Below are 62,394 nucleotides of genomic sequence, written 5' to 3' on the forward strand. Positions count from 1 at the left end.
TGTTAGGAGTCCCTCCCAGCCCTGATAGTCCACGTCCAGCCCAAACAGCCAATGTTCTAAAGTCCCTTCCCCTTCTAAGCCCCTTCAGGTGCATGCCAAAGGAGCCAATCCAATGTGGTTTTCTCTGCTACAAAAAAGCTGGGTGGTGCAGTGGGTAGAGCACCAACTCAGAAGTCAGGAGAACCTGAGTTCAAATTTGACCTCAGACACTTCACACTTCCTGGCTGTGGGACCCTGGGCAAGTCACTTAGGAAAAGGCTCTATAAGCTTTCTGTGGGGACTGTGTTGGGGAAGCACTAAAGAAAAAACAAAGGCATCAGTAAAACATTAAAAACGACTCATGGAGTTCAGCTAAGATGTTTCCTCCATGGGTAGGTACCTCGTCCAGTTGCCCAGGGAGCTGGGGCTGCACCAGTGTGATTTTCCCTCCAAGCCTCAGTCAGCCCCCTCTCAAAAATGGGGACAACTGTCCCCACCTGCCCCCTCCATGGGGTTCTGGGAACAACCAATGCACTTAGAGTGCACCTGAAAATACCGTGGGAGGCAGAAGAGCGGCCCACAGAGAGCCCCTCGGGCAATCCTTGGGTGAGCCTCTATCTCAGCCCCGCTGGGGCCAGTGGGAGCTGGGAGCTGTCCAGCCAGCCTCCAAATAAATTTGTGGGTGTGGCGGATGGAGGCGTGGGGGAGCGGGGAAAACTGGGGGAGCCACGACCCCTGGAGGCCAAAGGCGGCCTCACGCCTCCAGCCTGAACCGGCTGATCAACAACATCTGTTTGAAGCCTTCACCTCGATTCAATCCAACCAGCATTTATTAAGCACCTGCTGTGCGCCAGGTATCAGGATTGCCCTCAAGGAGTTTTATGTTGGAGGTTACGTCATAATAATGATGACAGCTGATGTTTTTATAGGTTCTGACATTGGCAAAGCATTTCACAGTCAGAATCTCGGAGGATCTTCCCCACAATCCTATGGGAGGGGCACCCGAACTGACTCTGGAGGGAAGCTAAGGAAAGGGTAAGGACACAGAATCCTCGGTTCAAGAGACAACGGGGGAGGAGGGGAGGGGAGAAAGGGGGAAGGGAGGCTGAGCTTTGGCAGAAATCAGTTTGGTATAGGGTATTCCTTCAAGGGAGAGGGAACAACTGATGGAGAAGAGAGAGAGCAGGAAGAGCAAGGGAGCCAGAGAAGAGGAGGATGGGAGAGAGGAAAGAGGGAGAATGAGAGAGATGAGGAAAGAGGAAAGGGGGAGGAGGGAGAGGAGATAAGGATGTAGGGAGAAATAGAAGGAAGATGAAGGAAGAGAAAGGAGGGAGCGTAGGAGGAGATAGAAAGAAACAGAAAAAGGAAAGGGAAAATAAGAGATGAGGAAAGATGAAAGGAGGAGTGAGAGAAGGAAAGAAGAATATAAGAAGAAAGAGGAGGAAGATGAAGAAAAAAAGAGGGAGCATGGAAGAGAAAGGAGAGGAAGAAAAAGAAAAAAGGAAAGAGGGAAAACAAGAAAGAGGAAAGAGGAAAGGAGGAGAGAGAAGAAAATAAGGATGTAGGAAGAAAGAGGAAGATGAAGAAAAAGAAAGGAGGGAGCACAAAAGAGAGAGGAAAAAACAGAAAAAAGGAAAGGGGGAATAGAAAGGGGATAAGGGAGGAGAATGAGAGCAGCACAAAAAGTGGGATGGAGAGGAAGGAGGAAAGAAAGAAGGCAGAGGGAGGATGACTCCCCCCTCCCTCAGTCCCCAGGCTGCTCACCCGGCTCTTGTGCTTCCTGGCCACATAGCCTTTGTAATCGATATTTCCCCGCTTCTCCTGCAGGTAGAACTGGACCCAATTATGGAAGCCCAGGATATCCCGTCCTCGCCGCGTTTCACCCACAAACACGTGCTCAAAACCACAAGAATCAGGCCTGTGTTAATCACAGAGAACAGGTAAGGTTCTCCAGCTTATCCCAGGGGAGCTGGATGGTGCACTGGTTAGAGCACTGGATTTGGACAGAAAACCCTAAATTCAAATCTGACCTCCGATACTTACTGGCTGTGGAGCCCTGGGGACGCTACTTAATAGTCGCCTGCCTCAGTTTCCTCCTCTGTAAAGTGAGGAGAATAATAGCACCTCCTTCACAGGTTATTGTGAGGATCAAATGAGATAAGCACATAACAGGTGCTTAATAAATACCTGTTTACTTCCTTCCTCCTTGGTGAGACACCATCCTTAGAGGCCAGCTAGTCCAGTTCCCTTCATTTTACAGGGGGGGAAACTGAGGCAGGAAGGGATTATAGCTACTCTTTCAAGGTCCTACAGCTTGTAAGTGTATGAACTTGGATTTGAACTCGGCTCTTCCTGACTCCAGGCCAGGCACCCTCTCCCTCTGTGGCACTGAGCTAGTCAGAAGTCAGAGGATCCTGGTTGGGAGGGGCCACTGGCAAACCCCTTTATTTGATGGAGGAGACTGAGGACCCAAGAAGGGAAGGGACAGCTTTCCCAAAGGGGTGGTTAGGGGAGTTAGGGCTGGCTCCATGTCTATCCTGACCCCACCGGGGTCCCCCATCCCCAGAGACTTGGTCAGGAGCCCCAGGTTTCAGACTGGGCTGCAGACCCTTGGTGGCCCTCCCGAGTGTACAGCTGGAACCAGATTCTGTAGAGCTGAGCCTTGAAATCCGTCCGGCTGGGCTTGGACCAGTTTTTTCTCACCAGATACTGATGGGTGAGCTGGAAGAGAGGAAAGAGGTGGCAGGGGGGGCACTGGGAGGCGTCGGAGGCATTACTCATTCCATGGTATCGAGACCCATGACATGGAAGAAGCCCCTTTGGGGTGGGTTGGCCAAGTGGGGGAAACGGAGAACCTCACCGTGGATCCCAGCTCTGACACACTGGCTGGGACGTCCAACAAGGGACTCTGAACTGTCTCTTCATCTGTAAAATGGGCACAATAATACTTTTGGTACCGACTCACGGGACTATTGTGGGGAGGGAGCTTGGTGAGCCCCTTTGGCATGTTAGAAATGGGAGTTGTTATCGTTTTGAAGAGGTGGTTCATGGGTACCTACTCCCCCCAGCTCCCAGTGAACCTTCAAGCTGCCCCTTGCCTAAAGTCTCTGCTGCCGGGTGACAGGATAATAGTATGTCCCAGACGGAAGCTACAAGTAACCATCATTTTTGAAATAGGTGGAAACCCTGGCCAGACTTAGGGTTATTGATTTGGAGCTGAAGGACACCCTCAGGCTCATCGAGGCAGGAGGAAAGTGAGTTTAAGTGATGTTCCCCAAATTACACAGCTAGAAAGTATCTGAGGGAAGATTTGAACTCAGATCCACTGATTTCAAATCAAGTGCTCTTTCTACTCCCTTTCCAATGGTACCAATGCCCCCTTCAGCTCTTCCCTGCCCTGGGCATTGTCCACTCAAAGGCCGGACTCCTTCTAGGATCGCTGCCAGTGCTGCCCTGACCTATGGAACACAATTCTAATCCTACCAGGGGCCAACGGTAGAGCCAAGTCCTTAATTGGGCTCCAGAGAGATCTGAGTGCAAATACTGCTTCTCACATTTCATAGCTGAGTAAGCTGGGCAACAGCAAGTCACATCTGGAGAAGGAGGGGATGGGAATCTCTGATCTCTAAGGCCCCTTCCGGCTCTGAGAAATTCTACACTCCTCAGAGGCAGGTCTCATCCCGATTTCCCAAGTGCCTCGTGCCCAACAGGAATCATAACAATAATAAGCACTTGAAGAACATTTTATCATCTGCTGGCACCCTTACAAATATTATTTTATGTGATCTTCACAACAAGCCTGTGAAGCAGGTGCTATTATTATTACCCCTACTTAAATAATTTAATTATGAATTATTATAATTTGATAATAAATGCTAATTATTGTCCCTATTCCAATCATTTATAAATTACAACATAAAATTATTATAATTTTATTATGTATATATTATTATACCCATTTAAATAATTTAAAAATAAATTGTATAAGAAATTATATTAAATAAATTCTAGCTATTATTATCCCCATTTAAATAACTTATTTTAAAAATTATTGTGTGATAACTTGAAAACAAATGCTAACTGTTATTATATATAATAATTAAATAAATACTAGCTATCATTGTCCCCATTTAAATAATTTGATTTAAAAATTATTGTGTGATAACGTGAAAATAAATGCTAGCTATTATTATATATAATAATTATTATATATAATGATAATTTTATTTTAAATTGTGTGATAACAATATAAGTGCTACCTATTGTTATATATAATTAAATAAATGCTGTTATTGTCCCCATTTAAATAATTTAATTTTAAATGATTCTGTAATAACGTTGGCTATTTTTATATATAATTAAATAAATGCTAGCTATTATTGTCCCCATTTAAATAACTTATTTTAAAAATTATTGTGTGATAACTTGAAAACAAATGCTAACTGTTATTATATATAATAATTAAATAAACACTAGCTATCATTGTCCCCATTTAAATAATTTAATTTAAAAATTATTGTGTGATAACTTGAAAATAAATGCTAGCTATTATTATATATAATAATTATATATGATAATATATATAATTATTATATATAATGATAATTTTATTTTAAATTGTGTGATAACAATATAAGTGCTACCTATTGTTATATATAATTAAATAAATGCTGTTATTGTCCCCATTTAAATAATTTAATTTTAAATAATTCTGTAATAACGTTGGCTATTTTTATATATAATTAAATAAATGCTAGCTATTATTGTCCCCATTTAAATAATTGAATTTTAAATTATTATGTAATAACGATAATAAGTGCTAGTTATTGTTATATTTATTTTATAGACAAGTATATTGAGGCTGAGAGGAGTGAAGAGATTTGCTAGAAATCATACGGGTAGGAAATATCTAAAACAAGTTCTGAATTAGCGGTTTCTTGATTTGAGTCTAGCTTTTGTTCTATACAACCTGGACTCCTCAACTCTGAGTTCAGGAAACAGGAGGTGCTTAATGCAAGCTTAGGGAATATTTGCAAAAATGACTGTGACTTAAGTCAAAGGGAAAACTGAAGAGGAATGGGAAAGGGATGGGCCTCCGCTGCTCTCGTCTCACCTTCATCACCTCTGTCTCTAAGAGAGCATCCAGGAACAGGTTGTTTTCTGCTTCTTCCTCCGGGGTCACGACTTCTGCTATACCCGTTGACGTCTCGTAGTTATCCAAAAGGGAGATAAAAGCTAAAAACATGGAGATCATCTCAGTGGGGCAAAGAAGGCAAGGCAGGGAGCGCTCCATGAGCAAAGGAAAACAATCCCAGCCCCACCACCGAGCCGTGGACAAATAGCGCTTTCTGAGTCTGAGATTCCTCATCAGTGAAATGAGAACAAAAAATATCTTCCCAAGAGCATTACGAGGAGAAAACAAAAGGACTTTTGAAAGAAAAATCGAAAGCAACTGAACCACTTGAACTCAAGTTCCATTTTTCCAGCTATAAAAAAGGAAGGAAAATGATCCCTGCCTCATGATCCCTTTAGTCATGGGGCTAAATGAGATAACAGATTAAAAGTCTTTCAAAACTTAAAACTTCTGCATGCTGTGAGCCAGCAGGCCGGTATGTGGGAATCCTCTTCAAGTCTACTCAGAAGTTGACTAGGAGATAAGTGTGGAAATTAAAATTATCCCACTTATAATAAGAGAGACCGTGGCAGAGATCTGCGCCAATGGCACTTTATTAAAAGGCCCATGCTTCCCTTTAATGAAATAGACCTCAGATCTTTTGATCTGAGATGCCTCCTCCTCCTCCCAGGGCTCTATTTTTATAGGATTGGATGTCCAGTCATTGCAGGAAACAGCTAAACTAAATACAAAATAATTCCACTGAATTAACAAAATAATATGTCAGCAGGGTCACCCTTTGGGTGAAACAAGGATTATCTCCACATAAATGGACAGGCTTCTCCTTAATTTGGATAGGAGGAAATGGTACAAGCCATCACAGTCAGTGACCTAAGTGGTCCTAAGATGGTCATCCTTGGACAAAGCACAAAAATATTTTGTGGGACTTTCCGTGTAGTTGTGATCCCTGTCATGCTGGACTTAGTCACCATCACAGGGCAAAACATGGTGGGGACTTTAGCTAACTTCCTATAGTTTAGCAAGGGAATTTAGGATCTGTAGTTCATAGCTCTGGGGCCTTAAATAAGGAACTTTTTAAATAGCTTTTTATCGACAGAACATATGCATGGGTAATTTTTCAACATTGTCCCTTGCAATCACTTCTGTTCCAATTTTTCCCTTCCCTCCCTCTCCTAGATGGCAGGGAGTCTTATACATGTTAAACATGTTACAGTATAGGGCCTGCCAAGGAGGAAAACTACACATATAGGGCTGGTGATGCACCCAGTGCCCAAGGACCAGGCTAGCTAAGCTGGAAGTGCAGCCCACCAGGAGAGGCGGTGATTCTTACCTGCAAAGGTCTTGGTGCTTTGTAACCGGCCCTCGTTCACCCAGAGGAACAGAGCCTGAGAAGCATGGTCGGTGGTTCTGTGGACACCTTGGGGGACAAAGTCTGCCTTCCCCTAGGAGGGAAGGAAGGAATCAGAGAAGGGACAATAAGAGGGGCCATCTGATTATATACATTATAGATTATAGTATAGTATATATTATAGTATTATAGTATAATATAGTATAGTAAAGAAAGTAGGAAGATGTTTACAGTATATATACTAATATTATATATACTGCAAACATCTTCCTACTTTCTTTAATGGGTAATTTTCTTCCCTGAAAACAAAAGGGGCAATGAAGTGATTATCTTGGATGCCCTTTTGATTTCTAGATAATTTTTGATTCTATGACCCGAAGGTTTTAGAAACATTTGTTCTTCAAAAGAATAATAATTATGGGCAAGAAGCTCTGGGCAGAGATTTGCTCTCCCTACTGACGGCAAACCCAGGTCTACACCTGGGTGGGACAGCCAAAACTCTGCCTTTTGGCAGACGTTTAGAGGGCAGACAGCCCCTTTCAGAGGCAGTTCCTCCATCCATTCTTCCCATTTATATTGTGAGCATTTTGGAGAGGATGTGCGTTAGGTTTATGGAAGGAATAGTTTGTTATTTTTATTCATTTCAGTAAATGCCTTTGCTTTGTTAATTGTGTCAATCGGCTGATTATTGAAAGTGAATAAACTAGTAGGGGCTCAATCCCTAGTTTGAAGCATTGACTCGCAGAATCCCCTGAACCTGCAATAGTTGTTCACAGGGGGACAGCTGGGTTATCCCAGAGGGGATACTACACGGTCAGAGTGAGATAACAGGGCCTTAATGTGAGGGACAGTTTGAGGGTCAGTGGTGGAACAGAGAGAGCTTTCCACCGTCCCCTCTCATGGCGCTGGACGGAGAAGCCACCTCACCAGCAACAAAGTCCACAGGCAAGCGATTCTTGGCCAGCCCTGATTGGCTCCTCGTCAACCATCCCCTGCTCAGCCCACCTGGAAGTACCCACCTGCAGGGAAATGGCATAGTCTCGGCCAGGCCTGAAGCGGTTAACGTCGGCATCCCACAGTTGGTTGAAAAGTTTTGAGAGCTCATGATTTAAAACCAGCCTGCAAGTAAACCCAGGAGCAGATCTGTCCAGACCAAGCATTTGAGGTGTCAGGTGGGTGTCAGGCTCCCCTGGCTAGAAGGGTGGGTCTAGAGTCGGAAGAGCTGGGTTCAAATCATGGCTGTGCTGCTTACAATGACCTACTGAATTGGGTTGAAGTCAAAGAATGGAGGACGTTCTAGCAGAAGACTTATTGGAAAGCCCTGGTTCTAGGTCCAGACCTTGTTTCCTGTGAGTAGATTTAAACATTTGGAAAACAATGTTTCTCCCCATCTGAGATCCACCAAGGCCAGCACAAGGAGTTTAGTGGTGGGGAAGGAGTGTGGGAAGTCAGGAGAGAAACAGTTCCCTGGCCTCCATCCCAACCCTGCTACATACACACATTCCTCCTTAAGGATCCCTTTCATAAGCCCCCTCAATCTGTTCATTTATAGCCGACATTTTTATAGCACAGAATTCGACACTTCTGATCCTCACAACTCTGTGAAATGGGTCCTGTTATTATTGTTATTCATTATCTCTAAGGCTAGGGAAAGTTAAGTTTTTCCCAAGCTCCCTTAGCTAGTGTGTAAAGTAGGATCTGAATTGGGGTTTTCCTGACTCCATGTTTAATATTCTGGCTACCACACTGCTTTCAATGACACCTATTTTTTCTGTACTCCAGTTTCCCCCTCAGGAAAATAGGGATAGTAACAATAAGTCATTTCCTTTCTTTGGGTCTCTACTTCATAGTCTGTAGGTATGTACAATAAGAGCTGGACTAGCTTCTTTCAAATATCCCTGAAGCCTGAGTTTTTATTTTATAGCAGGTAATTATGACATTTATTCTTAATAAAGTAATACTGTCTCCCTGTTTTTAGGCAACTAGTAGATTAGGACCTAGAATCAGGAAAACCTGATTTCAAATCTAGCTTCAGACATTTACCGACTGCGTGACCCTGGGCAAAGCACCTTAAATCTGTCTGCCTCTATTTCCTCTCCTGTAAAATGGGGATAATGATAGCGCCTACCTTTCAGGACCATTGTAAAAATGAAAGGAGATAATTTGTGCCGGGCACATAGTAGGTGCTCTATACATACTCTCTTCCCTTCCCCTGCATATGATAGTATATGACCTGCTGAGAGGGAAGTCTGAGCTTATGGAACATGGAAGTAGGGGGTAGCCTAGACACGGGTCCTCCCCAAACACCCAAAGATTCCATGAACAGCTCACTTCTCTGGGACTGTTTCCTGCTCACATGGAAAATGAGGGGCTTGAAATACATACTCTCCAAACAATTTGGAAGTGTGCCCAAAGGACTATGGAACAGTGGGTGCCTTTGTCCCAGCATGCCATTACTGGGTCTGTAGCACAAGGAAATCATAAAAAAAAAAAGAAAAGGACCCCCATGGGCAAAATCTTTGTGGCAGCTCTTTTTGTGGTGGCAAAGAATTGGAAAATGAGCGGATGCCCATCAGTTGGGGAATGGCTGAGCAAGTTGTGGCAATGAAGGTCATGGAATATTATTGTTTTATATAAATGATGAACAAGCTGATTTTAGAAAGGCCTGGAGAGATTTACATGAACAGATGCTGAGCGAAACAAGCAGAACCAGGAATACATTCTACACAGCAACAGCAACAATGTGCTATGATCACCTATGAAAGCCTTGGTTCTTCTCAGCAGTTCAGTGATGCAAGGCAATTTCCATACACTTTGGATAGAAAATGCCATTTGCAACCAAAAAAAGAACTATGGAGATTGAATGTAAATCAACACATGTTATATTCACTTCTTCTTAAAATTTTTTTTCTCTCTCGTTGGTTTTTCCTCTCATGGTGTTCTGATTTTTCTCTCCCAACATGATTAATAATGTGTATTTTAAAAGTTAATATACATGTATAAGAAAAAAAAAATACATACTCTTCAAATTCCCTCCTAGCCCTGACTTTTCATGTTCTAAGGCCTTTCCCAACACTGACTTTCCAATTGGTGCCCTTCCTAACTCTAACCTTCCGTGTTCTAAACTCCCTCCTAGCTCTGACCTTTCCTGTTCTTAGATGCTGAGGCAAACAGATTCAAGATTCTGGTGGTTTAACGGAGCTGGAAGGCTATTACTAAGGAACCCACAGTCTGCCATGACCAATGCATTGCCTAACTTTTTTTTAAATTTTGCTTTTTTTAAAAAAAAATTATAGCTTTTTATTTACAAGATATCTGCAAGGGTAATTTTTCAGCATGGACAATTGCAAGACCTTTTGTTCCAACTTTTCCCCTCCTCTCCCCCACCCCCTTCCCCCAGATGGCAGGTTGCCCAATACATGTTAAATATGTTAAAGTATAAGTTAAATACAATATATGTATACATGTCCATACAGTTAATTTGCTGCACGAGAAGAATCAGACTCTGAAATAGTGTACAATTAGCCTGTGAAGGAAATCAAAAATGCAGGTGGACAAAAATAGAAGGATTGGGAATTCTATGTAGTGGTTCATAGTCATCTCCCAGAGTTCTTTCTCTGGGCGTAGCTGGTTCAGTTCATTACTGCTCCATTGGAACTGATTTGGTTGATCTCACTGCTGAGGATGGCCTGTTCCATCAGAACTGATCATCATATAGTATTGTTGTTGAAGTAAATAATGATCTCCTGGTCCTGCTCATTTCACTCAGCATCACTTCGTGTAAGTCTCTCCAGGTCTTTCTGAAATCATCCTGTTGGTCATTTCTTACAGAGCAATAATATTCCATAATATTCATATACCACAATTTATTCAGCCATTCTCCAATTGATGGGCATCCATTCAGTTTCCAGTTTCTGGCCACTACAAAAAGGGCTGCCACAAACATTCGTGCACATACAGGTCCCTTTCCCTTCTTTAGTATCTCTTTGGGATATAAGCCCAGTAGTAACACTGCTGGCTCAAAGGGGATGCAGTTTGATAGCAATGCATAATCTAATTGCTTAATTCTGCTGAGTGTTGGAAGAAAGGCTTCAGTTTGAGGGCAGGGGACACTGGGAAGCTGGCAATAACAAAGACTTTCATTTAAAGCATCTACAAGTTTCCAAGGGGGCAAGAGGCCATGGGAAATAATTTCACCTGGAAGCAGGGGTGGGGTGGGGTTAGTGCCTTTGTAACTCTAAATAACTGGTTTAGAGTTCGAGGAACCCTATCCCTTATGTACATTTGATTATTTGTTCTTGCTATTGTTATATTTGTACTTAAAGGAATTTTTAAAAGCCCAGCACAAAAGAGGCAGGCCCAGTTCCTGATTCAAGTGGGGTTCTAGAAGGCCCAGGCTGTTTGGGACTAGTGTTCAGCACCCGATGTTGAAAGGAGTGAGAAAAGGGCCAGAGTTCTCCTCTCCTATGTAGCATGTCCCAGGATGCAAGGGCTCTGGGCAGGGGTCCTATATCCCCAGTTCCCTTTTTCCTACTATCAAATACCCAGCAGACCGGCCCCACCTAGCAGCCAGTGCTAGCACAGGGGGAAACCAAGTCCCTTCCCAGCCCCAGAACTAGTCCAACGGGTACCACCCAGAAAAAGGGCCCAGGTCCCAGTTCTGCAAAATCACACGGGGGCTTTCAATGGGTCTGGACCTATGTGCTGTGTGCCAAGGGGCTATTTACTAGCATTTCAATCTTTGAGAGAGCTGCTCCAGAGAGGAGGGCACCTGGAGCCTCAGAAGCTGACTAGTCCAACATCCTCATTTTACAAATGAGGAAACTGAGACCCCGGGAAAGATAAGTGACTTACCTAACATGGAGAAAACTAAATGATGACCTGACTGAAGTCCGGTCCTGCCAGGACCCATTCCCCAAACTTGCTCTCCACCCCCTGGGCTGGGGTAGAGCAGTCTCTCTCACCCTTCAAGGCCCAGCAAATGCCGCCTCCTCCACTAAGGCCTCCCTGCTTTCCCCTGTGCCCCCATCCTTCTCCTTCCCTCCCACCTCTTTCATACAGGGAGGAGGTAGCAATAATCCTAAGGCTATCCTACCTGGGGAATGCCACAATTTATTGGTCTGTAATAACAGAGAATTCAATAGTGGGGGGAATTCAGCGATGGGGTGCAAGCCCACCCCAAAGCCCCAAAATTCAATACTCCTCAACTCCACCTCTAAGAGCACCCCACAAGTCTCCCCCTAAGCCATCCAATTCAATAATGGGTGCAACCACTTCTCAGTTTTCCCTCTGAGCCACAAAATGAGCACAGCAGGACTTGAAGAACCTGTTCTTTGTTTCTTTTTCCAATAAAACTTATCTTCTGGCTCCCGTACTCTGTTAATTTCCTTGGAACTTAGCCCGTCAGTCAGCAAACTGAGGATTTACAAAAGATCAGGCTAGAGAGATGGGGAACACAGACAAAGATGGCCTGAACTTTCTGGCCGGAGAGAAAGCTGAGGATCCAAGGGTCCAGGGCACCCTTCTGTAAGGAGGGTTCCACAGGGTAACTGGGGAGGGGCTGGAGAAAGGAAGGAGGGATAAAGAGAGGGAGGGGCAGAGAGTTTAGAGGGGAGTCCAGGACGGGGTGCCCAGAGGCTGATTAGGTTTTAGGGAGATTTAATAAGGAGTTGGGGGGAAGGAGGTAAGCAAGGGGCTGACCACCGTGGGGGGAGCTCCGATCCTGCCTCTAAGGGAAGCCCTTCCTTTCCCAGGGAGGTGTGAGGAGGTCTCGGCTCCCCTCGCCCCTGGCCCTGGCCCTCTTACCCGCTCGCCATGCCGGCCAAAGCCAAAGGAGCCTCCCGGGAGGAGCAGGTTACCCGAAGCCACTTAGGTCAGTTTGCCCAGGAGGGAGCTGAGTCCCCTGCCCCACAAGGTCCAATCAGAAGCCACAGAACGGACCAAGAGCCAATGCCTTAGTGCCCCGTCTGCCAGTCCGCTCCCTCCGGCACGGGGACAGGTACAGAGGCAAAGGGAACGCCTCCAAACAGCACAGGGAATCCGCCCGGGCTCCCACCCTGGGCACTGGGCAGCGAGCACTCTGTGGCGAGGGCTAACTGGGCAGAGACTTAAGGGAGAAGGCAGAGGGGGGAGAAAGCCCTCTGGTACTAAAGGCAAAAAGGGGGATTCTGGAGACTTAAGGACGCCCTTCCCTCACTCCCTCCATCCCCCAGCCTGCCTTTCATTGCTCCTCTGGCTCTGCAAGTCATTACTATTATTAATATATTATTTATTATATATCTAAATTATATTATAAATTATATTAATAATTATTATTATTACTAATAATTAAGAAAAAAATCTCTTACCAAGAACTCCACTGATCCCTGATGAATACAGGAAAGGTTTCTTCCCCATTCTTGCGAGAATGGCTGCCTAGGTGAGCAGACACACCTCTGGGACTCCAAAAGCAGCATTTTATTTCCTGTCCTGAAGCACAAATCCCTCCAGATTCCCCAGTATTTGCAAGTTACATGAATCTCCACCCCTCATTCCCTGCTCCTCAGGCGCTCCCATTCTAATAGAGGAAGGTAACAGAGGAGGACTAAGGTCGAAGAACAAGATTCTTTCCCAATCTCAGGCCGCCACTCCTGATGACCAAAGTCAGTCCCTGACTCCAAGAAGTTTACGTTCTTTTGGGGGGAAAGATAATCGCCACCTTTGATTCTTCTTCCATGTCCTGTGTGTTTCCGGTTTCTAATTTAAGTTCCATTTCTTCAATTTGATTTTCATAACCCTGGAGACCAAAATGCCCCTCCATTTCTCGTAAAACAGAACCACTACTGCTCTGATTTTTCTTATAGCAATTGCCCTTTGCATCCATTATTCCATTTAGTAGCCAAGAAAGGCCACTGAGGCACAATGATCAACCCCACCCCCTTACCTTTGTGAGGGATAGAAAATCCTATCCAAAAATGACTACTCAGAGACCTCTCGAAGTAAAAAGCAGAAAAGTTGTTTAATTAATTCTCATGAGAATGAGTAATTTCACTGTGAGGAGAGAAAGAGAGAGAGCTCACGATAGAAGGGCTAAAGAAGGGGACAAGGTATACAGTTTTTATAGGGTTTAGATACAAAGGATTACATCATGAGTTGGAGAACATTAAGAGAGAGGTGTCCCCCCCACACACACCTTAATTGGATGTTATTCGTGCCCAAAACAGCAGATTCTTAGTTCTGGGAGGAACCATACATCAGGCAACTAATTGTCCAGATGTTGGTAACTTGAACAGCGATAAATGTCATCATTTGAGGTTAAATACATATGTCTAAAATCTTTTTTTTTTTTTATTTTTTTTTATTTTTTTATTTAATAGCCTTTAATTTACAGGATATATACATGGGTAACTTTACAGCATTAACAATTGCCAAACCTCTTGTTCCCCCCTCCCCTAAATGGCAGGATGACCAGTAGATGTTAAATATATTAAAATATAACTTAGATACACAATAAGTATACATGACCAAAACATTATTTTGCTGTACGAAAAGAATCAGCATATGTCTAAAATCTAAGTACATATTGGCTACCACTCAACATACTCACGCAGGTCACAGAGACCTAGAGAAACTAAAAATACAGAAGAGGAAGTTAAACATCCTTGGAAGTTCTTCACCTTATCTTTACTAAACGCAGCTGCTGGAAGTTCTTCACCTACACACACACACACACCTTGAATAGTTTCTAGTATGGAAGGAAGGAAAGAGATTGTTCCTTATCAAAGTTAGTTCCTATAGAAACTTTAAAAACAAAGCGATATAACCATGGAACTTTGAATATATTTATCATTTGATATAATGCTCATCATTAGCTATTAGAAAAATATTTTATTTGGTAACAAGCTATTCTTTTTTGTTGATGGGCTAGATGGATGAGGTCTTCAATGTTAGGGGTGGTCAGTAGAGGAATTGATCTCTGGGGCAAGCAGGCAAAAAGCTCTGATAGAGATCAATTGAGGTTCAGTCCCATCCCTTGGGGAGGTGGTCCAGTCTGAAATCCAAGTTATGTCAAATTCCTGCAGAATGCCCTCTATGGAAATCCCAGTCATGTCTCTGAGGTTAAATTTTCCCTATAAAACCTATTTGTGGGCCCCCCAGCCTGCTGCCTTCCTTTGGGTCCATGGCACTCTGCCTCTGATGTCTTTTCCCTTTCTCTTCCCCCATGCCATGTGGTATCTCCCCTAACTCCACCATGCTTCCCAACCCCACTTCTCTTCCTTGGAGCTAACTCTTTTAGGGCACGAAGTCCCTGTCAGGATTTATACCCTAAAAGAGTTAGCTCTAAGGAGAAGTCCCTTTCGGGATTTAGCCTGCCAGCTAAGGGCATGCCCCAACCTCATGGGTGCTCCCTTTCTACCCAGTAATTGTGAGTTTTCATCGAGGAACTTGTCTTCCGTATGCTATCCCACTCTATTTCATATTTACTATTCCTGATGTCTATTGTATCTCTTCATTTTTACTGTAACCTCTTCCCTAAATACATCTACCTTTTGGCAATGAGAATGGCCATTGTGAATTCTTCACATGGCCCAACCCCAACTTTTGGTGAATACTATCATTTGGTGACAACCCCCACACCATAGATCACATCAAGATGGTCAAAAATTTTAAAAAAATGAATTTCCATCTCTCAGCAAAAGGGCTTATACAATTCTCCTGCCATCTTCTACCGATACTTGTGTAGGGTAATATTTTCAATTATTCCTGTTTTAATTTGTGTGGGACAGTGGCCCTTATCCAAATTAAAATCAGAGACTCAAAAAAGAAGGCAAAAAAATGTATTACTATCTTTCCGAAAGAGGGCAACATCCCAACAGACAAGGAATAATAGAAGAGTGCAAAGCACAAACTTCAAAACACAAGATTATATAGATCCTAAATAGCAGAAGCCCCCACCCCACCCTGCCCTTTTCTCCCTTTGTCTGGGGAAGTTCTGGCTTACCCCCTAAATGTAGAAATCTATCCCAGAAACAAAAAGAGTAAAGGAAACAATAAACTCTTTACCCATTAAGTACTTAAGTGCTAATTAAGAGGTGCTGGAAACAGGAGGGGAAATGTTCATCCAAGTCGATCAAAAACCTGCAGCTTTTTAGCTATAGCTCAACTTGTTATTGCAAAGTCTCAAGTCACAATTAGGGCATGGGTCAAGGCCACATTCCCATGAGAGGTCTTCACTCAGTTTATCTCATTCAAACTCAAAATATAGAAATAAACTTGAAGCATAAATAAATTTAAGACTCTGATGATGAGCTAAATATAGCAAACCTTTGTCCAATAAAACCCCAACATCAAAATGAAATGTACATATGATTATATCAATTAAATATCCTCCAAGTTCTAACTTATTTCATTAAAAATGTTAATATTCAACCTAATTTGTAAAAATGAATTCAATATGAAGTCTTGTAGTTAATAAGTATGAGGTCTTGCTGAATTGCTTCTTTTAATTCTTACAAAGTGTCCCATATAAAATCTCCATAATTATTTAATAATTATAGCTTTATAATTTTGTATTAAAGTTCTCATAATTACGGGTAGAATAAAATGTCATATTTTATCATTTTAATTATATGATATAAATTTAATTTAGAGCTTCGGAGGCCAAAAATGGTCACGGTAGTTATTGTAAGCACTTAATATTCATTCAGATATTATGAGTAGTAGATTATTGCCCCTGGGCTCATTATACATTTTTTTCTACTTAAAGGAATTCACAGAACCACAAACTTTGGGAACCAATGGACTAGTTGAATTTTAAGCTGCATTTCAGGGCTGAACCTAAGATTTGATATGTTGGTATTATCTATCTGCCCATGGGAAGCTCTGTTGTGAGTGGGAGGGGGGTAAGACAAAGATTAAATGAGAGACATTAGATGTTATTGCCCCTTCCCACCTGAATTTGCAACCTACCAGCATTTCCTCCTACAGGTTACCATGCCATTGATTTCAGAAAAAAAGCACATGGGGCCAGAGAAAATAAACACTGAGAAGATATAAGTATAGAGAATATCCTTATAGAAGGACATGTTTCCAATGTTGTCCACAGTGCTCTTTAGCTACCATAAAATAGAACTGTCCTTCATATGCACCTCACTTCTGCCTCTTAGAATCCTTAGTTTTTCTTCAAGACTCAACTCTTAAGTCACCTCCTCCATGAAATTGTTGTGCCCCAGTTCCTTTTTGTTGTTCTGTCTCAATTTCCCTAAATTGTTCTGCCTCAGTTCCCCTAAATTGTTCTGTCTCAGTTCCTTAAATTGTTCTGCCTCAGTTCCTTGAATTGTTCTGCCTCCATCCCCCTGGTTGCAACCCCCCTTTCCTATTCATTAGGGCTGTAGAGATCTGGCCACTCTGGCATTCCAAAAGATAAAACTCCAGATGTCCTATCTCGGATCCCTCATTGGCATCCCCTATCTCTAAGTCCCAGACTTTCTGTCTCTGGGGACTGTAATATTCTCTTTAAAATGTAATGTTCTCTGGGAGCAGGTTTCTTGGGGGGCTTCTGGAGGCAGCCTTAGTTTCAGTTCAGTGATCACCCCAAATACAGCCAGGTATTAAAGTCCAAATCCTTAATTATCTCTTTCCAAATCTTTGTCTCTTTTCCTGTGGCCCAGTTAGCTTTCTTAGAGCCTTCTGTAGTCTTGGTTCCGAGAGCTTGAGCTCTGGCTTCTGAATTTCCCCAACTGAATCCTGGTTGAGGCTCCAAGCTTATATATGCTCTCTTAAAGGCATGAATCTTGTGGAACTATAGTAAATACTAAGTACATGTACTGAACTAGAGAACTGTTGAGCACCAGGCTAAATTAGATCAATTCCACTACTTAACACCTTGTTTCCAGTTCTGGCCCATTCCAAGTAACTACTCCCTTCACTCCCAGTTTATCAGAAGTTATGATTCTCACCCCCACCCTGTCAGAACTGGGTTGATGGTCCATTTCTGGAAATTCCCATGCTCGGACTTCACCCCTTGCCTTTGTCTCCCCTGATGGATCGATTAGAGCCACATATAAAAATCACTGGAATCTGGATTCTTTGAAGCAAAAGCCCAATTGAGCCCTGGAGGCAGAATGGATTCTGCTCTGCCTCCAGACTCTCTCTCTCTCAGAAACCCCATTAAAATATTAAAAACTCTCTAATCTCTATCTTGCCTCAATTTCTCTGGCATTTCAAAACCTCTCCCGATCCCCCAGCTGCTAGTGCCCTCCCTGATGCCAAATGTTCCCAAACTATTTTAGATCTAATTGGTATATGCCCAATTGTCTTCAATCAACCCCCAAATCCCACATTGTACCTTCCTTGAGGGCAAGGAATCTTTCACTTTTGTCTGTGAATGACCAGTCTAACATAGTGTCTAGCATTCAGCAGGAGATTAATAAATGTTTATTGATGGATAGGATAAATGGATCGATTGAATGGACTGATAAGATAAATCACCAATGGGATGGTGATGAGAAGAGCCAGTTTTCATTGGTTCATTCCACGAACTATTCAAACTGCCCTCCCCACCCATCCCTCCACATCTGGAGTCATAACAGCCCCCAAGCTCCAGGTCTGAGTATGAGCTACCAATCAGCTGCTGGTGCCTAGGGCACTGGCCTGGTGGTTGTTCAAACCACATTTTTTTTATCTCTTAATTTTTTTCTGGTTATACCTAAATTAACTTTTAAAATACACATTTCTTTATGAATCCTATTGGGAAAGAAAAATCAGAACAAAAGGGAAAAACCACAACAGAAGGAAAAAAACAGAAAAAAAAGTGAACTGGTCATTTGGATGGAGAAAGACATCAGAAGCTACCATTAAAATGTCCTTTTACTGGTTCCTTGTTCTTCCAGTCTTTGGATTTGGCATTGAAGGCCCTTCTCACCTTCTGGGATTCTTACACTCTGCTTTTCTTCATTAACTCTGATTCAACAAAACGAACTGGTACCTTATCTCCAGACTCCCAGCTCTGCCCAGTGGTTTCTATCTCCCGTGCCTGGGATGCTCTTTCTCCTCATCTCTGCCTCCATTTCCCTGTTTTCTTCAAGATTCAGCTCAGATTTCTCCTTTAGCAGGTATCTGTTCCTTGGGGGTGTATGTGTGTGTGTGTGTGTGTGTGTGTGTGTGTGTAACATGTGAGTAATATGTGTGTGAGTGTGTGTCTTGGGGGGAGGCAGGCAAAATGAAGTCCTGGATTAAAACTGTATGAACTCACTCCCATTTGGGACCCCTGGCCAGGATCAGGCTGACTTGTAGCTCCGAGAGCAGGATGCTCTTTCTAAACCAAGGTTTAAGCCAATTGAATTAGGAGCTAATTTTCTCTCTTCCAAGTGTAGCATGTTTAGCGCATCCGAGCTCGGATTAGCCTGATCAGTTGCAGTTGGACACCCTGAAACTCAACTTTAATTCAGTGATGTCGTCGTGGTCCTCTCTGAGAACAAAGAACAATAACCAGCTAGCATAATGCAACGGCCCAGAATCTCAAGAAAGCAACTCTTTGAGCTTCCATGGATCAGGTTCAATTTTGGCAGCATCTCTCTAGGAATGTCTGACCTGGTATTTCCCCTGAAAACAACAGAATCTATTTCGCATCTAGGTTTCTGAAACAGAAAAGGTTCCCAGCTCTGTACAAGGACTTGTCCAAGGTAGCAGATTTGGGTCTCGGACCAAGGTCCAAAGACTCCAGCCAGATAACTTAGTTTATAATAAACCCAAGTCCACAGGTGAATGTGGTGAGGGAGGGACCTTGAACTAAGGAGCTAACAAGAGTTCTGGTTCATACTCACTCCATTAGTTGTACTAAGAACTTGCGTCAAGCACAGGACAGGGAGCCCCAATCAAGAGATCTCTCCAAAATAATCTGATAGAGTAAACATTTAATGTAGGGAAAATATTTTGATGATTATTCAAGGCTTCCTCAATTATCATTCCATCCACACTGAGCACTTACTATGTGCCAGGCTCTACGGGTTAAGGATCGAGGATACAAAGAAAGACAAAAACTTGGTCTCTGTCCTCTGGAGAAACAACACGTCGATAACTCGGTCTCAATAGGATATATGTTCTGTAAATGGAAGGGTAGCATCTGCAGTGGAGGATACAAGGAACAGACACCTGCTAAAGGAGAGAGCTGAGCTGAGTTGAAGAAAAGCAGGGAAACGGAGGCAGAGATGAGAAGAAAGAGCATCCCAGGCACGGGAGATAGAAACCACTGGGCAGAGCTGGGAGTCTGGAGATAAGGTACCAGTTCGTTTTGTTGAATCAGAATTAATGAAGAAAAGCAGAATATAAGAAGCCCAGAAGGTGAGAAAGGCCTTCTATGCCAAATCCAGCAAATCCAAAGACTGGGAGAATAAGGAACCAGTAAATATGAATACTCAATATTCTTTCCCACAATTCAACCTCTTTTGATTGTCCTTAACTTTCCTCCCTAAACTCAGCTCATTCGCAGCCTTGTCTCTTCTGGCATTATTCTTACCAGGTTATGCCATGCTTTTATATTCTTCCTCTGTTATTTATCCTTGCTTCCATCTTTTCTACATGTTTTTTTAAAAAGTCAAAGTGGTTCAGGAGTTCCCTACACAGCTATAACAACCCACTGCTCCTTTATTTCCTCATAATATTTGTTTTTCTTTGCATTTTCACAATTTCTTTCTTGAGTTTCCCATTCCTCTCTCACAGACTTTTACTGTAGAATTTTACTACCATTATTTTCCCTGAACCCTTTGAAATCAGGTCTCCTAAAATCTGAGTGAATACCAGGCTATATGTGACTGCTCTCCTCTGCCCCAAATTCTAAGATTTTAGTGGTCACTGGCCCCCTCCACTCTAAAGTGCTTCATTTCCAGTACCTGGTTCTTCATCATGTGTGAGAATCAGCTACAGAATTGTTTGTATCTCTAGCTTATAAAGGATGAATTAATTTTAGAGGCAAGTAAAGAAAATATTAATTGTTCTGCTTTGGGGAGGGAGGAAGGGAGAGGAGACAGAGACAGAGAAAGACAGTGAGAGGGAAGAGGAGAGGAGAAAAGAAGAGAAGAAATGAAAAGAGATGAGATGAAAAGAGAAGAGAAGGGAAGAGGGGGGAGAGAGAAAGGAAAGAAGGAAGGAAGGAGGGAAAAGGGAGGAAGGGAGAGGGAGGAGGGACAGAGAGGGAGAGGGAGGGAGAGATTAAGAGAACATAATGACAGAGACAGTGAAAGGGAAGAGGAGAGGAGAAAACAAGAGGAGAAGAAAAGAGAAGAGAACAGAACAGAACAGAAGAGAACAGAAGAGAAGAGAGCAAGCTCCTGTAGATATCAGCATAATTAAAGTGTATCTCCACTTCTGGGTCAGACCTCATCTATTTCCTCTTTCTGTCCAGGTGATCTGTAGTCCACTTTGATGAAATGACCATTTTTGTTCCTGCCTCCATTGATCTTCCCTCAGATGCTCTCCCCCATGTTTCCCCTGCTGGCTTCTGGATCACTCCACACGAATATATCTTCTTAATTTACAAGGCAATTCCACACTTTACTTCTCCCTTCTCCCTTGACTCCCCTCCCCTCCCTCTTTGCCCTTACTTCTAACTTTTCCTTTTTTGCCTAAACTTTCTTGTACTTTGCCTAGATTTTTTTTTGAGGGAAAATACTTTTTTTTGAATTTATTAAAAAAAAATCACTCCCATGTCTGGCTATACTTGACACCATTGCGCTCAGCAGAATTGTCTGGAGGCCAGAGGTATCCCCACCTACATTCAGTGGGATGCCCAAATCTGTACTCCATCTGGAGTTGGAGGAGCCTTTGAATTTCCTAAGAACAGGCCCCGGGGAATCTTGGCTTCCTCGGGGAATCCTCAGCCCGAGGAATGGGCTGCCTGAAGGTATTCTGTCCAAGAGATGGCGCCCACTGCCCCCCTCTTTAAATGCCAAGGGAAGGCGTTTTTTTGATAGTTGGGAATATGTGTGAAGGAGAAAAAGGGAGAGGGAACCGTGGGGGCAGAGGCAGACCTCAGCCTCCAAAAGTAAACTTCCTACAAATTAGAGCTGCCTCAAAGGTAGGGGGCTCTTCCTCAGGTGGAAGCTGGATGTCTTCAATTTGAAAAGTTATAGAAGAGATTCTTAGTCAAAAGTCTCTTGGGAAAGAGCAGTGGATTTGAGGTCCAAGAACCTGAGTTCTGCTATTTACTCCCTCTGTGACTTTTGGGTAGTCTGTCTGTCTGTCTGTCTGTCTCTCTCTCTGTTTCTCTCTCTGTCTCCCTTTCTCTCTTCTCTGTCTCTCTCTGTTCTCTCTCTCTCTGTCTCTCTCTGTCTCTCTGTCTCTCTCTCTCTCTCTCTCTCTCTCTCTCTCTCTCTCTCTCTCTCTCTCTTTCTCTCTCTCTCTCTCTCTCTCTCTCTCTCTGTCTCTCTCTCTCTCTCTGTCTCTCTCATTTAGATGACTTCTAAATCCCCTTCTAGATTTTTCGTGTTTCCTGGATTTCTTTGATAAATTGTGGAAATCTCTAGACTCTTCTCAGAAGCAGGTTTTTATTTTTATTTCCTTTTTTCAAGGCAATTGGGATTAAATGACTTGTGCAGCATCACAGCTAACATAAATGTAAATGTGTGAGTCTGAATTTGAACTCGAATCCTCCTCACTCCATAGCTGGTTGCTTTATCCATTACACCATTTAGCTGCCTCAGAAGCATGTTTTTAAATAGATAGGATTATCAAGGAAGCCAATTCTACGGAAGCATAATTATCAAAATATATTTTTGAAAAATTCATGGACTCCAGTTTAATAATACTTGCTCTGACCCATGAGCTATGAATGATGTCCCTGCACATTTCTGGGCTCCCAGATGCCTTGAGGCTCCAAATTTTCCTAGCCTGTGAGGTCCCTTGGAGTTCTGAGGGTCTTTGAGTAGGACAGTGCAGCCACCGAGAAATGGCTTTAAAGGCCTATAAGAGTCTTCTTTCTATAGTTTCCTTGCAGTAACCAACAGGACAGTTACCCAAATCACCAACTGAAAGCAGGATTGGTGACTGGTGGGCAGGCTGTGTGCTGCCTGACAGTCAGGTTCCAAAATGGTCTAAAAAAGGGAGACTAAAATGAATGAGATAAAGCTTGCTAGGGGGTCAATAGAAATCTGATGACTTATATGAAAGTTTGTTCTGGGACTTCAAAAAACACTTGTTCTTCCCCAACGAGTAGTAAAAGGATATGAACAAACAGTTCTCAAAAGAAGAAATACAAAGTATTCACAACCACATGAAAAAATGATCTAAATCACTAATAACGACAGAAATGTAAGTCAAAACGACATTGAAGTTTCATCTCACACCCTGCAAACTGGCAAAAATGCCCCAAAATGAAAACAATCCAGGGAGTTGTAGAAAAATAGGCACACTAATACATTGTTGGTGAAGCTGTGAAATACTACAACCGTTTTAGAAAGCAATTTGGAATTATGCAAATAAAATGACTAAGCCATCCATCCATAGTGACTCCATTAGGGACTGTTCCCTCATGGAAGCCATAGGCTCCAAAGTATATGGAGTCCCCATATATCCCAAAATATTAATCTAAGCACTTTTCGGGATGGCTTCCATCAATGGAGAATGGCTAAACAAATTGTGGAACATAAATGGAAAGAAATATTCTTGTGTTGTAAGAGATGTGTGTGTATGATAAATGCAGAGCTGTATGGGAAGATCTATCCAAACTGATGCAGAGTAAAGGAAGCAGAACCAAGGATATAATGTACACAAAAATGATATTGTAAATGCAATGAAAAACGACACACAAAAATCAAAAGTAAACGCGACAAAATTAGAAGGACCAAGAGGGACATCAATGAAGAGAGATGAGAAGACAGCTCTAACCTACCCTTTGGTGGAGGTGGCAGGTGTTACATTGAAAAAGCATGAAAACATGTGCAATGGGTAACAATCAGTTGTGTGGATTTTTTTCTCTCTAAAAAATACTATTTCTAAAGCAGGAAGAGCCAAAAACAAAGAAAAATTACAGGCCAATTTTCCTAATGAATGTTGATGCAAAATTTTAAAATAAAATATTAGCAAAGAGAGTATAACAATTTATCATCAGTATAATATACTATAACCAAGTGGGATTTATACCAGTAATGAGGGGCTGGTTCAATATCAGGAAAATTCTCAGTACAATTCACCACATCAATAACAAAACTAATAGAAAGCATATGATTAATCGATGCAGGGGGAAAAAAAACTTTTGGCAAAATACAGCACCCATTCCTATCAAAAATACTAGAGAGAATAGAAATAAATGGAGTTGAAGTAGCATCTATCTAAACCATCAGTAAGCATTACATGTAATGGAGATAAGTTAGACAAAGTCTCAATAAGATCAGGGCTAAAACAAGGACGCCCGTTATTACCACTATTATTTAATATGGCATCAGAAATGTTAGCTTTACCATCTATTGTCATATTAAAAAATTCTCTAAATCAATATTGACTAGAGAAATGCAAATTAAAACAAATTAAAACAAATACCTCACACCTCTCAGATTGGCTAAGATGACAGGAAAAGATAATGATAAATGTTGGAGGAGAGGTGGGAAAACCGGGACACTGATGCATTGTTGGTGGAATTGTGAAATGATCTGGATTGCAATTTGGAACTATGCCCCAAAAACTATCAAACTGTGCATACACTTTGGCCCAGAAGTGCCATTACTGGCTCTGTATCCCAAGGAAATCATAAAGGAGCGAAAAGGACCTAATATTATTAAGTGAAAAAAAGAAAGAGAAAAAGAAAATTAGAGGAGGAAGGGGAATAGAAATAACATGGGATGATCAAAAGAATGGCATAAGATGGATGATATAAAGATGGCATAAAAATAACGTTTTGGTCAGGTATACTTATTGTGTATCTAATTTATATTTTAATATATTTAACATCTACTGGTCATCCTGCCATCTAGGGGAGGGGGTGGGGGGGTAAGAGGTGAAAAATTGGAACAAGAGGTTTGGCAATTGTTAATGCTGTAAAGTTACCCATGTATATATCCTGTAAATAAAAGGCTATTAAATTAAAAAAAATAATAAAGATGGCATAAGAAAAGCAGGTTCAAATGCTGCCTCAGATGCTTAGTACTGGTGTGACCCCCCTGGGTCTCAGTTTCCTCATCTGTAGCACAAGGGGCTTGGACTAGATGACTTCTAAGGTTCCTTTTAGCTTTGAATCTATGACCCTATGGTCTCAAAGTACCTCTGAAATACTGTGATTCTGGTGACAAATTGGACCCAACCAGAAGAGGGTGAGATCGGGAGAGACTGTCCCAACTGATAAATCCACAGCCACGGGGTGTTGAAATTCGCTCCAGCCACCTCAGGAGAGCCGGTTGTTAAATACTCAGTGTGATTATGAGCGCCTCAGACGGGAGCAAATGCTACCAATCAGAATTTTGTTTATTGTTTTGTTGATTAGAACCCTCCCAAGATTACTTGGAGTTTACTGGCTAGTTTTCTTTCTTAAGGACCATGCCTTAAAGCCAAATCACCCTGATTCTCATTGATTGCCAGTAGGTCCCAGACTAAGCTTCATTTGGTCATTGTTTGTGTCCTGATTGAATCAATGAATTTAAATAGCAATCGTTTCTTCTTTGGCCTGAAACTGAGGGTCTTTCCCTTCCAGACTGATTTATTTAGTTACTTGAATTTTTTTGATTAGATGAAAGAGATTCTTTGCCTCAATTACATCCTATCTGATTTCAGAGAGGCCTGGAGAGACTGATATGAACCGATGCTGAGTGAAGTGAGCAGAACCAGGAGAACGTCATACACGGCAATAAGATTATACAATGATTAATTCTGATGGACGTGGCTCTTCAACCATGAGATGATTCAGGCCATTTCCAACAATCTTGTGATGATGAGAGCCATCTGCACCCAGAGAGAGGACTGTGGGAACTGAGGGTAGACCACAACATAGCATTCTCACTTCTTTTGTTGTTTGCTTGAATTTTATTTTCTTTCTCTCTTTATTTTACTTTTTGATCTGATTTTTCTTGTGCAGCAAGATAATTGTGGAAAAATGTATACCTATATTAGATTTAACAGATTTTAACATGTTTAACATATACTAGATTATATGCCATCTAAGGGAGGGGGGGAAGAGGGGCGGAAATGGGAACACAAGGTTTTTCAAGGGTCAACGTTGAAAAATTATCCTTGCATATGTTTTGAAAATAAAAAAAAACTTTTATTAAAAAAAATTACATCCTATCTTTAATCACCGGTCTCAGTCAAACTGAGACCTGTTGAAGACAGAGGACATCTCCAATTGTCCTGATCTATATCTGGCCACTGGACCCAGAGAGAGAAAAATCAGAACAAAAGAGGGAGGGAGGAAGGAAAGGAGGAAGGAAGGAAAGAAAGAAAGAAGGGAGGAAGGAAAGAAGGAAAGAAGGAAAGAAAGAAAGGAGGAAGGAAAGAAGGAAAGAAGGAAGGAAAGAAAGAAAGAAGGAAGGAAAGAAGGAAAGAAGGAAAGAAGGAAAGAAAGAAAGAAGGAAAGAAGGAAAGAAAGGAGGAAGGAAAGAAGGAAAGTAGGAAAGAAGGAAAGAAAGAAAGAAAGAAGGAAGGAAAGAAGGAAAGAAGGAAAGAAGGAAAGAAAGAAAGAAAGAAAGAAGGAAGGAAAGAAAGAAAGAAAGGAGGAAGGAAAGAAGGAAAGAAGGAAGGAAAGAAGGAAAGAAGGAAAGAAAGAAAGAAGGAAAGAAGGAAAGAAAGAAAGGAGGAAGGAAAAAAGGAAAGAAGGAAAGAAAGAAAGAAAGAAGGAAAGAAGGAAAGAAAGAAAGAAAGAAGGAAGGAAAGAAAGAAAGAAAGGAGGAAGGAAAGAAAGAAAGAAGGAAGGAAAGAAGGAAAGAAGGAAAGAAAGAAAGAAGGAAGGAAAGAAGGAAAGAAAGAAAGAAAGAAGGAAGGAAAAAAGAAAGAAAGGAGGAAGGAAAGAAGGAAAGAAGGAAAGAAGGAAGGGAAAGAAGGAAAGAAGGAAAGAAAGGAGGAAGGAAAGAAAGAAAGAAGGGAGGAAGGAAAGAAGGAAAGAAGAAGAAAGAAAGGAGGAAGGAAAGAAGGAAAGAAAGAAAGAAAGAAGGAAGGAAAGAAAGAAAGAAAGGAGGAAGGAAAGAAGGAAAGAAGGAAAGAAGGAAGGAAAGAAGGAAAGAAGGAAAGAAAGGAGGAAGGAAAGAAAGAAAGAGAGAGAGAGAGAGAAAGAGAGAAAGAAAGAAAAAAAGAAAGAAAGGAAACAAAAGTTAAAACACCACGCCTTGATCTGCCATAGTTCTCTCCCCGGACGCAGACGGCGTTTTGCATCCAAAGTTTATGGCCTAGGATCACGGAACCGCGCTATGGCAGGGGATGTCTGTCTCACTCTTTACATTTTCCTCTGCTCTCTCAGACACAGGCTCAGAACCGGACTCCGGGGCCCCTTTCTGCCCCGCCCCCATCCGGACAGACGCCAGTCCCTCGGGGCCCCTGCCCCCTTGCCCAGCCGGGGCAGACTGCAGGGCCGCTCAGCTCAGGCCCGGGCGCTGCAGCCGCCTCCTCAGGGCCCCCGCACCAATCTCCGGGCCCTCCTAACTGTCCACAATTGCGCTTCCTTCCAGGCCAGCCGGGCCGCCTCCCGCCCGGCCCGGGCCGTGCCCGCCCCCACTGCTTACGCCCGGAGCGCCTCCAGGTCTGTGGGCGTGGGCCTGGCGGCCCCGGGCGGGGCGGGGCGGGGCGGGCTCCCTCGGAGGCGGGGCCGGGGCGGGGCGGGCTCCCTCGGAGGCGGGGCCGGGCCGGGGCGGGGCCGGCTCCCTCGGAGGCGGGGCCGGGGCGGGGCGGGGCTCCCCGCCCGGACCCGCAGCTGCTGCAGGCTGGTGGGGCCCGGCGGTCCGAACGCAGCTGAGGAGGGTGCTGCGCACCCGGTGCTGAGCGGCGCCATGGGGAGCCAGCTGAGCACGGTAGGAGCCGGGGAGAGGAGGCTCGGGCCCGCCGTAGCCCGCACGGGCCCGGGATCGGGGCAGGGGCCGGGGCCCGGTCCCTGAAGTCTGGGGCGAGGCGGGGGCGGGGGCGCCTTCCGGGGGCCCGGGGCCTCGGTCCCCCCGCTGACTCATTCCCCCCTCTCGCTTCCCCGCCGCCCGGGCCGTGTCCTCAGCCTGGGGGCCGGTGTCGGTGCCAGGCCCAGGGGCCCGCGCCCCGGCCTCGGGGCCGCGGGGGGATGGCGGGCCCTGGGGAGGCCCCGCCCCCCCGACTCCCCACGGGCCTGGAAGGGCGGGCCGGCCCCCCGGCCCGGCCTCCCCCGGCCTCCCCGCCCGGCCTCCGCGGCCTGGCCCCGGCCGGCCTCCCGGGGCCCCTCCCCCCTGGCCTGCCCTGGCCCCCTGGCCCTCCCCGGGGGCGGCCTCCCCGGCCCCCGGGGGGCTGGCCGAGACTGCCGGGGGCCCCCCCTCTGGGCCCCGGGCCTGGGCCGGGCCTCCCCCCGGCCTTGGGGCCCCCCCCCCGCCCGGGCTGTCCCCCTCCCGGGGGAGGGGGGCCGGGCCCCCGGGGCCCCTTGGTACTCTGGGGCTGGCTTTGCCTCCCTTTGTTTTCCCGGCCTTACTCCTTGACAGGGTTTTGGGCCCGCGCGCCCCTGCCCCGCCTTCCCACGTACTTCCCACCCGGCTCCTTCCAGGGGCGGGGCCGCGAGAGTGGGACCCCGGCCTTCAGGCCCAGGGCCTTCCCCCGGGGCCCGCGTCCTCCGAGCACGCCCCCCATTTTCCGTGCCTTTTCTTGGGACCTTGCCTCAGTTTTCTGTAAAATGGGATGATAACTCCTCCCCCCTTTTGTGGAGATGGGATGATAACTCCTCCCCCCTACTTTGCTGGAAGTAGACTGCGGAGCTGGCTGTTTGACGTACCAACGTCGCCTGATTTGCTTCTCAGATTGCTCGGGTCTTCCCAGGTTTGGGGGCTGCCCCCCCCCCCGCTTGCTGTCCCGCCCCTCTTACTCTTGGCGGTGCCGTTCCCTGGGTTTTCTGCCTTTCCTCGGTTTCCCCAGTCTGGATAATACCCGGGAGAGTGAAGGGGCGTCCGTCTGTGTTCTCCCTTCTCTTGTCCCGTTACTCGGGCTCGCTCACGGCCCGCCCAGTTCCTGCCCCCCACCTCGGTCACTCAAGCCCCCTAAACCGCCCTTGCTCACTCCAGAAAAGTGTGGGGTGTGGGTGAAAGAGCCTCCCTTCTCCCCAGCTGCTGATTAATTGAGGGCCGGGCACCGGGGGATTGGTGTCTGGCGGGGATCCAAGGGTGATTAAGACACAGGCCCAGCTGTCGTGGAGCATTTACTGTCTGCTGTGTGGGGAACTGTACTGGGGGCGGGGCTAAGGACCCTGGCAATACCTAGCGAGCCTTTTAACCAGTTGTGTACTTTCAAATGTTTAACAGCCAGCTCTCCAGAAAAAAAGTATCCATAAATGTTTAACACTTAGCTTCCCAGAAAAAAGTACCCACAAATGTTTAACAGCCAGCTCTCCAGAAAAAAGTATCCATAAATGTTTAACAACCAGCTCTCCAGAAAAAAGTTCCCATAAATGTTTAACAGCCAGCTCTCCAGAAAAAAGTACCCATAAATGTTTAACAGCCAGCTCTCCAGAAAAAAGTATCCACAAATGTTTGACAACCAGCTCTCCAGAACAAAGTGCCCATAAATGTTTAACACTCAGCTTCCCAGAAAAAAGTATCCATAAATGTTTAACACTCAGCTCTCCAGAAAAAAGTACCCATGAATGTTTAACACTCAGCTCTCCAGAAAAAAGTATCCATGAATGTTTAACAGCCGGCTCTCCAGAAAAAAGTATCCATAAATGTTTAGCACTCAGCTCTCCAGAAAAAGTACCCATAAATGTTTAACAACCGGCTCTCCAGAAAAAAGTATCCATGAATGTTTAACACTCGGCTCTCCAGAAAAAAGTACCCACAAATGTTTAACAGCCAGCTCTCCAGAAAAAAGTATCCATGAATGTTTAACACTCGGCTCTCCAGAAAAAAGTATCCATAAATGTTTAGCACTCAGCTCTCCAGAAAAAAGTACCCATAAATGTTTAACAGCCAGCTCTCCAGAAAAAAGTATCCACAAATGTTTAACAACCAGCTCTCCAGAAAAAAGTGCCCATAAATGTTTAACACTCAGCTCTCCAGAAAAAAGTATCCATAAATGTTTAACAACCAGCTCTCCAGAAAAAAGTATCCATGAATGTTTAACACTCGGCTCTCCAGAAAAAAGTATCCACAAATGTTTAACAGCCAGCTCTCCAGAAAAAAGTATCCATGAATGTTTAACAGCCAGCTCTCCAGAAAAAAGTATCCATAAATGTTTAACACTCGGCTCTCCAGAAAAAAGTATCCATAAATGTTTAACACTCAGCTCTCCAGAAAAAAGTATCCACAAATGTATAACAGCCAGCTCTCCAGAAAAAAGTATCCACAAATGTTTAACAACCAGCTCTCCAGAAAAAAAGTGCCCATAAATGTTTAACACTCAGCTTCCCAGAAAAAAGTATCCATAAATGTTTAACAACCAGCTCCCCAGAAAAAAGTATCCATGAATGTTTAACACTCGGCTCTCCAGAAAAAAGTATCCACAAATGTATAACAGCCAGCTCTCCAGAAAAAAGTATCCATCAATGTTTAACAGCCAGCTCCCCAGAAAAAAGTATCCATAAATGTTTAACACTCAGCTCTCCAGAAAAAAGTATCCACAAATGTATAACAGCCAGCTCTCCAGAAAAAAGTATCCACAAATGTATAACAGCCAGCTCTCCAGAAAAAAGTATCCACAAATGTTTAACAACCAGCTCTCCAGAAAAAAAGTGCCCATAAATGTTTAACACTCAGCTTCCCAGAAAAAAGTACCCATAAATGTTTAACAGCCAGCTCTCCAAAAAAAAGTACCCATAACTCATAACCTTTAAGTTCAATCCCTGTTATTTACATTTCCTCTGTGATTTCTTAAGTCTTGGCAAAAAGCAAATCCCATAAATCAAGCCTTGATCTGTGGCACTTGCGGATTTCCAAGGTGCACAAAGCTGACACTGAAAAGGGCAGTCAGTTTTCCTATGAGCCCTCCGCTCTCTGAGCCTCAGTTTCCCTCTTTGCAGGTGAGGGAGTTGGCCTGTTCCAGCCAGGCCCAGGAACTGAATTATAAAAGAGCACCAGCAAATTAGGGAGCTCTCCCTTCCTGTCACTTGAGGCCTAAGGGTGAAAAGATCTTTGCCAACTCAACTGCAGAGAAAGTTTCCCCGGTGTCTAGAGCTCTGGGCTTAGAGGAAGACCTAAGTTCAAATCCAGCCTCAGGCACTCACTAACTGTGTGATCCTGACAAGTCAATTTACTCTGTTTACTTCAGTTTCCTCATCTGTAAAACGAGCTGGTGAAGAAAATGGCCAACCACCCCACTATCTCTTTGAATCATATAACCTTAGTTTCCCTCCCTGTAAAATGGGAAACCGCTTCAGTGTCTCTATGAATTATAGATTTCCCCTCTGCAAAATGAGAAATGGCTCCAGTGTCTCTGAATCATATATCCTTAGTTTCCCCCTCTGTAAAATGGGAAACCATTCCAGGATTTTTGCCAAGAAAACCCCAAATGGGGTCTCAGAGAGGAAAGTATGACCGGAAATGACCTCAACAACAGCATAGCCCCCTCTGTCCTTCACTTGGATGGATGGATGGACCTCAGTTTCCCCATCTGTCCAACGAGGAGGTGCTATGTGTGTATCTCGTTTCTCTGCTTCATTTTTTGTTTTCTACCTCCAAGGCTGGAACATTTGTGTGTGGCACGCCCATGGGTGCTTAATATATGCTTGTTGAGTGATTGAGTAGGTGATTTTTCAGCAGCAGCTTTGTCTGTTCCCAAGTGTCTCTGGCAGAGCTAGGGAGAGGCTCTGGGAAAGGGGTGGGCCTTGGTCGGGTGTGGCCGACTTTCTGCAGGTTTCTCTGGCTGTAGGGAGAGGGATTAGGGACAAGGTGAGAAATGCTCCCTCTCCGCCTTCCCTGGACTGGCTCCCTCCACCCCTGTATTTGCCTGGAGTAGACCCTGCCCTCCTAAAGTCCCTGACAAAGCCCTTTGCAACTTTCGTGGCCTCTGGTGACAGCCCAAAATCATCTGGCCTCTTCCTGCTTAGCACAACGGGAGCCTCAGAGCCCAACAACCCAACTCGTTTCGTCACTTCTCAGTCTTTCCCCACTCTCCATGACCCCATTTGGGGTTTTCTTGGCAAAGGTACCACAATGGCTTCCCATTTTACAGAGGGGGAAACTGAGGCAGGGTGCGGTTATATGATTTACTGAGAGATGGAGTGGTTTGTCATTTCCTTAAATTCATTTTACAGATGAGGAAATTGAAGTAAACAGTGAAATATCTTGCCTACGGTCACCTAATTAGGGAGTGTCTGAGGCTGGATTTGAACTCTGGAAAATAATGTCTTCCTGACTCCAGAAGCACTCTATCCACTTTCACACATAGCTGCCCTTCCCATTTTACAGAGGGGAAAACTAAAGCAGAGCGCTTATATAAGTTACCCAAGGTCACATAAGTGAGCCAAGACTTAGAGATCCCATGACTCAAAATCCATCCATCAAGAAGCATTTATTTAAGCTCTGATATTTCTCCTAGCCTCTGTCTGGCCCCCTGCTCTCTTGTGTCATTTATTTTTGTGTTCTCTCTTGCTCTGTTTGAGAAGCAGTGAGACAAAGGGGATGGAAGGTGGGGTTTGGGAAGACAGCGGAGGCTTAGCAGTAGCTCTGGAATCTTGGGTAAATTATTTAACATCTGGCAGAGTTCCCAACTCTGTCAATTGTAGATAGACCGTGCTGATTAAGGAGGCTTGGGAACCTTCTTTCCCTGCATTAATCCTTTTAAGATTATTCCAGAGTTAAGCAGTGATGAGGGGCCTGGAGAAGGGACTTCTGGGAGCATTCCTCAGATTCTTACCCATCATATTTCCCCATCATACCCTGCGATCCTTCTTCAAATAACTGAGAGCCAAGAAAGGAGACATCTTGCTCAGGCACTAAGGAGCTCACCAGTCCCAGCCCCCTTTTGTGTTCCATTTTTCCTAATCTTTCCGGGACATCTGGGCTCATTTGATTCCTGATTATTTTTTGAAATGACAAATTCAAGTAAGGCTTTGGAAACTGCCCCCTTCTCCGTAAAACAGAATTCCCCCAGTCTAAGTAATCTCAAAATCTCTCTCCTCTCCTCTCCTCTCCTCTTCTCTTCTCTTCTCTTCTCTTCTCTTCTCTTCTCTTCTCTTCTCTTCTCTTCTCTTCTCTTCTCTTCTCTTCTCTTCTCTTCTCTTCTCTTCTCTTCTCTTCTCTTCTCCTCTCTCTTTCTCTCTTTTCCCTTCCCTTCTTCCCTCTTCTCTTCTCTCTCCTCTTTTTTCTCTGTCTCTCTTTTCTCTTTGTCTCTCTCTCCTCTTACTCTTCTCTTCTTCTCTGTCTCTCTCTTTTCCCTTTCCTTCTTCCCTCCTCTCCTCTTTTTTCTCTCTGTCTCTCTTTTTTCCTCTCTTCTTCTTTCTCTCTCTGTCTGTCTCTCTTTCTCTCCTTCCTTTTTTCTCTCCTCTTACTCTCCTTTTCTTCTGTCTCTCTCTTTTCCCTTTCCTTCTTCCCTCTTCTCCTCTTCTCTCTCCTTCCCCTCTCTCCTCCATATTTCCTGTAGCATTAAAACTGAACCTCTCATTAACCTCTGTCACACTATGTCTTATATTACAGTTATTTCTGTACACAACTCAATCCTCCCTAGCCCGTGCCCATCAGATTGCAAGTTCCACGAGATCAGGGGCTTGGTAGTTTTCCACCACTGGTCCTTTTGTGCAGTGTCCAACTTAATAATAAAGTAGTCTATACCATATTATTATAATGACCAAGTCTGGCCCGAGAAGAATCAAGAAAATGTGTCACTTCTTTGAGGTGGGGCGGAGGGGGGCGTCTATCAAATGCACTTTCAGACTGTTATTGTATTGCTTAGTTTCCCAGAACTCCCTTCTTCCCCCCTTCCCTTTGAAGTTTCTTTTCTTCTGATTCTTTATTACAAGGGATCAGGGGAGAGAAACATTTCAAAATGAAGATGCTGCTTAAAATAAGCGAAAAACCCCACCGCTATTGAAGGTGCCATGGTGCAGTCTGGGATCAGAAGGGCTTGGATTTGAAGTCTCCCTCTTTGACTTTGGTCATTATCCAAATTCAACAAATGAGGAAACAAATGAGGCTCCTTGGATCAGTCCGTTGGGGCTGTTCTCCGTTGCTAAGGGCTGATGGGAGAAACCATTGGCAGACTTTGATCTTCTTTATATAAATGTAAGATGTTATAATTAATAAATTGTAATTGATGATTATTCCTGTATTCATTTCCTTTTTATCTTTTACAAAGAGAAGTTTATTTCAAAAGGATAACAAGAAAAATATATATATAAAAATATCTTCCACAATCCCCCGGGGACATTATTTCCGGCACATCTTCTCTCCTCTCTATCTCTGGGGAAGGAAAGAAGCTTGAGTTCACCATTTATCTCTCCTTCTCTCTGGTGTGGGCCCACCTAGTTCCCGGTCCAATGCCCCTTACCCTCGGCTTCTTCCCTAGTGGCCACAGCAAAGTCTCTGGGGCTCGTCCCCTCAGGTCCAGGGAGGACGGTAGCATTCGGGCCTAGAAAGGGGAAGGGCAGACCAAAGTCTAACCCCGAGTTCCTGAGGGCCTCAGAGGGTGGGGGCCGGCAACCCTTTCCCCACACTCGGTTCAGCGCAGGGTGTCCAGACTTTTGGGTCAGCCAGACCTTTGCCCCCTGGAACGAGAGTCTGGTGGTTGTTATTGAGGGTTAGACTGTGAAAGGAACCAACTGTAGTGTCAGAAGCTGTTGGGTGGCCCCGGTCCTGCATGTGGAGCCTCCTTGTTTTCTGCCTGGACCAGCTGCTCTGGCTTTATCTGAGAAATGGGGGAATAATACTCGGGTCCCCATGAGGGGGTGAGAGTAGCATTTGTGGACAGGCAGTGTGAGGGGGTAGGTCTGACCTGCCCGAGGAAGTAGAAGGGCTCTGGGTTTGGAGCAGGGAGCCCCAAGTCTGATTCTGGGCCCAGAGACTCCCTGCTCTGGGGACCCTGGCAGAGCTGTCTTACAATCTGTGCCTCAGTTTCCTCATCTGTAAAGTGTGTGTGTAAGCGCAATAGAGACGTGGGCATCATATCTGCCAGCCAGAACTGAAGAACACTTTAGGGGTTGTCCCTTCTCATTTCCTTATTTTAGAGAGGAAGACCCTGGGGCCAGAGAAGACCCTGGATCTTGATCTAGAAGGGTAGCCCAAACCCCAATTTTTACAGAGGAAGAAACTGAGACCATGGTGAGGGGGTCATTGACCTTCCTAGGACTGGCAAAGACATCGAATTCTCGTTTAGTTTCATTCTCAGCCAGAGAGTGGCTGGAGGAGGCGAGCAGCAGGGAACAGCACGGGCTAGCGGGTGGGCTATGGGTGCTTCTGCCCAAGCCCCTCCTTTGCTCCCCCATTTTCCAGAAAGCCAGCAATGGCTCCCAGGAGGTCAGCTGGATGCCTTGGGGTGGGTGTGCCCCAGGACCAGACCTGCTCTTCGGGCTGGATTATCTTATCAGAGCGGGCCCAGAGACTACCCGGCCTCTGGCTCAGAGCTTCCCGCTCTCTTCCTGGGGCCCAGCCTGGTCCGGGGAGTCAGGTCCTGGTAGCTCCTGGTACAGGTACCAGCTCCCCGGGAGGGCCTCCCGTGAATGGTGTGTGCTCGCCCCTGGGAGAGCTCATCTGACCAGACGTTTCTTTGTGTGACTCTGTGGTCCAATGACCCCGGGGCTTTGCTGGCTCAGCTTTGTGGGCCCAGATCAGGAGCTGGGGCCATCGGCAGCCTCCCGGGACTGGACACCACCTTTGGAAATAGCCGCTAAGCATCGGTCAGTTCTGTCTGAGCATGGGAGATTATGGGGGGGGTGGGAGATGGTACCCAGAGATAAAATGAAAGAAAATGTCTGATTTGGGGGACCCCTCAGTACAGGGGATGTCAGAGCTGGGGGGAGCTTAGAACAGGGAATGTTGGAGCCGGGAGAGAGCTTAGAACAGAGGATGCCAGAGAGGGGAGGAGGCTTAGAACAGGGGGTGTCAGGGCTGGGAGGGGGCTTAGAACAGGGGATATCCAGACTGGGTAGGGGCTTAAAGGTCATTTAATCCAGCTCTTTATTATACAGAAGTGAAAACTGAAGTGAATAGAGGGGAGGAGGGGGCCTGCTCAAGCTCATGACTGGGAGAATCAGGTCTCGAACACTGGTTTCTGTGTTTTCCACTGGGTTTTTCCTCAGCTTTGGGGGGGTGGGGGTGGGGATGTGGGTGCTTTAGCTTCCAGTCCTGCTCTGGAGCCCCCTGGCCTGCTGTTGATTGTCCTCCCCGGGGCGGGCTCACTTCCCGGCCCCCCGCCCTTCCATCTTCCCTGGCTTCCTCCCAGCTCCCCTCCCACTTCCCTGGCAGGAGCCGGACCGCGAGGCAGACTGAGGTACAAGCAGGTGAGCCATCCCGGCTCCCCCAGCGGAGCACAGCCGCCTCCCCAGGACTGGCAGGGAGGAGCCCAGGCCCCAGGCTGAGGATGGAATCCCGTGGGCCGCAGGGGTGAGTCACCCCAGCCTGGCGGGGCCCAGGAGCAGCCCGGGCCAGCCACACCCATGGACAGGCTTCCAGCTCTGGCATTTCTGTTAGTTTGGAGAAAGGCGGAGGGGAGACAAGGTGGGCCCCGACACCCCTTGCTGGGACCCCCTGTGGCTTTCCACACCAGCAGAGCAGCCACCCCAGCTCTGCTCCCAGAGAGATTCCCCAGGGCCCGCTCTTTGTCCAGGATTGCACCCGACCAATGATGGCGTCCTGATGTTTATTCCTTATGCTTCAGGGAGGGACAGGATTCTCTTTTTGACTGGAAAATGTCAGCCTTGGAAGGGATTGTGTAACCATATATAACCCCTCATTTTACAGATGGGGAAACTGAGGTACAACAGAAGGGAAGCTCCTAAGGGGAAGGTTTTTTGGCCTTTGTTCGCCGGTCACTTAGCACAGCGTTGGGCACACCAAAAGTGATTAATGTTTGTGGATAAAATGAGTAACCTGGAAAGCAGCCTGGCCGAGATGACTCCCATAAGGGGGGGACTGGGAGAGGATTAGTAGTAGTTCCATAGACAGTCCTCTGCAAAACCCTCTGGACTCCAGAGGAGGAGACCGTGGACGGTCTGGATGGGGAAAGGGCTGAGGGTCTGGAGACGGAGCCTGACCCATTCCAGCCCCACCATTTACTACTATTTACTAGCTCTAACACCCCAGCCTAGTTCCTCGTTATTGTGCCTCAGTTTCTTGAGTGAGAGACTGGATTAGAGGTGATTTCTTCTTGCTCTAATTTTGTGACAAGTGAATTCCTACTCCCCACGCCCTCCAAGGCCAGATGATGGGAGCTAGAAGCCGGGATGGGCAGCCTTGGCGGAGGCGGGGAGTTTACCCACTGGACACGGGAAGAGCCTTGGTTCTCTACGAACTACGGTCTCTCTCCCCACAGAAAAGCCTGGCGAGCTGAGATAACGGCCTCATTGTTCCTTCAGCTCTGTGTGTGGTCACCAAGCTTGCAATTCTTTAGTTTTTAATTGAAATAACATGGTACTTTTTAAAAATAGGGAAAAACCGCACCCAAATCTTGTTGCTGTAGGTCATATTAAACATGAGTAAATGAGCATTGTTCTAGACCGAGCCAGCCAAATGGATCAGCAGGCAAGGAAGGGAAGGATTGGGGTGAGATCCCGGATTATAGAGACCTCGTGCCCTCGCCCCTTCATCCTGCGGAGGGTGAAATCGAGGACCAAGAGCTTAAGAGCTCTGCCCATATTCATACGGGCCGTGAGCATCAGAGGGCAAATTTGAACTTGGGGCTTCTGGTTCCCAACAGCTATTCTTTTGCGGGACCAGATCTCCTCTCTAACTCGGCTGACTTCAGTTTGGGCTACTGATAAATCGCTGGGTGCTTCAGGCACTGAACATCTGATCCAGTCTCTTAATTTTACAGATGGAAAAGGGAGACTCAGACAGATGGAAAAAGTGGCAATGGCAGGATTTGAACCCATTTCCTCTGACATTAAATTATTTCTGTGTTTTCCTTAAAAGAGATATGACAGGGAATATTCTCCCACGAGGAATCGGAGACAGAAACTTGGGTTTGGAACCCCAGGGCCAAATCCTGGCTCCATCCTTTCTTATCTCTACCACCTTTCTGTGAACCTTGGTTTCCCCATCTGTAAAAGAGGATTTTATCCAGGGATCAGTCCAGTTAATAATAATAATAATAATAATAATAATAATAATGAGTGATCCCCTGTTTGCTTGTGGCCTGGGCTGGGGAGGAAGGACTCTGGGAGCTCCAAGGCAGGAGGAGAATTGGAGGAAGCTGAGCCTGGTCTGGGGCTTGGGCCAGAACAAAGGGATCCAGACCTTGTCCCTGTTGGGGAGCCGCCCGCCTTCTTCACATTAAACATTTAGAAATTATAATTTAATCATTTGATTGTAAATATGTATTACAAGTTTCCTGTACTATCACTAAGGAATCACGTGCTCAAATGAGGTAATGTTTGTTGGATTATTTTCCACCTTTAAAGCTGTGTCTAAATATGTAGGTTACTAGGATACTGTGGTGTGCATGTGACCCACAGCTTCTGCTACCAGCTCAGCCGGGGAGGTCGTGATCGTCTGCCAAAAGCCAACTATTTGAAATGCTTAACATTTAAGTCAGTCAGTCACCCTTGGAGAATTTTTTCACCATGATAGCTCAGTTAACCATATACGGTGGCACGTGGGGCCATAATCTCCAACAGGTGATTCCATCTATAAAATGAGAGATCCATAACTCTCACGTCTAAATTACATGATTACTCATGCTACAGTATTTGGGCATTTTTATTAATTCTTTTTATTTGGAAAATCTTTTTTGAATTAATTTACCTACGATTGAAACTTTAAGATGATAGTAATTGGGCATTTTTCTTAGCAGTAGAAAAGAATATACCAGAGGGCCATCACTACATAGTACACAGCACTTTCATAGAATATTCAGCACCTCTGTCTTTGACACAGTTAATGTTGTTTGAAATTGTTCACCTTAAGAATATTGGAAATGTTACCTGCATAGTCATTATTTTTGAATTTAGTTTTATTGTGGCAGAACTTTCCATTACAGATTCAGGGTGAAGATATTTTATAGGAAAAAAGGGAGGGAGAAAGAGAAGAGAAAGGAAAGGAGGGAAGGAAGGAAGGAAGGAAGGAGGGAAGGAAGGAAGGAAGGAAGCAAGGAAGGAAGCAAGGAGGGAAGGAAGGAAGGAAGGAAGGAAGGAAGGAAGGAGGGAGACAAGGAGGGAGACAAGGAGGGAGACAAGGAGGGAGACAAGGAGGGAGGGAAGGAAAGGAGGGAGGGAAGGAAGGAAGGAAGAAAAGAAGGAAGGAAGGAAGGAAGGAGGAAAGAAAGAAGGAAGAAAAAGGGAAGGAAGGAAGGAAGGAAAGAAGAAGACTCAATGTATGGAAGTTTTGGGAAGATAAATCTAATTTTATGCCAAATTGCTTTCCAAGTTTCCCAGTAGCTCTTGTCAATTCCTCTTGTAACTTTTCAGACACTGGAGAGTAGATTTGAAATCTTTCTTCTTTTATTTTTATTTTCATTTTTTACTTAGCTTGTCTGTTCCCCAGATCTGCCATTCTGGGTCTCTGTCACCTTCTAGATCTACTATTTTTTTTTTTTACCCCAAATCACAGGATTTTGGTGATTACTGCTTTACAGTTGAGTTTGAATCCTGTTAATGTTATGACCTCTTCATTTGTACTTTTCCAGAGTATTTCCTTTGAGATTCTATACCTTTTATTTTTAGCCCATTTATTTAAAGATGACACATTGATGAGTTTCAGAGCGGGGAGACAACTCGCCGAAAATAACATAGCTAAAACAGGTGGGAGATGCAAGATTTGATTATATTAGCCCTTTCTTTCATTGTGTAACTGCCTCCTTCCTCCTTCTCTGATCATAAATTTCCTAAGCAATATATCCTTAGTTCTACTTCTTGGCTTTAGGTCATTATTGGGAGTCTTTAAAAATGGAATTATTTTTAAAAAGGAAAAATAAATAAAAATGGAATTATACCAGTATGAAAATGAGCTTACTTTCCATGACTAGATATTCTAGGAAGGATTCATTTTCCCTATTCACTTCTCTGCCTTGAACTGAAATTTTTTTTTTAATTTGGGGTTTTCTTCCTGATTATGTAATACTTGGAGTCCAGAAGCCCTGAATTCAAATTCAGCTTCAGATACTTACTAGCTGTGTGATGCTGGGCAAACTCTGATGTCTGCTTTTTCATCTGTAAAATGGAGGTTATAATAGCATTTCTCAAGATTGTTGTGTAGATGAAAGGATGTGGTATTTGTAAAGCATTATTTAAATATTATTACTATTACTGTCCTAAGTTGTAACCCAAGGATACCGTTGGAGGGAGATAGGGGAAAACAAGGCTATACTAAATGGTCAAGTGGCTTTGGTTGGAGGGGGAGTTGTTAATTATTTTTAGTTTTTGTGGTTGCATCTTTCTGCCTTTCTTTTCTGGTCTTCTCCCTTGTCATTTGTCTATGTGCTGAGTCTCTCTAGGGCCCCTTCCATCCTTTTTTATTTGTTTCTCAGTGTCTTGACTGTCTTGAACTTGGGAGATTTAGACTTGCTCTATTTGGTGTCCCCCCAAGAGCAAAATTGGAGCAAGGATATGTGTGTGTATTTGGGGGGGGGGGGTGTTCAGCTATATAAGTATGTATGGGTGTGTGTAATTATGTATATATATTTTAATAGTATTTTATTTTTCCAAATACATACAAAAATAGTTTTCAATATTTGAGGTGTATATATCTTTGTGGGGTGAGGTGGGGTGTGTAGCTCCCTACATCCAATGTTAGAGAGAAAGGTTTTGGCTCAATATGATGGACTCCCTGAAGCTTTTAAAGACAAAGACTGTCTTTTGCTTCTGTGTATTAGCCCAGTGCCTGGCTTTGCTAATAAAATGATCGTAACTCTTAAAAGCAGAAAGGACAGCCTCAGTGTAGAGGGTGAGTTCTGCATAATGGGAGGTCCTAAGGAGAGCCCAGGGCTGGATCCGTGGAGGACAGAGGGGACCACTGCTCAGGACCAGCCTAGTGTGGCCTCTGAGTTCCCTGTGACTGTGCAGTGTATGTTCGGGTTGTTCAGGTCTGGGCTTCCTCCTTTCCTTGGGCCTTAGCATCTGTCCGCTTAGGATGCTCTCTGAGGCTGGTCCAGCTGTATTCAGGTGTCCTCAGGTAGTCTGCCTGTGGCCCCACAGCCAGTCTGGCTCAGAGACAGCACTGGAGGTTTTTAACTTCTAGGCTGGGCTGCCTTTTAGCCTAGTAATAACAGCCAGCTTCTTTATAGTTTGCAGAGCATTTCACAAGGCTCTCCCTGGGAGATTGGGGCTAGGGGTATATTGCCTATTTTCTATTTTCTCGAGCCTCTGGCACGTGAATGGGGCCCTCGGCTAGGTCAGTCTCTGAGGTCAGCTCCGAACCTGGGGTTCTACTTTACCAGCCAGCTGGGCTTCTGAACCTGGGCCAAGGGCGGAGGAGAGGAGAAAGACGCTGGGTACAGAAGCTGATGAATGCTCTGCTCAGCTACTCCACTGGGCCGGAGAGTGGGTGGTGGTGGGTGCTGGGGCTTCCTGGGGAGATTTTTAACACAATTGTCTGGGAACTTTGAGACAGAATCCCAAAATAACCCCAAAGGCCTTTCCGGAAACTTGGGCTCTTGGGAGCCCTCCCTGCCCTCTTTTTTAAAGTCTCCCATGCACTTGAGGCATAGATATTGTAAAACTCTCTTTTGGGGGAAGTTTCTTCTGGAAATCTCTTACCCTATAATATTTCTTTTTTAAAGTGATAATTATTTTCAATTAACAAAATTTTACCTTCTCTTCCACTTATATATATAAAAAAAGAAACAAAAAAAACCCCTTTGTAATAAATATTTCAATTCTTTCATTCCCATCCCTTACTTTTAAGTTGTTGCTCAGTGTGTCCGACTCTTGCTGACCCCATTTGGGGTTTTCTTGGCAAAGACACTGGAGTGGTTTGCTTTTTCCTTCTCCAGCTTATTTTACAGATGAGGAAACTGAGGCACACAGGGTGAAGTGACTTGCCCAGTTAGGGTCTGAGACCAAATTTGAACTCAGATCTCTGCCTCTTAGCTGCCCACTTTTAACCCTACTAAGCCCACTTTTAAAAAGTAGATTTTTAAAAAAGTGACACCTGAGGTAATATGAACTAATAATTATTGGAATCCCACACTAGCCTTGCAGAGTGGCTTCTCTAGTATTATTTGATCCAATTTATGTCTAAGGAAACTGAGGCTGTATCAGAGGGTCAGTGAGTGTCAGAGGCAGGATTTGAATCCTCAATTCCTGATTCTGTCTTGCTCTTTCTCTTCTATCACCACATTGCTAACAGAGGCACAAGAGCTCTCAAAACCCCTTGATAACTATAAGAATATTTCTTTAAATATTATTATTATCAATCATTGATATTGTTCATCTTTAATTAAAAATTTAAAAAGAAATAATTTTTAAAAAATATATTTACTTATCCTTTGTTTTTGCATCATCTGGGATGATGGATCCATCCTTTCCTTTCTTTCTCCTGTCCTTGGGAGTCTCTCATCTGGAAAAATAAAAGGGTTTCATAATGGCCTTTAGGGTCCCCATCTGTGACCCTTTGAGGACTGGGAGGTGGAAGGAACTAGAGTCCCTGAAAACAGGGCCCATTGAAGCTTCTGGGGAAAGATCTCATTGAGTCTGTTCCCCCACCAGCAAGAGTATCAAATGCCTCATTTTCTCTCTTCTTCCTGGGTTTCAATGGACTCTTGATAACTTTTTTCCCCCATTTTTTTTTTTTTTTTTTTTTTTTTGCAGTTGGGTAGCTTCGTGCTATCTCCTGTTTGGTTCATCTACAGCCTCTTCATGAAGCTTTTTGGGAAGTCGGCTCCTCCCATCACCTTAGAGAACCCTGAGGTGAAGTACCCACTGAGGCTGATTGACAAAGAGGTAAGTGAAAGGGTCCAGTCTTGGGGAGAGATGGCACCAAGACCCCCAGCCTTGGGGATATTCCTTCCTGGAGGTCTCTAAGGAGATCTACTGGGCTGGAGAGTCGGAGGGATTGAGTTCCCCTAAAATTAGTCCCTTCCTGCTTGACTGGATCAAGGATTATTTCCCCTGTCTCTCAATCTCAGATCCCAGGTTCTATCAATAATAGCTAATTTTACCTAATTTTAATTAGGTCTAGCCTGTGCACTTTTGGAGAACTGAGTAACTCCTATCTTGATTAACACCTTGTGTGTGGGTCCTATAGGGTCTTGGAAGAAAAATCAGAAAAGTTATTCAATATAGAAAGTGATGGGATTCTTCTATTCATTTAATTTTTTTCACTTTTATTTTATATCTTGCAATTTTTAATTAAGTTTTATTTTTTCAATTAATAAAAGTCTATTTTCTTTCCCTATAAACCCTTATCTCTTCCTCTTCCTTGTGCACTGGAAAAGAAAAAGAAAAACAATAATCCTTGTAATTGACATGCATAGCCAAGCAAAACAAATTCCCATATTAGTCATGTCCAAAATTCTATGTCTCAGTCTTCCCCTCGGATCCATCACTTCTCTGTTAGGGTGGGCAGCAAATTTCATCATAAATCCCCCAAGGATCACTGCTTTGATCAACCCTTAAGTCTCCCAAAGTTGCTTGTTTTTAATGTGTTTTAGTGTATAAAGCGTTCTCCTGGTTTGTTTACCTCATCTTGCCTCAGTTCAGACAAATCTTCCCAGGTTTCTCTAAAATCGTTCCCCTTCCTCATTTCTTCCATCACCTTCTCGTACCATAATTTGTTTAGCCATTTTCTCATCTCCTCAGCATCCCCTCCGTCTCTAATTCTTGGCCACAACAACCAAAAAAAACCCAACAACAACAACAGTATTTTTGTCCATGTGCATCTTTATTGTTTTTCTTTGATCTCTTTGGGCACAGATTTAGCATTGCTGGGTCAAAGGGTATCCGAAGCTCAGTAACATGGGAAGCATGTTTCCAAACTGCTTTCCAGACCAGCTGGACCAACTCACAGCTACACTAACATACCTGTTTTCCCCTGTCAAGCATAAGTAGAGCTTTCATTTCAACAGTGCTTTTAAGATTTACAGAGCAAGTACTTTCCATTATTTCCTTTTAACCTTGGGGAGTAAATATTCATTTTTTACAGATGAGGAAACTGAGGCAGGGAGCAGGCAAGTGTCTCATTCAGGGTCCCATAGCTTAAGTGTCCGAAGCCAAATCTAAATTTTGGCTTCAGGTTTAGGCCTTGGAGAATAAATGTTATTATTACCCTCGTTTTACAGTGAGGAAACTGAGGCAGGGAGCAGGCAAGTGTCTCACTCAGGGTCACATAGCTTAAGTGTCTAAGGTCAAATCTGAATTTTGAGTCCTGCTTCAAAACTTATAGAGGCCTTGGGGCTGGGAAGCTGGATTGGCTTTTTCTGGATCAGACTCGAATGTTCCACACAAACAGGAAGGACTGCAGCCAACCCACCATCCATTAAAAATTCTCTCTCCCCTCCTCCCTTTAAAAACATGAGCTGAGTCACTCACAGACAGCGGGCAAACTCTGGCTCTGTCCTTCCTCCTACTTCCAGGGCCAGGGCAGATAGGTTTCCCAGGGTGACCCTTCTCCCGCCTCCTAGGGCCGGGGCAGGTAGGTTTCCCAGGGTGACCCTTCTCAGCATTATTTCCTTTCACCAGACCCTGGCGTGCCCATCTTTTTAGTCCTCACACGGCCCTGCAAAGTAGGGCAAGGCCGGCCCTCCAGAGCCCAAGGGACTCATTCTGCAGCCGGACAAGAATCCTCCCTGGGTGGATGCCTGGGCCCATGGGGCCCGACTCTGTACTTTCGGGGACGGGGGCTCACTAGCTCACTCTGGAGCACTTCTATTTCCAGTGCCAGATGCAATGTCCACCCAGCAGTCCCACTTACACCTTGGGACTGAGCAGATTAGCTTCCATGGGAGGGCCCTTCAGACACTCAAAGATGGCTCCTGGCTCATCCAAGGCTCCCCTCCAGGTTTTGTCTTTCTTTTTTTTTTTTAAATTAAAGTTTCTTATTTTCAAAACATATGCACAGATAATTTTTCAACATTAACCCTTGAAAAACCTTGAGTCCAAATTTTCCCCTTTTGCCCCCATCCCCTCCCCTACATGGCAGGTAATAAAATATATGTTTTGTTTTTTGCTTTTGCTGAGGCAATTGAGATTAAGTGGCTTGCCCAGGGTCACACAGCTAGGAAGTGTTAAGTTTCTGAGACCAGATTTGAACTCAGGTCCTCCTGACTTTAGGGCTGGGGCTCTATCCACTGTCACAACCCCAAGGCCTCCTGGAAGAGATAGCCTGTGAGTGACTCGTGGTTGGACAGGTGGCGATTGAGAAGGGGAGGGGGGGTCCTGGCAGCCGGGCAACCCCAAGTCCCTCTTCCTGGGCGGTTACCCTGGCACTTCCCACGGAGGCTACATGTTTATGAGAAAGCATTCAGAACTCAGAGGCCGGTCGGCTGTGACTCCTGCCCTATGCTCATTAGCTGTGAGACCCTCCTCTCAGCTTGAACTTGTTCTTGGGTATCGTTTCCCTTGGGCGACTTTCCCCAGAGGGTTATTGGGAAGGAAATGCTGCAGCAGAAATGGGGGTAGGGAAGGGCCCGTGAGGTCCTTGAGGATGCCCCTTTCCTGATGTCAGTCAGCCCCTTCTCTGGGCTTCTTGGGGCACTGAGAGTGTAAGTGGATGGCCAGTGTATGTAGGAGCTGGGACTCGAGCCCACAACTCTGAGGAAGTCCTTGTTTGTGCCCCACTGCTGACTGCTCTTTATTAGAACAAATTGTTTTTCCCTTCTAGAATATCAGCCATGATACACGGAGGTTCCGGTTCGCTCTCCCGTCTCCACAGCACGTTCTGGGGCTCCCCATTGGTGAGTCCTGCTCCTGGCCCCCGGGGCTCCCAGGGGGACTCTGGCAGGAAGTGCTGCCATCCTGTGGTTTTGGTCTTGGAGGCCAGGCTGAGGGGAGGAGATGGCAGGAGTTGGGGGAGGATCTTCTGGGAGCTCCTGAAGCTCTTCCACCCTCACTCTCTCTTTTCTGCTTTTTGCCTTTTCCTTGTGGCCCATTTGGACTCTGGGAAGGTTCTCGGAACCCCAGTAGATCAATAAGGTTGTGAACTCTCCTGCTCACAAACATTCCTTTTATTTTATTGTAATTATTATTGCTATCTTTTGGCTTTGCACAATCTCTACTCTGTGTGTCTTGTATACAGTTGTACATATATGCAAAAACATAGGTGTAGTTTCCACATATACATATAGCAATGGACCTATAGTTATTTTCCCTTCCCCGTCCCATCTAGAATTCCACCCTTTGTAATAAAAAAGAAGGAAGAAAGAAAGGGAAAATAAAGGCAATTCAGTCCAACTCACCGGCCCCTCACTGGGGTGTAAACGGCTCCTTCATCTGTCCTGGCCAAAGAAGGAGAAAGGCCCAAACATCTCATGGGCTGTGAACCCATTTTAAAAAAAAAATTTATTCTTTGTCTAAAGTAAATGGGCATTTTCATATATAGGGAAAAGAGGATGGTGCAAACCCCGTGTGAGCTCCTGGAGACTCAGGTAGCAGCCCAGGATGAGTCTGTACTCCAGACTTCCAGGGTGCCCACTACTGGGGTTGACTGGAAGCCACTGGGCCATAACTGCTGGGGCTGCTTCTGCCCCACCGCCCCCTCCCTTTCCTTCTCCTTCTCCTCTTCCTCTTCTTCCTCCTCCTCCTCTTTTTCTCTTCCTCTTCCTCTTTTTCTCCTGTTTTCTCCTCCTCTTCCTGCTTCTTTTCCTCCTCCTCTTCTTCCTCTCTTCCTCTTCTTCCTTTTCTTCTTCCTCCTTTTCTTCCTCCTCTCTTCCTCTTCTTCCTCTTCCTCCTCTTCTTCTTCCTCCTTTTCTTCCTCCTCTTTCTCTTCCTCCTCTCTTCTTCCTCTTCCTCTTCCTCCTTCCCTTCTTCCTCCTCTTCCACGACACAGACAAGGGAAGGGAAGGAGCCTACCTTAGAGAGTGCCGCCCTGAAGCTGTGCCTCTCGCTCCATCCTCCCTCTAGGTCAGCACATTTACCTCTCAGCCCGGATCGATGGGAACCTGGTCATCCGGCCCTACACCCCCGTCTCCAGCGACGATGACAAAGGTTTCGTGGATCTGGTTATCAAGGTGAGCCCCTCCTCCCCCGAGGACTCCCAGACTAGGCTGGTCAGTGGCTGAATTTCTTCTAGACCACCGAGACCTATCATTTCCTCCTTTTCTTTTCCCATCGTTGGACTGGAGCCCCTTGTTTGGCTTCTCCCTAATGGGGTCCAGTCTCACCTTGTAAACAGCAAACCACCTCTTTTGGAATCTGCTAAATTCCTCCCCAACCCCCCATATTGCCCCTTGGCCAGGGGCTTATGGGTTACTTGGGTCCATCAGAGCCTTTGGGAGGCTTCATGCTGGTCCAGAGATGCTGAGAGTTATTACAAAGGTAAAATCTGGATCTGTGCAGTTTGGGAGAAAGAACTGAAGGGGAAAAAAAGATGGTGTCCCCTAGAGAGTGAGGGGAATGATGATGCCCTTGATAGTGATAGAAAGACCAGGAAGAGGGAGAACTCAGGGAAGGGGAAGAAAGGGAATGCAGTTTGGGACATGCTAAGTTTAAGATGCCTGATGGACATCCCATTTGTGCTATCCCATTGGAGATACAAGTTTAGGAGACAGAAGAGGACAGGTTACTTAGATTTAAAATGATCAGATTAGATGGTAATTAAATCCATGGGGGTGATGAGGTTAATGTTGAGCCTAGGGGACGATGTGTGTGGAGATGCAGAGGGAGCAGTGAGGCTGAACCTTCTCGCCATGTAGGGAATCGGGAAGTGGGGTGTGCATGTTTGGGAGGTACTCAGGCGCTGGCTGGAGAGAGTGCTGGGAGCACAGCGGAATGGGTGGCCTCCTCCTTGGGAGGGTGAGGCTCACCCCCAAGACCCTTCCCAGGACTGTATGACTTGGTGCTGGAAGGGACCTTAGAGACCCTCCAGGCCAATTCTTGTATTTTATTAATCCGAGAAAATGAGCCTTAGGTGAAGTGAGGGGAGCCAAGAGAGTGATACAACTAGCGGCATTGGGATTCGTCCCTAGCCCCTCACACTCTAAATTCAGGGCTCTCTTTCTTCTTCTCTCTTCTCCTTATTCCCTAAGCATCCTGCCAAAGGGTCTGAAAGTCCAACTTGAGGTATGCACTTCCTTGGGGACTTAGAATCTTAGGCCCAAGTATTCTTGGGGAATTCAATAAGGCTATATAACCTCTGGGCCCAAATGATGGGAAGCCTTGTGGTACAATGGGAAGAGCATTGGCCTGTAGGCCCAACACCTGGGTTTGCCTACAAGGTATGTGACCTCAGGAAGTCATGTTCCTTTCTCTGTGCCTCAGTTTACTCATCTATAAAATGTTGGACCTGAATGGGCTCTGAGGTTCTATGCCTAGGATCTCATGATTCCTTACCTACAGAATGAAAGAGTTGATTTTATGGCTAGAGTCCCTCCCAGCTCTGACATTCGATGAGCTGGAATCTATTAAATTGTTAACAATTATTTCTATATTAGTATTACTTAAACGGTCAGGTTGCTTTCAATAGAACTGCTCCTTGAGGTCAGATGCTGGGAGAAAGGACTCTAGTGGGCAGGTGGTGGGGGAGGGAAGATGAGGGTCAGGGCTGATGAATGAGAAAGATCGGCCTTGGTGGGAGGCCCAGGGTAGTCAGGAGAGAGCTAGAAGCCCCTGGTTTGGAAAGAGCTCCCAGAAGGACGGGCTGCAAGAACTTTGCCACTGGCTGGCCAAGATCTTGGGAGCTGATGGTTTTGGAGGTTTGATTTAAATGGGGGGGTGTTTTCTAGATTTACTTCAAAGACACGAACCCCAAGTTTCCTGCTGGCGGGAAGATGTCCCAATATCTGGAGAGTCTGAAAACTAATGACACTATTGACTTCAGAGGCCCCAGTGGACTGCTGATCTACCGTGGTAAAGGTAAATCGGTTTCAGTTTTTGCCATTTTGTGTTTTTAAATCACCTTGACTTCCAGATAGATCCTTCCCCTTTTACATACTCAGTGAGGAACAAAGACTGTAATAAAGAATAAAAAAAAAAAGCAAAGGAAAAACAAGACAGTTAATTAAAATTAACCAACATAGAGATTGATTCTGATACCATGTACAGTATTTTACATCCATAATCATCCATTACTACAAAGAAAAGAGGGAAGAACAGTTTTTTTCTCCTCTATTTTTATGATACAAAGTATAGCTCCCACATAAATTTTTTTCAAATGACCTTCTGCCTATTCTTGTGCTCATTCTCTTTTATAATTGAGAAAAGAAAAATAAAATTCCATATTGTAAATATGTATTGTACAGCTAAAACAAATGTTCCCATTGGCCACATCCAAAAAACATGCTTCCATCTGCACTTGATCATTTCTGTTATTTCTATGTCAGGAGTTGGGCAGCATGTTTCATCATCAGTTCTGGAATTGTGATTGGTTATTGTGCTTATTAGAGTTATTATTTGTTTATCTTTGCAATATTGTTCTTATGGTATAAATTGTCCTCTCTTGGTTCTGCTAACTTCACTCAGCATTAATTCATGTAAGTATCCTCAGGTTTTTCTGAAATCCTTCTGCTCATCATTTCTTATAGCACAATATTCCATCACATCCACATCACATATAGGGTTCAGCTATTCTCTGATTGATGGGCACCCCCTTAGTTTCCAAATCATTCCCACTGGAAGCAGAAAAGCTATAAATATTTTTGTACATATGGATTCTTTCCCTCTTGCTTTGATCACATCTATAGTGCTATCCTTCCTGTATCAAACACAATTAAATAGTTTTTTGGGTAAAGTTCCACATTGCTTTCCAGTGTGACTGGACCAGTTCACAACTCAAAAAACATTGCATTAATATACCTATTTTCCCAGTCCCTCCAGGATCTGTCATATTCCTTCTTTGTCAACTTTGACAATCTGATGGGTATGAGATATACCCTCAGTTATGTCAATTTACACTTCTCTAATTAGTAGTGATTTAGATTTTTTTTTCTTACATGACTAATGATAGCTTGGTTTTCTTCCTATGAAAACTGCTTGTTCTTATCTTTTAACTTCTTCCTGCTAGAATTTATTGGCAAGATATAGAAGTACTTAAGATTTGTGTGACTTTATTTTGTACCTTGCAATTTTGCTAAAGTTTTTAATTGTTTCAATTAGTTTTATTGTTGACACTCTAGAATTCTTTAAGTAAACAATTTTCTATGTATCTTAGACATGAGATCTTTTTTTTTCAGAAAAATTTTTTATTAATATTTTCTCTCTTTGCCTACATAATGTCTCAGTTTAGCTGCATTGATTTTGTTTATAAAAAAAAAACTTTGAATTTTATGTAATCAAAAATTGTCATTTTACCAACTATGATCTTCTCTATTTCTTGACTTGGTCATGAATTCTTTTTTCCATATATTTAACTTGCAAATTCTTCCTTGCTTGTATAATTTGTTTATGGCACTCTTTCTGTCCAAGTCATGTTCCCATTTGGCACTTATCTTGGCATATGATATAAAGTTTAGACTAGATCTGGTTTCTGCCGGACTTTCCAATTTTCCCACTGTTTTTGAAGAATAGTGAATCCCCCCTCCCAGTATGTGGGATATTTGAATTTATCAAACACTAAGCTATTGAGCTCAATTGCTTCTATATATTTTGTACCTGATCTTCTGCTGAGGAGTCTCTTTATTTAAACAATATCTAATTATTTTTTTAATTGTTGCTTTCTGGTACATCTGGTATTGTTCAGTCCCTTTCCTTCCTACTCATTCATTACCTTGCGATTCCTCACCTTTTGTTCCTCCAAGTGAATTTTATTATATTTGTATTAGCTCTATAAAGAAATCCTTTACTAGTTTGATGTGAATAAATAAAATACTTTAGTCACTATGTCATCTTTATTTTATTGGCTTAGTCCACTCATGAGCAATTGCTATTTCTTCAATTATTTAGCTTTGTCTTAATTAGCATACAGAGTCATTATTGTAGTCTTATGGTTCCTGTATTTGTTTTGGAAGGCAGAATTCTAAATATCTTATATAGTTATTTTAAATGGAATATCTCATTCGGTTTCTTTTGATGGATTTTATTGGTAATCAACAGAAATATGGGTGATCTATGTGGGTTTTCTTTATACCCAACAACTCTGCCAAAGTTTTTCATTATTTCAGTTAAATCTGTGGTTAACGCTTTCAAACCATCGCATCATCAGCCAAAAACGTTCTGTTTCTTTTCTGATTTTGCTCGTTCCCTCGATTTCTTTTTCTTGTCATATTGCTACACTTAGCTTCTTGGGCACTCTGGTACCAGAATGGGGATGTTGACAGTGACCATTCTTATTTACCCCTGATCTTACCAGAGAGGTTTCTAGTTTATTCCCATGATAGATGAGACTGGCTCTTGCTGTTAAATAGGTTCTATTTTGCATCTTAAGGACATAGGTTTTGGGTATTAAAGAATTTTAGCAATGGGTGTTAAGTCTTGTCAAGAATTTTCCCTGTATTTGTTGATAAAATCAGGCAGCTAGGTGGTACCATACTGGTACCAGTAGAGCACTGGACTTAGAATCAGGAAGACTCCTCTTTCTGAGTTCAGATCCAATCTCAGACACTTACTGTGTGACCCTGGACAAGTCACTTGCCTGTTTACCTCAGTTTCCTTATCTGTAAAATGAGGCGGAGAAGGAAATGGCAAACCACACTAGTAACTTTGCAAAAATAAAATAAACTGTCACAAAGAGGGATGACTGAAACAACTGAACAACACCGTTTGACTTTTTGTTTTTATGAGCAAATATGTCTCTAGCTTGAAGCAGCCCTACATTCTAGGTGGAAATCCCACCTGGCCAAAGTTTGTAATCTTTTTCAGGTGATACTATAATCTTAGAAATGCACATTTTCAACACTGCTTCAAAGCATCATTATAATAATAAATGATTATCAATCATAAACGATCATTATAATTACGCATTTGTCAGTTTTACTTTTTTAATTCAGAAAAGATGAATTACTAATCAAAATAAGACCTTAGTTTTCTGTAAATTTCTATAACAATCAAATGCTTTCTGTCCACACTTCACCTAAGATGTGGGTGGAAAGCCCTTGTATAGACCCAAATTTAAGTCCAAGTTGGGCTTTCTGGGGGGAAGACCTTGGGTCACTCCCTCGGACTGTGGAGGTTGGAGTAAATGGCCCCTGACATCCTGGCCCCAGCTCTGTTTTTCACACGGCTGCTCTGGAAGTTCCTGTGTCTGTCTCTCTATGTAGGAGGCACATTTTTGAAGGTCTCTATTTTATTCCATATAACGGGTCTGTCTTCCAGGGAAGTTTGCCATCCGTCCTGACAAGAAGTCGGAGCCTGCCATCAAGACGGTGAAATCAGTGGGCATGATTGCAGGAGGGACAGGTGAGTCAGGAGGAATATCTCCTCTCCCCATCCCCCCTGTGTCAGCTTGGAACCTGGGCTCCCCAGGGACCCCTGGATCTCCCCAGCGGCCATGTTGGGTCACTCAGAGCCTGCTGGTTTAGACAAACAGTCCTTTTAATCAAAATGTCCAACTTCTGATAAAAGGCGGGTCTCAAGACTAAAAAACAGACTGAGAAAGTAAGAACAGGTAAAGGTTGTTAGTGAGGATACTAAAAGCAGTCAGCAGGAGGTTCCCAGGGGCTCCAAAATGGTTTCTGTCCGGCTTGTCCAGGGGCCCAAGCCTAGGTCTTTGGTCAGTTCCTCTGAGAGCCAAGTGAACTCGAGCTGCTCCAGGGCACAAGAATGGGGGGCTCATTTGTGCCTGTCCCCCACCTACATGCTCCAGCCCAAGGTGGGAGGGGAGGGCTGCTCACATTCACACTCTGGTTTCCCCCCAGGTATCACCCCGATGCTGCAGCTAATCCGTGCCATCATGAAGGACCCCGACGACCACACCGTCTGCCACCTGCTCTTCGCCAACCAGGTCAGTCCTGCCTGGGCCTCCTGCTGAGCCCTAGCCCAGGGCGGGCTGCTCCGGCTTTGAGCTGGTTGCGTGTCCTGGGCTTTCTCCACTCAGGCTCTGTCCTTGTAGGATCTCCCACTGTCCGCATCTTGGCCTCTCTCCTAAAACTGTTGGGGACTGGCTTGTTCGCACGGTGTAATCCCCCACCTCCAGCAGAATGGAGACTTCTTGAGGACAGCCTTGGCATCCCCAGCAGCCGGCCCAAGACCTGATTCTAAAGAAATGCTTGTGGGAGAGAGCTCCGGGGTATCTCCAGGGCTTTAAATGTCACCAAATGCCTTCTGCCCTCCCTACAAATATCTCAAGGTCCCGTCCTTATTATGCCCCTCAAAGAGGGGGTTCTTGCCCCAGATCTGTGATCTACCAATGATCTTAAGTCACTTCTGCTCCCTGTGCCTCGGTTTCCCCCTTTTGTATGACATTCAATTGTTCCAGCCCATTCTTCATACCTCCATTTGGGGTTTTCTTGCTGAGACTTGGGGGGGGTCCCTCGTGTTCTTGCCCCTGGTTCCCAGGATCTCCGTTTCAGGCTCATTCTCCTGGGCTCATCTTCCTGCCGGCTCCCAGTCCGGCTTCTTCAGCCAGCCCTTCTCCACTCTCGCACACAAATGGCGCAACTTTGGTTTTTCACCTTTGATCTCCTGTCCGGCCATTCTTATCTGTGGGATAATCCTGGGGAGATTCTCAGGCTCCCTTCTCTCAAGGCCGGACTCGAGGCCTTCCTCTGTGGCCTGAGCCCCCTCGGGTGACCCTTGGCCTGGGTGGGAGTTGTATGGCCTGCGTGACCCACGTCATTCCAAGACCGGCGACTCAGCATCTGCAGTGGTGGAGGGAAGCCTAGAATCGCTCTAAAAGGGGCCCCAGACTGAGCATCAGTGCATGGATGGACGGACGGCAGAGGCCACCTGGTCCCGGGAGGGGAAGGAGACAAAGCTGGTCTCAGAGTCAGAAGCTGGGTTCAAATCTCCCCTTTGCCTCTGGAGGCTATTGGCCAGTGGCAAATCATGGAGCTATTCTGGACCTCAGTTTCTTCCTCTGTAAAATAGAAGGGTTGCACAGGAAGGGCTCCCGTTGTTCAAATGTGTGAGTCTGTGACCAACAGCTGGCTTAGGGGAGCTCACACAGGATGTGGAGTTAAAAGGAACTTGCGTTCAAATCCCCACCCACCCACCCCCCAGGATGCTCGGTGAGACGACCTAAGTCTTGCCTCACAAGCCATGAAATGAGACGCTCCCAAGGGTCCCTGTGAGCTCAGACTCCTGGGCTGTCCGCTCCCCTGAGGAAGGTCTTTGTTTGTTTTCTTGTGACTGACCCCGCCTGGACTGACCCAAGGAAAACCTGTATTGTTCTGCGCTGACTCATCCTTTGTAAGACCTCTCTCCAGCCGGGCAGCCGGACCCTCAGAGGTTGCCCTGGAAACCAGAGCCCAGAGCCTTTCTCTCTCTCTTTGCTTATACAAAAGAGCAGGAGGTAGAAAACTCTCACACTGGATTCCTTTTTCTGCTCGCTAGCGTGATCAAGGAGGGCCTGTCTGGCGCCTTCCTTAATTCCTCCCTCCTCCCTCTCTTCTTCCTTCCTTCCCTCCTTCCAGTGACCTCGTCATTGGAAGATCCCTTCTCTTCCTCTTTCACAGGTGGGGCCTCCTTTGATGCTGTCGAGGGCCTTCTTCCTTCTGCTGGGCAGGCTCTCCTTGAGAGATGTCACTGACACTGCTCTCCCCATTCTCCTCCCATTCCCGACCCCTCCTTGGTCTCCTTTGCTAGAGCTTCATCCCCATCATCCCCTCTAGCTGGGGATCCCCCAGAGCTCTGGCCTGGACCCTCTTCTCTCCGTACTGTTCTCCGTGTCTCTGCGTTTATTCTTTTTCTGTCTTTGTCTCTGTATCTCTGCTTTTGTCTCTCTCTGTCTCTGTCTCCTTCCCTCCTCTCTCCTCTCTGTCTCTCTCTGTGTGTCTGTCTCTTTCTCCTCCCTATTTCTGTCTGTCCCTTTCTCCCTCCCTCTATGTCTCTGTCTCTCTTTCTTTCTCCTTCCTTCACTCTCTCTCCCTTTGTCTCTCTGTCTCTCCTTCCCTCCCTCCCTCCCTTTCCATCTCCCTCTGTCTCTGTCTCTCCTTCAGGGGTCTCACCAGCTCCCATGGGCTTCATTATCAGCTCTGCACAAATGGCTCCAGAGCCATACATTCACCCCTGTCCCTCCTTTGAGCTCCAGTCACTGCCTTTAGGGCATTTTAAACACGTCTGAAACTGGGCACGTTCCTTATCTTTCTCCCAACCCCGCCTTCTGCGAGACGGCGGTCACCCTTCCATGTCTCGGACTTGTCCTCTCGGCACCATCCGGTCCCTTGCATGAGGTCTGAGCTCACAACGTACATGAACAGCCAGAGCTGGACCGAGTGTCAGGAGACACTTGCTGTCCAGTGGTAGAAGGGGCTGCTCTGGAAGGGAGGGAGCTCCCCGTCAGTGGCCCTCAGCAGCCTGTCTGGGCACTTCTTGCTTTGTCCCCTGGGACTCGGATTCAGGTCTGTGGATGACATCAGTCCCAGGCCCCTTGCAACATGAGCCCCAGTCCAGTCCCAGACAAAGTCTCCTTTCAGCCTCAGGATAAAGCCTTCCCTCAGTGCCCCCGCCGCCGTGCCCCGGAGACGTGGCAGCCTTGTCCCTCCAGAATGCAGGGAATATGGGGCGGCTCCCACGCGGCTCCTGGGCTGCCCGAGCCTTGGATGCCCCCGGCCCACAGGCCGCCTCTCCTGGACCTCACTCTTTCTCTGCCAAGAGCAGCGGGCGGGGCCCACGGCGGGCAGAGCGCAGACTGAGCTGGGAGTTCAGATGCCGCCTGACTGTGGGGTCTGGGGGAGCCTGGGTGAATCGCTCCCCCGGGTCTTTTCCTCCTCTGTACGATGGGGAGGGGGTAGTTTCATGGCCTCTGGGCCCACTCTGGCTCAGGATCTGTTATTCTGCTGTTCAGCCACCTTCCCAAAGGTGGGCGCAGGTGATCCTCCCGAGGGAAGGCAGGGGAGCTTCTGGGGAAGAGAGGGGCGTTCCAGGGGGCCCTGGTCTCCTGCAGGACTTAGGGAGGGGTCCCCGGGAAGATGGCGCCTGGCCTTCACTTCTCCATGTCTCGGGGCTGAGTTCACCTTGGCCCAGCAGCATTAGAAACGGGCTCCGTCCCCGGTGGGGGCTCGAGCCTCCTGACCAGAATGAGTCTTGTGGTTTAGCTGACAATGAGCACTGGCGGGGCTGCTTGAGGACTGGGCTCACTATTCCAGGAGGGGCTGGGCCATGACCCCGCAGGCCCCCGACTGAGGGCCGAGATGGCCAGAGTCCAGGGCTGGGGGGGGGGCACCCCCTGAGAGCCTGGGGCCTTAGAGGCCATACAGTCCTGCCCCTTCCTTTTACAGATGAGGAAACAGGCTAAAGGGGAAGACACAACTTCCTCTGCAAGTCCAAGCTGCTCTAAGGCCCTGGACTGTGTGGTCCCAGATAGGGTGGATGATGTTATTCCTGTTTTTACAGATAGGGAAACTGAGGCTCAGACAAACCATGTTGGAGAGAGCACGGGACCCCGGGACTGGGGAGAATTGAATTTTAGTGGTAGCTCCGCCGACAACTTGCCGTGCTCTTGGTACATCCCTTGCCTGTGGACATCATAATTCTCCATGTTTTTACCCCTTCCCCTTTCCCCAAAGGGAGCCACACTGGCTGATGCCTCGGGTCCTTCCCGGCTCCACTTTGCCCCCTCTAGAGCAGAGATCGCTGCTTCCCATTTCCAGGTTCCCTCTGGGGGGACCTGGGGTCCCAAAACTCACTGGGGCCATTTATAAAGAGAAATCAGAGGGAAAAGCCGTGGCAGGAACTCCCAGATTTTTCTGTCAGGGGGCTGGCGGGCGGCTCTGGCTTTACAGAATCCTCCTCGGACAAAAGCTCTTTTACAAAACCACGGCCTCCTCTTCTCCTTTGTCAAAAGGGGGCTCCTGGTTATAACTGTGGCGGCCGCATGAGAGCCCCCGTGTCTCTAGCACTCTGTTTCTGATTGGATCCTCAGCCTCTCGGAGGCTCTGTTTCTGATAGGGAAACCAAGGCCCCTGCGCCCAGGGCCGCTAGCAGTCCCGAGGCTGGGTCCCATCCCCCCGGGGCCCTGGTCTGTGCGGCTCCTGAGGGTGCGGGCCTGGCCCCGGGGCCCGCCAGGGACGTGCGCCAGGAGGCTGGCGTGACCTCTGGGGACAGCTCTCTGGGCAGCTTCCCTTAAGGCTCTTTAAAGCACCCGTCTTGGCCAAGGCCTTTGAGTCGGGAGCCAGGGGCAGGGGGATCCTCCTTTTGACCCTCTCTCAGGGGCCCAGAGGCAGGGGAACGGCCTAGATGGCCCTCAAGATTGCTGGAGGCGTGGCCCGGGTGCTAGGTTCTGATCCCTGCCAGGTAGGAGGGGGGTGATAGGGCCCCCCTCCCCGTAGTAAATCAGCCTGAAAGTGACCGATCTGCCCCGAGGCTCAGGAGCAGTGGTAGGGGGTCACAAGGAGGAAGGAACCCCCCATTTGTGGCTGAGCATCCAGGGGAGAGGCGCCCCCCCCCCAGGGAGAGCTGGGCCATGTGTCCGGCCTCTGGCCTCCCTGTGACCGTCCTTCCCCCGGCTTCCCTCCTGCAGACAGAGAAGGACATCCTGCTGCGACCCGAGCTGGAGGAGCTCAGGAACCAGCACTCGGCCCGCTTCAAGCTCTGGTTCACTGTGGATAAAGCCCCGGAAGGTGAGGAGCTGGGGGACCTGGGCCGGGACTGGAGGGGGTTATCCCCGGAGGGGAGGCTGTCCCACAGGGGGCTCCCCTTCCCCAGAGACCTTTCCCCTGGGCCTGGGTGGGAGCCTCTGGGTAGGAGGCTGGAGGTCCCGGCTAGGGCAGGTGGGGAGCTGAAGGAGGCTGGGCAGCGGGGACGGGCAGGAGGCATCTGGGACTCACTCCCCCCTCCCCGCGCAGACTGGGACTACAGCCAGGGCTTCGTGAACGAGGACATGATCCGGGAGCACATGCCCCCGCCTGAGGCGGAGCCCCTGATCCTCATGTGCGGCCCCCCCCCTATGATCCAGTACGCCTGCATCCCCAACCTGGACAAAGTGGGCTACTCCAAAGACCTGTGCTTCTCCTTCTAGGGGGCCTGGGGCGGCGCGCTGGGGGGCAGGGCCACGTTCTCCCCACGGCCCGGCTGCAGGCCCCCTCCCCGGAGGGCCCTGGGCCACGGCCCCCCGCGGTCACGCTCTCCCCCAGTGGTCCCAGACATCTTTTTGTGGTCATTATTCTCGTTCACACGCTGCCTAAAGAGTAAGGAGGCTTTCCTCCCGGTCTTGGGAGACTTTCTGGTTTTATTTTTTTGCTTTTTAACTCTATATTTTTCCTTCTCCAATCAGCCCGCCTCCCAGGCAAGGAAAGGTTGCTCGAGAGGCACAGCTGGCAGCTCCCCCCCCTCCCCAGCGCCCTCAGCATCTGGGGTCTCCCTGGGCCTCAAGGGTCCCTGAGCAGAGCCCATGGACGGCACGGGAGCGTCCCAGAGGCCCATACCCCCTCCCTGGGGCGGCTTCCCCGTCACTGAGGGGCTTTTGAGTCATTCGGGTCGAGGGAGGAGTCCCCCTGGCGGGCAGGGCCCCCCCAGCTCCTGGCAAGTCCTGGGGGAGTCTGGTCCGTGGGCCCCTCCAGGGGCTCCAGAGATCGGGGAGGGCAGAGCTTGGCGAGGGGCAGCGTTTGCTCCCCTGCCTCTTGTACTTGAAGAACTGTAAGGGGGCCTAAGGAAGGAACCTGAAAGCTGGGGCCACGGCGGGGATTGGGCCCGGAATGGGGGGAGCGCCCGGCCCTTCGATGACGACTGAAAGGGACTCCACGTGGTCCAAGGAGCATAAGAGAGACAGAGGGAGGGCGGGATAGAGAGAGAAGGGAGTGCAGGGGATGCCGCTTCCCCCCCTTAGCACGGCTGGGCAAGGGTCCCGACCACCCTCCCCACCCATGGCAGCCCCTATAGGAAGCCAGGTTCTCCCCCAAGGAGAGATCCCCATGGCACCCTGCTGGCAGCCCATTCGGTTCTGCTTGGTCCTTGGGTGGGCTCCTCGGGCGGGCTCCCTTGGGTGAGAGGTCTGCCTCCACTCAGAGCCCCCTGCCCATGAGCTCTGTAGCCAACAGTGCCCCCTGGCATCAGGGGGCTGGGCTGGGCCAGGCAGGCGAGGGGGGAGGGTGTGAGTGTGCAAGAGCAAGTGTGCAAGAGAGTGAGTGTTAGAGTGTAAGGGGTGAGTGCAAGAGTGTAAGTGTGCAAGAGTGTGGCAAAGGTGTGAGTGTGTAAGAGAGCAAATGTGTAAGAAAGTGAGTGTGCAAAAGGGTGTGAGTGCAAGAGTGTAAGTGTGCAAGTGTATTACAGGGGTGTGAATGTGTAAAAGACGAGTGTGCAAGTGTGTAAGGGGTGTGTGAGTATGTGTATGAGCGTGTGAGTGTGTCCCAGTGATGGGAAGCAGAAGGGGTTGCGTGGGGGAGACAAAAGCAGGGGCTGCAGGGGGTGGGCACGGCCGGACCTTCGGCCCTGGGGCTGAGGCGTGGTGGGGTCTGCTCCCCCGGGTGCCAGGGCAGGCGGCCGGCCTTTGTCTTCCCCCTCCCCCCATGGTGGCTTTCTCCCAGACTTCCTTTTGTGCAGGAACCAGAATAAAACTTCGCTCACTGCAGCTTGGCTGTGGCCCTTTCTTTGTCATGAGGCTGGAGCCGCACCCAGGGAGGCCTCCCCTCCCGAGCTGGCCCTTGGGAGGTAGTGAGCTTCCTGTCGGGGGAGGTGTTTAAGCAGAGCCCGGATATCTCGTGTGGGTGAGTGGGAGGGGGTAGGAGGGTTTTGTGGATTAGGTGATTTGCCTAAGGTCTCATAGCTAGCAAATGTCTGAGGCTGGATTCGAACTCGGGCCCTTAAGACTCCAGGGTGGGTGCACCAGGCTACTCTGAGGCTGTTGGGGTCGGGGCGGGGTTGGGGAAGCACAAAAATGGCCTTTGGAAGGGAAAAAGAGCTGCCGGGGTTTGCAGGCGAGTCTGGGGAGAGCGAGAGGGGAGGGACTGTGACCCCCCCCCCTACCACTGGGGACGGGCTCATTTAGGGTTCTGCCTTAAGGGACAGATGCCTCAGTCACCTCCCCCTAGTTTCATGGGGTTTTACATTTCAAGTAACACCCAACTAGGTCCTTCACCTACATCAGGTCAGCCCAGGCAGCAGCAGAGGCACCTCCCTAAAGAATATTTAGAAAAAAGGGGAGGTGGCAAGGAAGGAAGAGAGGAAGGAAGGAAAGAGGGAAGGGAAAAAGGAAGGAAGGAAGGAACAAAAGAAGGAAAGAAAGGAGGGAGGGAAGGGAGGAAAGAAAAAAGAGAAGGAAGGAAAGAAGAGAAGGAAGGAGAAAGGAAAGAAGGAAGGAAAGGAAGGAGAAAGGAAAGAAGGAAGGAAGGAAAAGGGAGGAAAGAAAGGAGGGAGGAAGAAAGGAACAAAGACGAGACATTTTTCTTCACAAGTCAATAAAATTATTTTGGATCATTGTATTGATCAGAGTAGCTACTAAGTCATTTACAACATTGTGTACAATGTTCTCCTGGTTCTGCTCACTTCATTCTGCATCCGTTGTGTGTCTTTCCAGTTTTGCTGAAAGCATTTCGCTCATTATTTTTTATAGCACAATCACAACGTGCCCCAGCTCATTCAATTATTCCCCAGTTAATGGACGTTCTCTCCATTTCCAATTATTTTCCACCACAATAAGAGCTGCTACAAATATTGTATACAAATAGTTTCTTTTTTCCTTTTTCTCTGATTTCTCAGATCTTTGGGTTTATCAAACATTATATTACTATGGTCATTTGCTATGATGTGTATTTAATGTATTCCGCTGATCCACCATTCTGTTTCTCAGCCATCACCAGACGGTTTTCCTGATTACCATTGTTTCATGACAGTTTGAAATTTCTACTGCCAGGTCACCTTCCTTCATATATATTTTTTTCCACTGATTCCCTTGATTTTTTTGACCTCTTTTCTTCTAGATGAATTAAAAAAAAATTTTTTTTTAGCTCATAAAATAATCCTTTGGTAGTTTCAAAGGTATGACATTGAAATAAGTAAATTATTTTAGGTAGAAATGTCATTTTTCTTATATTGGTTGGGCCTACCCATGAGCATTTAATATTTCTCCAATTGTTTAGATCTGCCTTTGTGTTAAAAGTATTTTGTAATTGGGTTCATATAGATCCTGGATTTACCTTGGCAGGTAGATTCCCAAGTATTTTATATTGTCTGCTGTTACTTTAAATTGAATTTATGGTTTTATCTCTTCCTGCTTAAGTTTTGTTGGCAAGATACAGAAATGCTGGTGATTTATGTAGGTTTATTTTACACCTTCAACTTTACTACAGTCTTGTTTCAACTAGTTTTTTAGTTGATTCTCTAGGTATATTTTCTACAAAAAGGGAGAATTTTATTTCATTGCCTAATTTTATTCTTACAATTTCTTATTCTTGTCTTACTGCTTCTAGTACATATTAAATAATAGTGGTAATAATGGACAGCCTTTCCTCACTCCTGATCTGTGTTATTCCCATTACAGATAATGCTCGTTTTGGGGGTTAGATAGATACTACTCTGTATTTTAAGAAAGGCTCCATTTATTCCAGTGCTTTTTAGTGTTTTTCATAGGAATGAGAATTGTATTTTATCAAAAGCCTTTTTTGCAACTATTGAGATAATCATATGATTTCTATTGGGTTTGTCATTGATATAGCCAATTATGCTGATAGTTTTCCTGATATTGAGTCAGCCCTGAATTCCTGATATAAACCCCATTTGTTCATTTTAATGTAATCTCTTTGCAAATATTTTGCTTAAAACTTAAAAATATCCATTTTTTAAAGTTTTCTGTTTTGTTCGTCCTTCTTTCAGTATCAGCACCATATTTGTGTAATAAAAGGAATTTGGTAGGACTATATTTTTTCATATTGTTTATGTAATATTGGGATTAAATTTTCCTTAAAAGTCTGGTAGGATTCATTTGTGAATCCATTTGGTCTTGGGATTTTTTCTTAAGGAACTCATTTATAGTTTGATCAATAGATTTTTCTAAGATGGAGTTATTTTAAATAAGTCTTTAAACTTTCAGTTTTTGCCAATCTCTCCTTTGATTTTCAGTATTTCTATTTTACTGTTTAATTGGGGGATTTAAATTTTGTTATGTTTCTGGGTTTGTTTGTTTTTTTAAGTTAATTCCTTATTTTTGTAGGAAGAAACAGAGATTAGGTTACTTTACTCAAGGACACACAAGAATTGTTTATAGACCCAGGATTCCAACCCTTGTTTCCCACCTCCTGTGGGGATTAAAATTATCTCACCTACAATAAAGGAGACTAGGGCAGAGGGATGGTTCAATGGCTCTTTATTCAAGGGTCCATGGTCCCCTCAGATCTTCCTCAAGATCAAAGATGCTCCCTTGTTCCTGAGGTCCAGTTATTCCTGAATAGCCATACTGAATACAGAATAATTTTATTGATTGACATAATTAACACATCAATTGGGTGAAGGAAACCTCCACACCAGAGGGACAGCCTGGGGCAACTAGAAGATCTACTGGCTAGAGCACCCTTAGAAATCAGAAGGACCCGAGTTCAAATCTAACCTCAGACTTACTAGTTGTGTGAC

The 62,394-nt window shown here is 45.8% G+C and overlaps 2 protein-coding genes across 6 annotated transcripts in view; one reads left to right on the forward strand and one right to left on the reverse strand.

Moving 5' to 3' along the window:
• The window catches only part of LOC100925541 (poly(U)-specific endoribonuclease), a 13,162-nt gene extending 623 nt beyond the window's left edge, over window positions 1-12,539 (reverse strand). The window contains exons 1-6 of one of the 2 annotated variants that reach the window (XM_003772544.4): window positions 12,267-12,539; window positions 7,481-7,580; window positions 6,444-6,555; window positions 5,093-5,214; window positions 2,588-2,700; window positions 1,744-1,897 (exon numbers count right to left, since the gene is read on the reverse strand). In XM_003772544.4, the coding sequence (XP_003772592.1) occupies window positions 1,744-1,897; window positions 2,588-2,700; window positions 5,093-5,214; window positions 6,444-6,555; window positions 7,481-7,580; window positions 12,267-12,277 (612 nt within the window). In that variant the 5' untranslated portion in view covers window positions 12,278-12,539. Of the gene's footprint in view, window positions 1-1,743; window positions 1,898-2,587; window positions 2,701-5,092; window positions 5,215-6,443; window positions 6,556-7,480; window positions 8,486-12,266 lie in introns of those variants that run through there. The other variant, XM_031940538.1, reaches the window with a different exon arrangement.
• Window positions 12,540-27,281: 14,742 nt separating this feature from the next.
• LOC100925808 (NADH-cytochrome b5 reductase 3) lies at window positions 27,282-59,401 on the forward strand. 4 transcript variants are annotated; one of them, XM_031940329.1, is made up of 9 exons: window positions 27,282-27,418; window positions 42,460-42,591; window positions 45,470-45,542; window positions 46,708-46,814; window positions 48,528-48,657; window positions 52,051-52,134; window positions 52,593-52,678; window positions 57,356-57,455; window positions 57,681-59,401. In XM_031940329.1, the coding sequence occupies exons 1-9, from the start codon at window positions 27,398-27,400 to the stop codon at window positions 57,851-57,853; spliced, it is 906 nt and encodes a 301-aa protein (XP_031796189.1). In that variant the 5' UTR covers window positions 27,282-27,397; the 3' UTR covers window positions 57,854-59,401. The 4 variants fall into 4 exon arrangements, with proteins under 4 accessions (XP_031796189.1, XP_031796190.1, XP_031796191.1 ...); XM_031940330.1 differs by lacking the exon at window positions 27,282-27,418 and adding an exon at window positions 35,150-35,394; XM_031940331.1 differs by lacking the exon at window positions 27,282-27,418 and adding an exon at window positions 35,976-35,997.
• Window positions 59,402-62,394: the final 2,993 nt, after the last annotated feature.

The sequence above is a fragment of the Sarcophilus harrisii genome, chromosome 5 (assembly GCF_902635505.1).
Source record: "Sarcophilus harrisii chromosome 5, mSarHar1.11, whole genome shotgun sequence".
In the NCBI taxonomy this organism is placed as follows: domain Eukaryota; kingdom Metazoa; phylum Chordata; class Mammalia; order Dasyuromorphia; family Dasyuridae; genus Sarcophilus; species Sarcophilus harrisii.

Coding starts and splice junctions, on each gene's coding strand:
- LOC100925808 (XM_031940329.1), top strand. CDS start 27,398: ATGGGGAGCCAGCTGAGCACG. Junction 46,815..48,527: donor TCGTGGATCTGGTTATCAAG/GTGAGCCCCTCC, acceptor GGTGTTTTCTAG/ATTTACTTCAAAGACACGAA. Junction 52,135..52,592: donor CATGATTGCAGGAGGGACAG/GTGAGTCAGGAG, acceptor GTTTCCCCCCAG/GTATCACCCCGATGCTGCAG.